The following is a 72,089-nucleotide window of genomic DNA, read 5'->3' as shown; positions in this document are numbered from 1 at the left end:
AATAAAGTATCCTTTTTACTGTTGTTTATGCTACTCGAATGCTTCAAAGCGTAAGTTCTTATGGAATTATCTTGCATCTTTGAGGCCTCAAAGGAATGTGCCATGGCTTCTTGGAGGAGATTTTAATGTGATTGTGTCCAATGAAGAGAGAAAATGAGGGGCAATGGTGCGTTTGGGTATTGATGGACTTTTCTGGGACTTTATGTTTGATTATGGAATGGTTGATTTGGGTTATTAAATGTCATCTTTCACTTGGAATAGGGGATCACTTTTCCAACGTCTGGATGGTTCATTTGTAATGCAGATTGGATGGATTTGTTTCCTGATTCTTTTGTGGCTCATCTTCAACGCATAGGTTCTGATCATCGACTAATTTGTCTCTCTAGTGTTATTCAGAGTTTTTCCAATATGCTAAAGCCTTTTAGATTTGTTTCTTATTCACTGGATCATGACCAATTTGATACGCTCCTTAAACAATCTTGGGCTGCAGGAAATGACGTGGTGACTAATGTCGAAAAATTTTGTTCTAAAGTTAAGAAGTGGAATTTTCAATCCTTTGGGAATATTGGAAATAGGAAAAGGGTACTGATGGCTAGGCTGAAGGGATTAAGAAGAGACTTGACAAGTATCCTTCATATTTTCTTCGTAATCTAGAGAGAGCTCAGAGGTGAATTAAAGCAGGTCATTACCTAAAAGGCAAATCTATGGCATCCAAAAAACCCATTGTAAATGGATGTGCAAAGGTGACCGCAACACAAAATTCTTTCATGCTAGCATTATTACTAGGAGAAGGGCTAATACGATAACAATGTTAAAACTTAGGGATGATAGTTGGTATGATGACCCTGGAGTTCTACAACATATGGCCACTGATTTTTACAAAAACTTTTTTACAAAAGAATAGGTTGCTGAGTAATGGTTCTATCCAACAGGAATTGTTTTATAGGATGTTTGATGTTGAGTTTGAATCTTTAAAGGCCACTATAACGAATGAGGAAATCAATAAGGTTGTTTTTTTATATGGATCCTTTGGAAGTTCTTGGTGTTGATGGAATCCATGTAATTTTTTATCAAGAGAAATGGGAAGTGGTGGGACAAAATATCTATGACTTTGTTAAGAATATTTGAAATGGTGTCAGCTTTGTTGGTTGGCTTAATCATCCTTACTTGTGTTGATTTTGAATGTTGATAACCCTGAATATTTGTCTCAATTTCATCCTATTAGCCTTGCACGGTACTATATAAATTTGTTTCAAAAGTCATTGTGAATAGATTGAAGTCGTTGATGCAAAAATGGGTTCTTCCAAATCAATATAGTTTTCCCCCTAGTAGAAGAATAATGGATAATATTATCAAAAAAAAATGACGCCTCGTAGCGTAGCAAAAAAATTTCTCCAAGAATAATGAATCATAGCTTGCATGTATGTCACGGCCATAGATAATATTTTTCATTCAACACAATTTCTCATCAATCAAACAAAACAATCATAAGGCTTATTTATGATTTTCATATGTTGAACTTAATACTTCCTCTCCACTAATGTAGGTGACATAATCATCAAATCAATAGGTCTTTTATAAGGTTGTAATGGAGATCGGTTAAAGGTGGGGATTTTAAGAGATGGGACATTTCAGTTTCAAAATCTTAACCTTTAACTTGTCTTGGATATCTCGAAATTTAACATTTTTCTTCAAGTGAACCTGTGGAACTCCCCCAAACTTATTTTGGACTCATACTCATACATTTTGTTTTTGGAGACTAAGCAAATTTTTCTTCACTTTTTCTTTGTCTTTGTTGTTTTTTTTTAAATGAGCACATACATCTTTATTAAAATTTCCTCAAATGTTGATTCCTAAGACAACTTTAGTTAAGATAGGTGCACAAAATTAGGATAATTTTAAAAAGATGGTACTGGCTTATAATGTAGGTTTATTACAATGAACAGGCCTATTATAATGTATGTTTATTACAATGAAAAAGGCCTCAAAATTATAGTTTCAAGGGTCTAATATCATAAGGTGGGCTTGAAAAGGCTTAAACAATCCAAAAAAAAGTGTCTATATCATTTTAGATTTTTATGTCCCATAGGATTTTTCCTCAAGAAAGTTACTAAGTCAGTTCTAAAGATATAAACCTTCATGCATGTCTAATCTCAAGAGAAACTAAGTTTTCATGGCAAACATTACCTAAGACTAAGATCATAAAAACATTCCATTTTTCATTATAACATATAATCACTCAGATAAAATCATCATTCATGCTTGCATACAAGCTATCTTATTAAAAATAATTTCTCTAAACATTCATTTATTAAGACATACTTATGAAAGAATGATTTGAAACATACTTGAAAATTTTAAAAATTTGAGCAATTTACCTTACCCCTTTAAAAAGAAGCAATGTCCTCAAGGTGATAATAAAGTAATGAATGAAAACTGAACACCAAGTAGGGTTGTAAAGAAAGAGAGGTGAGTCATTAAGACTGCTTAAATACCAAGTCTTTCCTAATAACCCAATCCTAGACATGTTCATTCCCATTGCCACATCACTTAATCTTTTTCATTCTAAAGAAGTATTTATTCATGCTTGCTATGTTTTATTCTACAGAAATTAAATCCTAATTAAGAAATAAATAAATTCTTAAAGACCTAAAAATAATTAAATAAATAATAGGACAATAATCCCCCATTTTATTTTTCTGACTTATTCCCCTTGTCTTCTTTAGCTCTATCTTCACTTGCATCGTCAGTCTCTTCCGTCCATGTCTCAAAGATAGCATATTTGCTACTGGTTTCAATTATTCTCTTCGATAAGAATGACTCTTATACTTTCTTATAATCCATTGTGATCCGGATTTGTCACAGCATCAAGCACTTGTTGAAGAAAATCCCAATTGATATTGTTCATCATAGGGTAGTACTCATCTTCTTCAACATCAGGTAAATTAAACAAATCATTGATGGACTTAAAAGTAAGAGTAACCTTTTTCTTTCGAGCGATGACTTCAGTAGCATCTTGCGTAGTCAAACTAGCATAGAATTCTCGAACTAGTTCATTATCGGGAAGTGAACGAGCATCACAGAATCGTTCCCACTTGAGAGCATTTATTATCTTTCTAATTGGCACAGGAACAACCATCACATCATTGCTCTTTAGGTTAAAACTTTTTTTCTGGCATCATAGGTTGATGCTTGAAAATTGAATCAAATCGCTCTTTCACTTCTTCATCAACCACAATTGGGTTTTCAAGAGTAGTCTTTGACGATCTAGTTCTTTTGTGACACATGGTACTTTCTCAAAAATTCGGCAGAGTTTCTGCACAAGAGAGAAAAGAGAAATCGACAAAGTTGGTATAACTTGTAACAAAAGAATCTTGCGATAGCAAGGATGGTGCGGCGGTGATCTCTTTGCGGCAACAATTGGGAATTTTGGCAAAAAGAAAGAAAAAGACTAGGGTTTCTTTCGGGATTTGAGGTTGACGGCACAAAGAAGAGATTTAGGGATTTTTGGGGTGGAAGCAAATTGCTTTGAGAGATATGAAAATTAGTAGAATGAAGAGGGGCTTATATAGGGAAAAATTAGGGCAACATGTAGTAAAAATTTAGCTACATTAAAGTTACTTGGGCGGCAAGTAATGGGTGTAATGACAAGGCCTAATTTTTTCCCTCCTTTTTGCTGTCTTGGGCCTCAAACTCAGACTGTATCTTTAAAAAAAACTAATTAGTACTTGGGCCAAATTTGACCCCCTTTATTAACATAAAAATTTAAAATTTAAACTAAACAAAATAAAACTTAAAAATTTTAATTAGAAAATATCTTCTTAACAAATTACATTAAATTAATTCCCAGGATAGGTTGGAGGGATCACAACGGTCTTGCTTAAGTTCCAATCTCTTTAGACAAAATTAACTAAATGTAATAAATTAAGAAAATATGTTCTAATTATTTATTTATTTACATAATGAGTTCATGAAAAATTAAGGGTCTGCTAAGATGAGCGAGGATTCAATTCACTCAATTTCACCATCCCAGTAGTGTTTGAGACGTTGACCATTAACTTTAAATGTACCTCCATAATTGTCGTATAATTCAATAGCTCCGTAAGGATAAACCCGGTAGATGGTATAGGGTCCTTTCCATCGGGATTTCAGCTTCCCAGGAAATAACTTCAGCCTTGAATTAAACAACAACACCTTCTGACCTTCTTTAAACTCGCGAAGCTGTATATGAGTATCATGCCATCTCTTTGATCTTTCTTTACACATTTTGGCATTCTCAAAGGAAAACAACCTCATCTCTTCCAAGTCATCCAGTTGTAACATCCTTCTCTCACCAGCCTACTTTAGATCAAAATTTAACTGCTTCAAAGCCCAGTGAGCTTTATTCTCCAACTCTAATGGCAAATGACATGCCTTTCCAAAGACTAATCGATAAGGAGTAATTCCTAATGGAGTTTTAAATGCTGTTCGATAGGCCCATAATGCATCATCGAGCCTTCGAGACCAATCTTTTCTGCTAGGGCATACTACCTTTTCAGGGATACCTTTGATTTCACGATTCACTCTTCCAACTTGCCCATTAGACTGGGGGTGAATAGGCAGTAGCAATCTTGTGCTTCACATCATATTTTTCAAGCAACCTCTTAAGCCATTTGTTCATAAAGTGAGAACCTTTATCACTAATAATAGCCCTTGGTGTCCTAAATCGTGTAAACACATGCTTATGTAGGAATCGCATGACTACCTTAGGATTTAACATCTGATCCAAAAAATGGTCCTTTCGAGTGGCTTTGTTCAAGTTTCTGTAAGTAATCAATACAGATTCTCCAGCCGACAACAGTTCTCGTTGGAATTAACTTGTTATGCTCATTTTCAACAGTCGTGATTCCACCTTTCTTCGGCACACACTGCACCAGACTTGCCCACGAACTATCTGAGATAGGATAGATGATTCTCGCATCAAACCATTTGATCACTTCCTTTCTCACAACTTCTTGCATAATAGGATTGAGCCTCATTTTCCCATCAATCCAAGCTCTTTCACCTTCCTCTAAAATAATATTGTGTATGCAAAATGAAGAGCTCATACCTCGAATATCAGCTATGGTCCAACCAATTGCTTTTTTAAATTTCTTTAGAACAACAATTAGTTGCTCCTCTTGATCTTTCGTCAGTTTCGTTGAAATAATCATAGGCAAAGTAGAACAGTCACCTAAATAAACATATTTCAAATGGGAAGGAAGTACCTTTAGTTCGAGTTTAGGTGGTTCTTAGATTGACAACTTGGTTGCACAAATTCTCTGACTTTCAACTCCAACAGTTCAAACCATGTGAATTGAATAAAATTTCTCAGATTGGCTTCCATCAAAGCCATGTTTTTTTCACCTTCTTTATGCTCCAAAGGGTCAAACTCTAAGGCTTTCTCCAATGGATCTTCCTCAAAATTGCTTTCCATAGAAACCAAGGTTTCTATATCTTCCATAACTGAACACTCCTCTGCCAGATCAAGAAATTTCATCGCTTTAAGAATGTTAAAGGTTACATGATCGTTTTGAACTCGTATGGTGAGTTCTCCTTTCTGCACATCAATTAACGTTCTTCTCATGGCTAAAAAAGGTCTCCCAAGGATGATCTGCACTTCCTTGTCTACTTTAAAATCTAAAATAATGAAATTAGCAGGAAAAATAAATTTATCGACTCTTACTAAAACATCCTCGATCCTTCCTTCGAGATATTTTAACAATCGATCCGCTAGCTGAAGCATCACAGTTGTAGGTCTCACTTCACCTATCCCTAACATCTTGAAAATAGACATAGGCATCAAGTTGATACTCGCTCCTAACTCACACAAAGCTTTACCACAGTAAGATTCACCAATGTTACAGGGTATAGTAAAGCTTCCGGGGTCTTTCAATTTCGGGGACAGTTTGTTCTGCAGGAACGCACTACACTCCTTTGTCAAAGCAATAGTCTCATACTCACTTAATCGTTTCTTCTTGGACAGTATATCCTTCGTAAAATTTACATAATTCGGCATTTGTTCTAAAGCCTCTACCAACGAAACATTGATGTGTAACTACTTCAGAACATCTAAAAACTTTTTAAATTGCATCTCCTGTTTCTGCTTGTGTTGCTGCAATCCAAAGAAGATGTTAAAGTATGAAGGTGATGGAACTTTCGGTTGAACCAGACAATTTTTCTGAGTAGGTAAATCTGCATCCAAAGAATATGTTAAAATATCTGAATTCACTAAGTCAGGGTTTACCTTGTCAGACTTTGTAGATTCTGATTCCTTTGGTGTAGAAACTTCAACATCTGGTTGACTTTCCTCATTTTCAACATGCTCATCTTCAACATCAATCAATCGGGGTTCCAGAGTCTTACCACTTCGCAATGCAACTACCTTGATATGATCTTTACCCAAATTCCTTGTATTCTCAGTATTGCTCGGCAAGGTTCCTTACGGTTTATTACGAAGCTCCGTAGCCAACTGACCCATTTATTTTTCCAAATTTTTCAGTGTTGCTGCTTGGCTTTGGATCAAAACGTCATTCTTTGCCATGTACGCTTCCAACAAGTTCTCTAAATTGTTTGATGCCTCAGCTTGAGGTGGTTTTGGAGCTTGCGATTAAACTCTTGAGATTGGTTAGGTCTTTGCTGCAATAAGTTATTGTTCGGTCCATTTCCTTGGTTGCTTCAAGAAAAGTTAGGATGATTACGCCATGAAGGATTGTAGCAGTGGATTGAGGTCCTTGTCTACTCCTATTTTGATATTGGTTCCCTACATAGTACACTAACTCGGGATTTGATGGACAATTCTCAACAGAATGACCTTCCCCACAGTACACACAGGAAACTACTTCAAACGGACTTAGTGGCTGAGCTGCAAAATTATTATTACTATTAGTTGTTAATTGTTTTAACACAGAGGAAATAGACGATACTTGAGCTGATAACGAAGTGAGGGAGTCAACTTCATAAACTCCGGCTGCGTCTTCCTAAAGCTGTTCGATTTGTTGGCCATTGATAGTAATTACTCACAACCCTCTCGATGATGTCATAAGCCTAATTATAAGACTTAGACAAAATTGCACCATTCGCGGAAGCATCTACCATCAATCTTGTATGTGCATTGAAACCATTATAGAATATCTCTAACTGGATACAATGAGAAATCTCATTATGTGGACACTTACGAAGTAACTCCTTGAATCGCTCCCAAGCCTCATACGAAAACTCGTCATCCAATTGTTGGAAAGTTGTGATCTCGTTCCTCAACCTAGCATTTTTGCTAGGCGGGAAATACTTAACCAAGAATCTCTCTGCTAATTCTTGCCATGTAGATATGAAACTTAGTGGCAATGAATTGAGCCATGCTCGATCTCTATCATCGAAAATGAGGATAGGATTTCGTACAATATCGGCTTCATTACCTTGGCCTTGATTCTGATTTTCAAGGTCCATCTCGACTTGTCTTTGAGCTGTTCGTTCACGTCTTCTTTGTCTAAAAGTTCACTCAATATCAGGGTTTACAGGGAGTAAATCGACAATTCGGTTTATGCTCATAAACACCTGAGAAGACAATCACGAAATTGGGTTGACTTTGTCCCCAATTTGGACGGTTTTAACTCTTCAAGTACTTTGTATAATTAAACCAAAAAATGGTTTATGACATCCATGTGCAGCTGAAAATTGGGTTGACTTTGTCCCCAATTTGGACGGTTTTACAATTAGAAGAAAACTCTCAAACCTGTCCAAAAATAGTAGATAGTTTAGAGGACCAAATAATATAATTTAACCACTTCAATTAATCAATTTACGTAATTAATTAAAACCTAATTTTATTAATAAAATATTAAAAATGAATTATTAAATATAAATTTATATTTTATTATTTAATTTAATCATGCATGGCCTACATTATAGTTGTAACGCTGGGGTTTGTGCAAGTGTACACAGTCGTTATCAAGTAATAAGTAAGTATCGAGTTATCGTCTCCACAGAGATTGAATTTGTGCTAAGTCACTTAATTTGTAAAATTATATTAACAATTTGAAAAAATAAAAACAAAATATAGATGAGAAGTGGTATAAACTAGATGCAATGATCCTTAATGTAAATTATCCTAATATGCATACTATCTTAATGAAATAGATTTTAGTAAAATTAAAGACAATTTGAAACAAATATAACATAAATAAAATAGGGCAATTACTTTAATTAAAGTTAATTTATTATCATCATGCTTAATAATATTCGGAAAAACATTTCATGGCAACTTGATCTTTCATGAGTTTTGGAAACCAAATTAGGTCCTTTCGGAATCCTTTACTTAGTAAATATGCATTTTACTGATCCTTATTTACTAAGGGTTTCTTAGCATTCGTGTGAGGTAACAGGGACGTGTTAGGTTTGAAACAATTTAATCACACAAATCTAAAAACTATGCAGATAACAGAGCCTGGTTAGGGTTGTTATGCAACCTACAATTTAATTGGGTTAGGATCTAAATTGAGCATGCACATTTCAATTATGCGTCCATTAGCCATTGTCTGGTTAGGATCGCTCAGCTAATTCACGTGCATTTTAATCACGTATGAACAAAATACAGACTTGATTTTAATTGAAAACATGATCGATTGAGGCACAAACATTATAAGCATGAATCAAATAAATATTATTTAATCAAAATAATCATCCTAGCTTAAATAAAATTAAACTATCATTGTTGTAAACAAGAACCAAGAACACATAGCAAACATATTTAAATTAAATTTAAAGAAAAGAAAGATTAAACCTAATTCAGAGTGGCTGTCACCAAAGACTCTGACTGACAACGCTCCTTCGTTTTTTTGCGTTGCCCCTTTGCTGATGGCTCTCCAAAGTGACTGACCAAGGGTTCTTTAAGAGGCTTAATTGATAAAATCCTTATGCAATGATGATAAAGGGGAAAGATAGCTAAAAGAGTTGAGAGAATGATAATAGTGAGAGATGATGGGATGAGGGATGATTCAAAAATTGAGAAATGAGCTCTTGTTTATAGGTGAGGCAAGGGAGCTAGTTTGCTAAAAATAGGAGTGTCCATCCTTTGAAACTTCCTCCAAGTGTGGCTGGCCATGAATTGAGGGAAGGTGGTTGATTTTCCTTGAGTTTTGGTCAATTTGAGTGCCACAACAACTCAGGACTAAGACTCGGTCATCAGCAAATCTTTGGGAAAATCTCCGATTTCTTTAACTCTTCAAGGACTTTGTATAATTAAACCAAAAAATGGTTTATGACATCCATGTGCAGCTGAAAATTGGGTTGACTTTGTCCCCAATTTAGACGGTTTTACAATTAGAAGAAAACTCTCAGACCTGTCCAAAAATAGTAGATAGTTTAGAGGAACAAATAATATAATTTAACCATTTCAATTAATAAATTTACATAATTAATTAAAACCCAATTTTATTAATAAAATATTAAAAATGAATTATTAAATATAAATTTATATTTTATTATTTAATTTAATCATGCATGGCCCACATTATAGCTGTAACGCTGGGGTTTGTGCAAGTATACACAGTCGTTATCAAGTAATAAGTAAGTATCGAGTTATCGTCTCCACAGAGATTGTATTTGTGCTAAGTCACTTAATTTGTAAAATTATATTAACAATTTGAAAAAATAAAAACAAAATATAGATGAGAAGTGGTATAAACTAGATGCAATGATGCCTAATGTAAATTATCCTAATATGCATACTATATTAATGAAATAGATTTTAGTAAAATTAAAGACAATTTGCAACAAATATAACATAAATAAAATAGGGAAATTACTTTAATTAAAGTTAATTTATTATCATCATGCTTAATAATATTCGAAAAAACATTTTATGGCAACTCGATCTTTCATGAGTTTTGGAAACCAAATTAGGTCCTTTCGGAATCATTTACTTAGTAAATATGCATTTTACTGATCCTTATTTACTAAGGGTTTCTTAGCATTCGTGTGAGGTAACAGGGATGTGTTAGGTTTGAAACAATTTAATAACACAAATCTAAAAACTATGCAGATAACAGAGTCTGGTTAGGGTTGTTATGCAACCTACAATTTAATCAGGTTTGGATCTAAATTGAGCATGCACATTTCAATTATGCGTCCATTAGCCGTCATCAGGTTAGGATCGCTCAGCTAATTCAGGTGCATTTCAATCACGTATGAACGAAATACAGACTTGATTTTAATTGAAAACATGATCGATTGAGGCACAAATATTATAAGCATGAATCACATAAATATTATTTAATCAAAATAATCATCCTAGCTTAAATAAAATTTAAGCTATCATTTTTGTAAACAAGAACATAGAACTCATATCAAACATCTTTAAATTAAATTAAAGAAAAGATAGATTAAACCTAATTCAGAGTGGCTGTCACCCAAGACTCTGACTGACGAGGCTCCTTCATTTCTTTGTGTTGCTCCTTTGCCAATGGTTCTCCAAGGTGGCTGACCAAGTGCTCTTTAAGAGGCTAATTTGCTAAAATCCTTATGCAATGATGATGATAGGTGTGAGAGATAAGTGAGTTGAGAGAGAGGCTGAGAGATGAAAGGGATGAGGGATGAGGGATGAGGGATGATTGAAAAATTGAAAAATGAGCTGTTATTTATAGGTGAGGCAAGGGAGCTAGTTTGCTAAAATTAGGAGTGTCCATCCTTTGAAACCTCCTCCAAGAGTGGTCGGCCGTGAATTGAGGAAATGTGGCTGATTTTTCCTTGATTTTTGGTCAATTTGAATGCCACAACAACTCAAGACTAAGACTCGGTCATTAGCAAATCTTCAGGTAAATCTTTGATTTCTTTAACTCTTCAAGGGACTTATGTAATTAAACCAAAAATTGGTTTATAATCAGCCATGTGCAGCTGAAAATTGGGTTGACTTGGTCCCCACTTTGGACAGTTTTGCAATTAGAAGAAAACTCTCAGACCTGTCAAAAATAGCAGATAGTTTAGATGACCAAATGAATTAATTTACCCACTTTAAATAATCAATTTACTTGATTGATTAAACCCAATTTTATTAATGAAATATTTAAAATGAATTATTAAAATATAAAATTATATTTTATTATTTAATTTAATCATGCATGGCCCACTTTATAGCTTAAAAATATAATATGCTTAAATTAATATAAGATAAGCTATTTTATGCATGAAAACTATATAATAAAACATAAAATCACATTTTAATAATTTCTATGTCCTAATTTCATATTTTCACATATTTCATTAATTTATTAAACAATTACTTGGTTTTAACAACAATTTTAAGTAAAAAGGTGATGAATTGTATAGGAAAAATCTTATATATTTTTTCGTTTACACACCCCTAAACTTAAATCATTGCTCGTCCCGAGTAATGTTCATGCACAGCACAAGGTCTAACTAAGGCAAATTTTGCTGAGAGTGTAAGTAGCATCAATCTTCGTCTCATAATCATTTATCAACAATTTCATGCTAATAGATCTTCTTTATTTACAAGTAACTCATATACAAACATTTTGAAAATTTTATTCTAAGTTTCAAGATATGCCAACATGAATCATAGTTTGCATGTATGACACAAGCATAGATAATATTCTTCATTCAACACAATTTCTAATCAATCAAGGAAACAATCATAAGGTTTATTTATGATCTTCATATGTTGAACTTAATACTTCCTCTCCACTAATGTAGGTGACATAATCATCAAATTAATATGTCTTTTATAAGGTTGTAATGAGGCTTGGTTTAAAGGTAGGGATTTTAAGAGATGGGACATTTCGGTTTCAAAAATCCTAACCTTTAACTTGTCCTAGATTTCTCGAAATTCAACTTTTTTCTTCAAGTGAACCTTTGGAACACCCCAAAACTTATTTTGAACTCAAGCTCATATATTTTTCCTTTTTGAAGACTAGGCAAACTTTTCTTCGCTCTTTCTTTGTCTTTGTGATTTTTTTTTAACATTAGCACATACATCTTTATGAAAATTTCCTCAAATGTTGATTCCCAAGACACTTAAGTTAAGATAGGTGCACAAAATTAGGATAATTTTAAAAAAATGGTAATCGGCTTATAATGTAGGTTCATTTCAAAAACAAGCCTTAAAGCTCAAAATTGTAGTTTCAAGGGTCTAATATCATAAGATAGGCTTGAAAAGGCTCAAACGGTCCAAAAAAAATAGTGCCTCAAGAAAGTTACTAAGTCAATTCTAAAGATATAAACCTTCATGCATGTCTGATCTCAAGAGAAACTAAGTTTTCATGGCAAACATTACCTAAGACTAAGATCATAAAAACATTTCATTCTTCATGATAACATACAATCACTCAGATAAAATCATCATTCATTCTTGCATACAAGCTATCTTATTAAAAAGAATTTCTCTAAACATCCATTTATTAAAACATACTTATGAAAGAAATGATTGAAACATACTTGAAAATTTTAAAATTTGAGCAATTTATTTGCCTTACCCCCTTTAAAAAGAAGCAATGTTCTCATTGCAAGAACAAAGTAATGAATGAAAACTGAACACCAGGTAATGTTGTAAAGAAAGAGAGGTGAGTCATTAAGACTGCTTAAATACCAAGTCTTTCCTAATAACTCAATCCTAGACATGTTCATTCTCATTGCCACATCACTTAGTCTTTTTCTTTCTAAAGAAGTATTTATTCATGATTGCTATGTTTTATTTTGCAGAGATTAAATCCTAATTACTAAAGAAATAAATTCCTAAAGACCTAAAAAACAATTAAATAAATAACAAGACAAGAATCCCCCTTTTATTTTTCTAACTTATTCCCTTTGTCTTCTTTAGCTCCATCTTTGCTTGCATCATCAGTCTGTTCCGTCCATGTCTCAAAGATAGCATCTGGGAACTCAGGAAAAAAAGTATTAGATATATTCTTAAGAGTACTTTGAATTAAACCATCTCTAATTTTTGCATATTTCCAATAAATTTGTTGCTGATTGTGCATGAACTTGCACATATCCATCAAAATTGACAACTTTGATTTTCTTGAAGTACTTGTAGAAGTCGGCATGGGAGTTTTATATTCAGGTTCAACACTTAGCTTGACTGGTTCTTCTTCTGGCTCAACCCTAGGTTCAGGGTTTTTAGCTCCTTCAGCTGGTTAAGGACTATTTGGTTCCTTATCAGATTCTTCTTCTTCAGTGTCTGTAACTGAATCAGCTTTAGTTTTAGTTTTATTTGTTGACTCTTCAGTTTTTGGCTCAATTGGTTCCTCTTGCTCGCCTTGGTTCAGCTCATGCAGTCTCTCTACTAACCTTTCAAGATCATGACTTGTGATGCACCCTTGGACATACTGCCCTTTCAGATTTGCTTGTGTTTTAACACGGGCCCTTAAGCAAAGTGAAGTTATTAATGATAGGAAATAAGCACTTCCTGCCTTCTTTTTAGCACAATCGTGAATTTCCTTGAGGATAATTTTCCCAACATTAATGGAATTTTCTATCAAAACTGCCTATAACAAGAGCATTTGTTCCATCGAGATGGTGGAACTATATGAGATAGGCATAAAACTGTAGCGAACAAAATAAAACCATACATTTTCTACTGGTTTTAAATATTCTCTTCGACAAGAATGGCTCTTATACTTTCTTATAATCCATTGGGATCCCAGATTTGTTACAACATCAAACACTTGTTGAAGAAAATCCCAATTGATATTGTTCATTATAGGGTAATACACATCTTCCTCAACATCAGGTAAATTAAAAAAATTATTGATGGACTTAAAAGTAAGAGATACCTTTTTCTTTCGAACAATGACTTCACTAGTATCTTGTGTAGTCAAATAGCATAGAATTCTCGAACTAGTTCATCATCGGGAAGTGAACGAGCATCACAGAATTGTTCCCACTTGAGAGCATTGATTATCTTTCTAATCGGCACAGGGACAACCATCACATCATTGCTTTTCAGGTTAAAACCTTTTTTCGGCATCATAGGTTGATGCCTGAAGATTGAATCAAATCACTCTTTCACTTCTTTATCAATCAAAATCAAGTTTTCCGAAGTAGTTTTTGACGATCTAATTCTTTTTCGAGACATGGTATTTTCCCAAAAATTTGGCAAAGTTTCTGCTTGCAGAGGCAAAAGAGAAATCGACAAAAGAGGGTGGATCTTGTTTCGGCAAACCTTGCGACGGCAAAAGAGTTGTGGCGGTGACAGTAACGTGCTGCAGAAATGGTGGTATGCGGCGGTAATAACGACTGCGTGCGGCAGCGACGTGGATGCTTCGGCAATTCACTTGTGGTGGCACTAGGTAGTTTTAACCAAAGAAAAGAAAAAAGTTAGAGATTCCTTTCGGGATTTGAGGCTAGCGGCACAAAAAGAGAGATTTTAAGGAATTTTAGGGTGTAAGCAAATTACTTTGAGGGATATGAAAATTTAGTAGAATGGAGAGTGGTTTATATAGGGAAAAATTAGGGCAACATGTAGCAAAAATTTAGCTAAATTAAAGTTACTTGGGCGGCAAGTAATGAGTGTGACAGCAAGGGTTAAATTTTTCCCTCCTTTTTGCTAACTTGGGCCTCAAACTTAAACTGTATCTTAAAAGAAAACTGATTAGGATTTGGGCCAAACTTGACCCCCTTTATTAACAATAAAATTTAAAATTAAACAAAATAAATTAAACTAGAAAAAAAACATTTTAAAACCTAATTAGAAGATTTCTTCTTAACAAATTACATTAAATTAATTCCCAATAAAGGTTGGAGGGGTCACACCGGTCCCGCTTAAGTTCCAATCTCCTTAGACAGAATTAATTAAATGTACTTAATTTAAGAAAATAAATTCTAATTATTTATTTACTTACAAAACGAGTTTATGAAAAATCAAGGGTCTGTTAATTTGAACGAAGATTCAACTTGCTTAACTTCACCATCCCAGTAGTGTTTGAGACGTTGACCATTAAATTTAAACGTACCTCTGTAATTTTCGTACAATTCAATAGCTCCATAAGGATAAACTCGGTGGATGGTATAAGGTCCTTTCTATCGGGATTTCAGCTTTCAAGGAAATAACTTCAGCCTTGAATTAAACAACAACACCTTTTGACATTCTTTAAACTCGCGAGGTTGTATATGACTATCATGTTATCTCTTTGATCTTTCTTTAAACAAGCTCAGCTTTTCCAACTCATCAAGTTGTAAAATCCTTCTCTCGCCGGCTTGCTTAAGATCAATATTTAACTGCTTCAAAACCCAATGAGCTTTATTCTCCAATTCTAATGGTAAATGACATGCCTTTCCAAAGACTAATCGATAAGGATTCATTCCTAATGGAGTCTTGAATGATGTTCGATAGGCCCATAATGCATCATCGAGCCTTCGAGACCAATCTTCTCTATTAGGGTGTATTACCTTTTCAAGGATACCTTTGATTTCCCGGTTCACTTTTTCATCTTGTTCATTAGACTGGGGATGATAAGCAGTAGCAATCTTGTGCTTCACATCATATTTTTCAAGCAACCACTTAAGCCATTTGTTCACAAAGCGAGAACCTTCATCACTAATAATAGCTCTTGGTGTCCCAAATCGTGTAAACACATGCTTATGTAAGAATCGCATGACTACCTTAGCATCATTTGTAGGGTATGCTTCAGCTTCAACCCACTTGGATACATAGTCCACAGCAACTAATATGTATTTGTTCCCATATGAAGAAGGAAATGGGCCTAAGAAGTCAATTCTCCATACGTCGAACAATTCAATCTCCAAAATATTTGTCAAGGGCATCTCATTCCTCCTTGATAAATTTCTGATTCTTTGGCACTTATCTCAGTTCTTCACATCAGCGTAAGCATCTTTGAATAGTGTAGGTCAAAAGAAACCTGCTTGCAAAATCTTTGCTACAGTACGTGAACCACCAATGTGTCCCCCACTTGGAGATGAATGGCAATGATATAAGATCTCAGCAATCTCACTTTCAGCTACACACTTTTGAATTTTATTATCTGCACACTGTTTAAACAAAAATAGATCCTCCTAAAAATAATACCGACTATCATGAAGGAATTTCTTCCTTTGTTGGTATGTCATTTCTCAAGGAATTATTCCACATGCAAGATAATTGGAAAAATCAGCAAACCAGGGTATTTCATGAATTTGACTTACCTCAAATAAGTGCTCATCTGGGAAATTCTCGTTGATAGGCACACCAGACTGGGTTACCTTATCTTGCTCCAACATCGACAAATGATCAGCTACTTCATTTTTGACACTTTTTCTGTCTTGGATCTCAAGTTCAAATTCTTGGAGTAAAAGTATCCAACGAATTAGCCTTAGTTTTGCATCTTTCTTCGTGAGCAAGTATTTAATAGTCGCATGGTCAGTAAATACTGTAACTTTTGTACCTATAAGATATAAGCGAAATTTGTCAAAAGTAAAAACTATAACAAATAGTTCCTTTTCAGTTACCGTATAATTGAGTTGGACTCCCATCAAGGTTCTACTTGCATAGTAAATGGGGTGGAATACTTTATTTCTTCTTTGACTCATCACAGCTCCAATAGCATAATCACTTGCATCGCACATCAACTCAAAATGTGAGTTCTAATCAGGTGTAATGATTACTGGGGTTGTAATTAACCGATTCTGTAGATCTTCAAAAGCTTCCAAACATGTTTTGTTGAAATCGAACACTGTATCTTTCTCTAACAACAAACACAATGGTTTAGAAATTTTGAGAAATCTTTGATAAACCTTCGATAAAAACCGGCATGCCCTATGAAACTTCTGATTCCTTTCACATTAATTGGGGCTCGTAATCTTTCAATTACGTCCACCTTTTCTTTGTCGACTTCAATTTCTTTCTTTGAGATCTTATGACCTAACACAATTCCTTCATTGACCATAAAATGGCATTTTTCCCAATTAAGGACAAGATTCGTTTCTTTGCATCTCTTCAGTACCATAGCCAAATTACTCAAACAAATATCATAAGTGTTACCAAAAATAGAAAAATCATCCATGAAAACCTCGACGAAATTTTCGACCATATCAGTAAATATTGCCATCATTCATCGTTGAAAAGTAGCAGGTGCATTGCATAAACCAAAAGGCATTCGCTTAAAAGAAAACATACTGTATGGACAAGTAAAGGTTGTTTTATGTTGGTCTTTTGGGGCTACAAATATTTGGTCATATCCCGAATAGCCATCTAAAAAACAATAAAATTCATTACCTACCAGTCGATCTAACATCTGGTCCATAAAAGGCAACGAAAAATGGTCCTTCCGAGTGGCTTTGTTTAGATTTTTGTAATCAATACAGATTCTCCAACCGGTAACAGTTCCTGTTGGAATTAACTCGTTACGCTCATTTTCAACAATCGTGATTCCACCTTTCTTCGGCACACACTGCACTGGACTTACCTCTGAACTATCTGAAATAGGATAGATGATTCCTACATCTAACCATTTGATCACTTCCTTTCTCACAACTTCTTTCATAATAGGATTGAGCCTCTTTTGCCCATCAATTTGAGCTCTTTCACCTTATTCTAAAATGATTTTATGCATGAAAAAAGAAGGGCTTATACCTCGAATATCAGCTATGGTCCAACCAATTACTTTCTTAAATTTCTTTAGAATAGCAATTAATCACTCCTCTTCATCTTTTGACAGTTCCACTAAAATAATCACAAGTAAAGTAGAGCAATCACCTAAATACACGTATTTCAAATGGAAAAGAAGTACCTTTAGTTCGAGTTTAGGTGGTTCTTCGATTGAAAACTTGGGTTGCACAAATTCTTTGACTTCCAACTCCAACAGTTCAAACCATGTGGATTGAATATAATTTTTCAGATTAGCTTTCATCAAAACCATGTTTTCTTCACCTTCTTCATCCTCCAAAGGGTCAAGATCTAAAGCTTTCTCCAACAGATATTCCTCAAAATTGCTTTCCAAAGAAACCAAGGATTCTATCTCTTCCATAACTGAACACTCATCTTCCAAATTGGGAAATTTCATTGCTGTAAGAATGTTAAAGGTTACCTGATCATCTTGAACTTGCATGGTGAGTTCACCTTTCTGCACATCAATTAACGTTCTTCTTGTGGCTAGGAATGGTCTCCCAAGGATAATTGGCACTTCCTTATCGGCTTCAAAATCTAAAATAGTGAAATCAGCAGGAAAAATAAATTTATCGACTCTTACCAAAACATCTTCGATCTTTCTTTCGGGATATGCTAAAGATCGATTCGCTAGCTGACGCGTCACAGTTGTAGGTCTTACTTCACATATCCCTAACATCTTGAAAATAGACTTAGGCATTAAGTTGATACTCGCTCCTAAGTCACACAAAGCTTTACCACAGTAAGATTCACCAATGTTACAGGGTATAGTAAAGCTTCCTGGGTCTTTCAATTTCGGTGGCAGTTGATAATCATTTCTTCTTGGACAGTATATCCTTCGTAAACTTCACATAATTTGGCATTTTTTCTAAAGCCTCCACCAACGGAATATTGATGTGTAACTACTTCAGAACATCCAAAAACTTCTTGAATTGCACCTCATGTTTCTACTTGTGTTACTGCAATCTTTGCCGATATGGAGGTGATGGAGCTTTCGGTTGAATCGGACAACTTTTCTGAGTAGGTAAATCTGCATCCAAAGACGATATTAAAATATTTGAATTCACTAGGTAAGAGTTTACCTTGTCAGACTTTGTAGATTCTGATTCCTTTGGTGTAAGAACTTCAACATCTGGTTGACTCTTCTCAACGGGTTTATCTTCGACATCAATCAATCAGGGTTCTAGAATTTTACCACTTCGCAATGCCACTGCCTTGATATGTTCTTTACCCAAATTTTTTAGATTCTCAGTATCGCTTGGCAAGGTTCCTTGTGGTCTATTACGTAACTCCGTAGCTAACTGACCCATTTTATTTTACAAATTTTTCAATGTTGCTGCTTGGCTCTTGATCAAAGCGTCATTCTTTGCCATGTACGCTTTCAACAAGTTTTCCAAACTGTTTGATGCATCAGCTTGAGGTGGTTTTAGAGCTTACTGATTAAACCCTTGAGATTGGTTGGGTTTCTGCCGCAATAAGTTGTTGCTCGATCCATTTCCTTGGTTGCTTCAAGAAAAGTTAGGATGATTACACCATGAAGGATTGTAGAAGTTGGACTGGGGTCCTTGTCCACTCCTATTTTGATATTGGTTCCCCACATAGTACACTAACTTGGAATTTGATGGACAATTCTCAAAAGAATGACCGTCCCCATAGTACACACAGAAAACTACTTCAAACAGACTTGGTGGCTGAGCTCTAAAATTATTAGTAATATTAGCGGTTAACTATTTAACATAGAGGAAATAGACGATACCTGAGTCGATAACAAAGTGGGAGAGTCAACTTCATGAACTCCGGCTACTTGTCTTCCAGAAGCTGTTCGATTTGTTGGCCATTGATAGTTATTACTCGTGATCCTCTCGATAATCTCATAAGCCTCTTTATAAGACTTAGCCAAAATTGCACCATTCGCGGAAGCGTCTACCATCAATCTTGTATGTGCATTGATACCATTATAGACTATCTCCAACTGGATACAGTGAGGAATCCCATGATGATGACACTTACGAAGTAACTCCTTGAATTGCTCCCAAGCCTCAAACAAAGACTCGTCATCCAATTGTTGGAAAGTTGTGATCACGCTCCTCAACCTAGCATTTTTGCTAGGTGAGAAATACTTAACCAAAAATCTCTCTTCTAATTCTTGCCATGTAGATATGAAACTCAGTGGCAATAAATTGAGCCATGGTCATGCTCGATCTCGCAATGAGTACGGAAACAACTTCAACCTCAGTGCATCTTCAGTCACAACGGCTATCTTGAATGAATCACTCACCTCTACAAACAATCAAAGGTGGAGATGTGGATTTTCTGTGGGCATGCCACTAAATTGGCCCACCGTTTGTATCATTTGAAACATCACTGGTTTCAATTCAAACTGGGTTGCCTCAATATCTGGCCTTCTAATTCCTGGGTTTAACTCGCTAAAAAGTGGCACAGCATATTGTCTGATGCATCGATCCCTATCATCGGCAATGAGGATGGGATTTCGTACATAATTGGCCTCATTCCCTATTTCTTGATTCTGATTTCCAATGTCCATCTCAACTTGTCTTTGAGTTGTTCATTCACGTCTTCTTTGTCTAAAACTTCGCTAAATTTCAGGGTCTACATGGAGTAAATCGATAATTCAAACTATGCTCATAAACACCTGAACTGAAAATCACAAAAATTAAAAAGAATAAGATAGTAATATTAGAAATAAATCAAATTGAAAATAAATAATTTCACGAAAAAAATGACTATGGCAATAGTTGACAATCCCCAACAACGGGGCCAAAAACTTGTAACGCTGGGGTTTGTGTAAGTGTACACAGTCGTTATCAAGTAATAAGTAAGTATCGAGTTATTGTCTCCACAGGGATTGTATTTGTGCTAAGTCACTTAATTTGTAAAATTATATTAACAATTTGAAAAAATAAAAACAAAATAGTGTTGAGAAGTGGTATAAACTAGATGCAATGATCCCTAATGTAAATTATCCTAATATGCAGACTATAATAATGAAATAGATTTAGTAAAATTAAACACAATTTGCAACAATTATAACATAAATAAACTAGGACAATTACTTTAATTAAATTTAATTTATTATCATCATGCTTAATAATATTCGAAAAAACATTCCATGGCAACTCGATCCTTCATGAGTTTTGAAAGCCAAATTGGGTGCTTTCAGAATCTTTACTTAGTAAATACGCATTTTAATGATCCTTATTTACTGAGGGTTTCTTAGCATTCGTGTGAGGTAACATGGATGTGTTAGGTTTGAAACAATTTAATCACACAAATCTAAAAACTATGCAGATAACAGAGCCTGGTTAGGGTTGTTATGCAACCTACAATTTAATCGGGTTAGGATCTAAATTGAGCATGCACATTTCAATTATACGTCCATTAACCGTGGTCTGGTTAGGATCGCTCAGCTAATTCAGGTGTATTTTAATCACATATGAATGAAATATAGACTTGATTTTAATTGAAAACATGATCGATTGAGGCACAATCATTAGAAGCATGAATCACATAAATATTATTTAATCAAAATAACCATCCTAGCTTAAATAAAATTTAAGCTATCATTGTTGTAAACAAGAACATAGAACTCATATCAGACATCTTTAAATTAAATTAAAGAAAAGATAGATTAAACCCAATTCAGAGTGGCTGTCACCCAAGACTCTGACTGATGAGGCTCATTCGTTTCTTTGCGTTGCTCCTTTGCTAATGGTTCTCCAAGGTGGTCGACCAAGTGCTCTTTAAGAGGCTAATTTGATAAAATCCTTATACAAGGATGATGATAGGTGTGAGAGCTAAGAGAGTTGAGAGAGAGGATGAGAGATGAGAGGTTTGAGTGATGAGGGATGATTGAAAAAGTGAGAAATGAGCTCTTATTTATAGGTGAGGCAAAGGTGCTAGTTTGCTAAAATTAGGAGTGTCCATCCTTTGAAATATTAGGACTAAGACTGGTTGGAGGAGGTTTCAAAGGACTAAGACTCGGTCTCTCATCCTAATTTTTTCTTGATTTTTGGTCAATTTCAATGCCACAACAACTCAGCACTAAGACTCGGTCTCTAGCAAATCTTCAGGTAAATCTCTGATTTCTTTAACTCTTCAAGGGCCTTATGTAATTAAACCAAAAATTGGTTTATAATCAACCATGTGCAGCCAAAAATTGGTTTGATTTGGTCCCCACTTTGGACCGTTTTGCAATTAGAAGAAAACTCTTATACCTATCAAAAATAGCCGATAGTTTAGATGACCAAATGAATTAATTTAACCACTTTAATTAATCAATTTACTTAATTAATTAAACCCAATTTTATTAATGACATATTTAAAATGAATTATTAAAGTATAAAATTATATTTTATTATTTAATTTAATCATGCATGGCCCACTTCATAGCTTAAAAATATAATATGCTTAAATTAATATTAAATAAGCCATTTTATGCATGAAAACTATATAATAAAACATAAAATCACATTTTAATAATTTCTATGTCTTAATTTCATATTTTCACATATTTCATTAATTTATTAAACAATTACTTGGTTTTAACAACAATTTTAAGTAAAAAGGTGATTAATTATATAAGAAAAATCCTTTATATTTTTCCGTTTACAATAGCTTAAAAATATAATATGCTCAAATTAATATAAAATAAGCCATTTTATGCATGAAAACTATATAATAAGGTATAAAATCACATTTTAATAATTTCTATGTCCTAATTTCATATTTTTTTCATATTTCATTAATTTATTAAACAATTACTTGGTTTTAACAACAAATTTAAGTAAAAAGGTAATGAATTATATAGGAAAAATCTTATATATTTTTCAGTTTACATCTACACATCTTAGTAGCACCTGATCCTTTCTTCTTTTGTATAGGATCTCCCAATCTAAGACATACTCGTTGGCCAGCCTTCTTAGCATCCTTTTATCATTCTCGATTGCTTGCTCAGGGTTTCCACAGTTCTTTACATATTGCAATATGTCATGGTACTAAGGGTGATCATCATTTTCTTCTTCCTCTATGTTGTAACAATGGGTCGGAGCCTCATAAATACTCATCTGGATAGGTTTTATATCCTCTTTTTTCTTTACTTTAACCATGGAAGCTAAGGTAGCCAAGGCATCAGCCATCTAATTTTCATCTCGCGAGAGGTAGCAAAAGGTGATGTCATCAAACTCTTTAATTAACTTAAGACCAACCTTCGATAATCGATTAACTTGGGATCTCTTATCTCCCATTCACTTTTGAGTTAATAGATCACTAGTGCAGAATCCCTATATACCTCTAGTACCTTGATCTTGCATTCTATGGCTGCACAGATGCCCATGATGCATGATTCATATTCTGCCATGTTATTTGTGCAATCAAAATTAAGTTTACTTGTAAATGGATAATGATCTCCATCTGGAGATACTGGGACTGCCCCAATTCAGTTACTCATAACATTTGAGGCCCCGTTAAAATTTAGTTTCCAGGGATGTTCTTCTGGAGCACCTTCTTCAGTGGTTGCAACATACATCAGATCCTCATTCAAAAAATGATACTTCAAAGGCTCGTAATCTTCTAGAGCTCTACTAGCTAGAAAATCTGCTATTGCACTCCCTTTTAATGTATTCTGGTTCACATAGATTATATCAAATTTGGATAGCAGAATTTGCCACTGGGCTATTCTTCCATTTAAAGCAGTCGACTCCATCATGTACTTTAGAGGATCTATTTTTAAAATAAGCTAAGTCATATGGTACAACATGTATTGCATCATTTTTTAGGTTATCCAGATTAAGGCGCAACACAACTTCTCAATTGGCGAGCATCTTGTCTCACATTTAGTGAACTTCTTGCTAAGGTAATCTATTGCTCTTTCTTTCCTCTCTGACTCATCATGTTGGACAAGCACACATTACACAGAATTCTTAAATACTGCCAAGTACAATATTAGTGGTTTATCTAGGCTAGGCAACATCAGCACTGGGCATAGGACAAGTAATTTTTGACATTGTCAAAAGTCTTCTGGCATTCCTTATCCCATACACCTGGATTATGTTTCTTAAAGAGACGTAATATGAGACCGTATTTCTCGGTTAGTTGTGAAATGAATTCGGCGATGTAATTTAATCTTTCTAAGAGAACCTAGACCTCCTTTTGAGTGCGCGATGGAGGCAAATCCTGTATAGCCTTGACTTTATCCAGGTCGATCTCGATCCCTTTATCGCTGACTACAAATCCTAGCAATTTTCCTAACGTGGCCCCGAAGGTACATTTTGTTAGATTCAGCTTTAGCTGAAATTTTTTCAACCTTAAAAACAATCTTCTCAAGACTTTCGCATGTTCTTTTTCTGTTCGGGATTTTGCAATCATATCAATAACATAAACCTTGCTTTCTTTGTGCATCACATCATAAAACAAAGTTACCATGGCGCTTTCATATGTTGTTCCCCCATTTTTTAGTTCGAGTGCCATCACTTTATAGTAAAATGATCCCCACATTGTTAAGAATGTGGTCTTTTCCATGTCTTCAGAATGCATCTTTATCTGGTTGTATCCGGAGAAGCCATCCATGAAGGAGAACAGTGAATAATTTGTCGTGTTCTCCACTAAGGTATTGATTTGAGGCAACCAAAATTGTTCTCCAGGCTGACTTTGTTTAAATCCCTGTAGTCTATACACATTCGTACTTTCCCATCTTTCTTAGGGACGGGGACTATATTGGCTACCCACTCCGAGTATTTAACCACTTGTAGGAAACCAGCATCAAATTATTTCTTAACCTCTTCTTTTATTTTCAACAGGAAGTCGGGCCTTATCCTTCGAAGTTTCTATTGAACTGGCTTGCATTTTTTCTTTATAGGAAGCCAGTGTACCACGATATCAGTACTTAGACCAGGCATTTCTTGATACAACCATTCGAAAACATCTTTGAATTCTTGGAGTACCTCAATGAGGTCTCGCTTTGTCTCTAGAGTGATGCAAGCTCCGATATTCACCTCTTTCTTTTCTTATTTGTCTCCTAAGCTCACAATTTCCACTGACTCTTTGTGAGGTAGGATCTGTTTCTCATATTATTCTACCATCCTTAACAAACCGGGAGATAAGTTACAATCTCGATCATCTTCCAAGTTTTAAGGTTCCTCTTGACACATATCTTACTCAAAAGGAGGCTCTGAGTTAGCAGCAGTGTCGCTCATATCATTGATATTCGGAGACCTATTATAGGAATAAAAGAATACCCAAAGAAAAAATAAATTTAAGAATAGTTATCTGTGTGGTTTTGAGTATGAATGAAATGAAAAAAATAAAAGAATATTTTCCAAATGGGACACAAAGATGCATTATTTTATTGAAAGAAAAATAGTGGGCATGTGTCGTTTTCACAAAAGGATTCTTATTACTCCTAAGCTTAGGGCAATAAGTGTGTTTTGAACATTACTCTGAAATAGTTCAAAACATTACATGGATCTCTTCTGTAGTCCAATTGTTCAAAACATTTCCAAGGATATAAGGACAAATGCCTGACAGGTTTTTTTCCCCAATTTTTTCTTCAGATATGGCATTGATGCTCAAGTTTCCCAAAATTCCTTCCACAGTCTTTGTTAATGGGCTCTCTTTTTTTACAATTTTTCGTTTAAGATAAATGATTTCTCCTTTCACAAATATTTTAGATATATGGGGAAAAATCATCGGTTCCTATTTGACATGTCCCCCACTTAGTCGCGTTCTTCTTCTTTCTTGTTTCTTTTCCAGTTCCTTCTTCTTCTATCTCACATCTGGCTTGTACCCTAAACCAAAGTGGTCTTGTTTGTCCATCAGCATTGGTGTATCAACTCTTCCTTAAAGATATTTTTCGAGTCCTCTTCCAAGTAAAGCTCCTTTCCTAATCGTTAATTGCAGACCCATCCTCGTGGTTTTAGATATTTTTGGCACTAGTATCTTATTTCCTTCAACAATGAACATTGCATTAACAAATTCTAGTGATAGAAAGGAACATTCTATTGCCTCTTCATGTGCTCCTATCTACGGTGCGCCACTCGATACAGATGCAATGATATCCTCTTCAGCGTTTATAGTTACCAGTCAACCCTCTATTACCAACTTTAGTTTTTGGTGCAGTGAAGATGGCACTGCCCCAGCCGAATGAATCCAAGGCCTACCCAAAAGGCAATTATAAAAGGCTTTGATATCTATTACCACAAATTCTACCTCATATATGTTTGAAAAAATTAAGAGTGGTATTTCAATCCTCCCCATCACATTTCTTTATGTCCCATCGAATGCTCTCACTATATTATGGCACACCTTCATGTGAAAGCTATCCACTGGCAACCTATTCAGTGTAGATAGAGGCAAGACGTTCAGCGTGGATCTATTATCGATTAACACTCTTGGCAATGTATATCTTTTGTACCAGGTAATGATGTGTAGAGCCTTCGTGGATCCCATTCCCCCTGGAGGTATTTAATCATCATTGAAGAAAATGAAATTGTTGGCACTTAGATTGTTAACTAAACGATCTAGCTTGTTTACTAAGATATTATCAGTGACATAAGTTTCATATAACACCTTTATCAATGTGTTACGATGTGTCTCTCAGCTCAAGAGTAAGACTAATACTGATATGTGAGTTGGTTGATTGTGTAGCTGTTCTACTACACTATACTCACTATGTTTCAAGAACTTCAAGAATTCTTTAGCCTCGTTCTCACTTACTGGCTCATTGACAAGTGATTCAAGTCTAGCCATGTTTTTTCTTATGCTCGAATTCTAGGGGTTTTTCCTTAAAGGGCTCAATTCTTGCATTTGCCAGGTCATAGCACCTCCCACTGCAATTGAAGAAACTAATATCTTGGCCTCCTTCTGAAGTGCCAACCGAGTTCTCCTCCCCAAGGACCATCACGTTGCAATCATGATTCCATGGAACCTTTTTGCTATTATTGTAGGGAAAAGCCATGGGTTTCTGAATTATGACTCTTGGCATAGCTTGTGCTCCCACTTCATTGCTTCTCGGCCGAAAAATAATTACCACTGGATGGTTGACCTTGTAAAGCTTCTCCATTGATCCTTCTTCTGAGGCGTAAACATCTCCTACCTCTGAGCCTTTGACATCTTTAAAGAATTCCTATTATTTGTTATCCATCAGACTTTGCACTAGAGTTCTGAATTCGATACACTCCTGGATCTCATGACCTTCTTTAGCATGGAACTCACAGTAGCTTCTCACTCCTTTGGGCATCTCTTCTGAATCTTGAATGACTTATCTCATGTCTATCATTTTTTGTCAAACCCATTTTAGTGGGGATTTCACCTCGTAACATCAATTTTGGTCCTCTTTCCACCACTCTCGATTATCGCGTTTATCCCTTAGTTAGAATGATTGGGTAACAGATTTCCTGCCATATTAGGTCTTGAGAGATCATTAAACCTTACAACCCCATCTTGTGAACCTCTTGATCAACTTCTTGAATATAGTGCAGTTCTCAATCGAGTGTCTTGTTATTCTTGCGTGGTACTCGCATTGAGCATTCGCATCATACCACTTTGGGAATGGAGGTTGCATGGGTTTTAAGTAAAAAGGAGATACTACATGTACGTTAAACAAATTCTGATATAACTCTCCATATGTCATCGGGATAGGTGTGAATTGGAGTTTTTTTGTGTTTAGCCTTTAGTTAGATTCTTACCTCGAAGAGCCTTGATGGCTGGTTGTCATGGACTTTGGTTGACCTACAGTGACCGATTTTGAATAGGTCTTGTTATACACACTCTCAGTGTTTACTTCATTTTCTTTTTTCTCGAGGCAGACCTTTTCCCCCGCGTCTATTTTCCCACTCCTTACTGCATTCTCAATCATTTCTCCAGACATTACTATACCTGAGAAGCTTTTGGTAGCACTACCCAGCATATGGTTAATAAACGGGGCTTTCAAAGTGTTTATGAAAAGTATTGTTGTCTCCTTTTCCAAGAGGTGGCTGAACTTGTGTTGCCACTTCTCTCCATCTTTGAGCATATTACCAAAAGCTTTCACTTTGCTTCTTCTCCATGTTTTGTAGCGTGATTCTATCGAGTGTCATGTCGGTCACATGGTTGTATTGTTTCATGAAAGCCTATGCCAAGACTTTCATGAATTGATTTTGGCACAGCTTAGCTGATTGTACCATTTGGTGGCCGACCCGATCAAACCATCCTAGAAGCAATGGATTAACAATTAGTCATTATTAACGTATCCTGTCATTCTTCAGCAGAACATTTTGATATGGGCTTTAGGAAAACTAGCCCCTTTGTATTTTTTGAATTCTAAAGTTTTGAATTTTGGTGGAAGCACTAGATTCAGGACTAAACTCAATTCCTTGGCATCGACCCTGCAAAGGTAGTCAGCACTACCTATAGCTCCAATTTTCTCCTCTAACCACTTGCACCGATCTTCTAGCTATTTTGGCAATTATACTCTTTCTCTATCCATTTTTGCCATGTCGTCCAAATCTAAAACAACAGGGTTAGTCAGATTATCTCTGGGATTGGAACCTAAACCCGTTAGGTAATTCATCGGTCTTGAGATGCCGGCCTGGTATTGTTTTAGTCTTATGGTAACGGGTACTCTTTATGGATATGTATCTGGTTGGAGTTGGACATTCACTGGGGTGAAGCCTGAGTTAATCACAGTACTATTCCCCTTTTTCAATCTCTCTGGCCAGTAACTGGGTCAACTAATTTATTATGCTTCGTTGGGACTCTTGTATTTGGTCATTCATGTCTTGTTGTACCTTAGCTAATTGGTCCTGCAGCTGCGCTTGCAACTAATCTTTCATGTCTTTTTGAATTTGTTCTAATCTCTCTGACCTTTGATCCATGGCTTTGGTTTTACTGCGGGTACCGTAACGATATTCGATTGGTAGATTCTTCTTGGTTTCCAGGGTAACTGTCATAATTTCAATTAATTAGGGTCTTTTTATGAAATTTAATGCATGTGATGAAATGTAATGCTGATGAATAAAAAATGAATGCAAAAAGAGGTATTGAATTCTAATTCAATTCTATTAGAACAACTTTAGAAAACAAATTTATTTACATAAAACGGATACATTTTACATATACGGTCTTGCCCTAATACTCAAAGCCTTGACTTTCCCAAGAAGCCAAGCTAATTCTTGACCCTGATCAGATTCTAATTCGTATCTCAAGCTCAGCATGTCAGCTTGAACCACTAGGGTTTGCAAATGGCCTGCTACTTCTCGTACTTGAGTTAAAGCTTCACCCATGATGTGATCGTTATCCCTAATCTGACCTTGAGAGCATTGGAGTTGCTCTTTCCAATGTTCATTGTTCGTTTCATGAAGTTCAACTCGGAGTTCACAATTTTGTAATGCGGCCTCGAGCTCTTCTATCTTTCCCTTCAACTCTTCAATCTTAGTTAGCCTTGCTTTCAACTCAATCATAGAGTTGCAACTACGATGTTGGTGCAGAGACCTTTCTAATTCTGCTATCCAGGCCCTCAATCCAACTTTTTCATCTCGGCTATCTAAAAAAATCCCTTTTTAGAGCATTTTCTCGGACTTGAGCATCTTAGAATTTCTTTTACCACTGATCAGCTCTAATATTTTCTTCTTGGATTTCTTGCCGCCATTGTTCCGATGTTTTACCCAACCCGACAGTCTTCATTGACAAACGTATTTTCTTATAATCTGTTTTTAAGTTGTCCAAGTCTTCCTCAGCTTTGTTTTTTCCTTTTCTCTTTTTCTCAACTTCCAACTTTTGGACATCAACGTCTAATCCTAGCTAAATCTTTTCCTCTTCCGAATTTTTTGTTCTTTTCTCCAACTCCGAACTCTTCTTTTTACAATCTTGCTTTACGATCTCTAATTCAGACGGGATCACTTGCAAGTGTTCTTCTATTGGTCGGGTACTTTCTTAGCTCACCAAAGAGACATTGTCATTGATTTGCTTACCCCACCACCAATAATATTCTGGGGTCGTCATGGGATTTGCGGAAAATCTCTTCATTTTGTGAGTTTGATTCCATGCATTCGAAATTTCACGAACCTTCTTTTTGTAATTATGACCTTTGTACTCAAACTCACATTCAGCCAGCCATTGCGTTACTGGTATAAATTGCCTAGACCTATATTGTCTCGATACAAGTAGAGGGTTATATCCAACAACTCCCCATATCTCGAGTAGAGGGATCTAGTCAAAGTCTCCACATTGATACAAAATTTCATCAAGGATCATCCAAGGGGCCCTCCATTCAACATCTTCATCTTGGAGACTTTGGAGAACTGTCATCCACTTTTCTTCAGAAATGTTGTCTTATCTTAGGATAGCCACAAATTCTTTCAACAGAAAATAATCCTCGGAGAAAACTTGATAAGAGATTTTTTCTACCTTCCTAAAGTGGCTATGGAACCAGACTAGCAAAAGTTTTGCACATCATATAAATCTTCCTTTACCCGCTCTCCAACATGCACTTAAAGCTCTGAAAGTTTCAGCCAAAATTACCGGGACAGGAGTGACCCTTTTTTCAAGTCAATCAAATAGATCTGAAACTGTATTATCTACATACCCCAGTGCTTTGGAAAATATGATCAACCTGTAAATACTAAAAGTGAATACGTCGACCCTTTTCCTCATGTCCGGATGTGCCAAGATCAAATCCCGCAAAATTTTTCAAGGGATGCATTTACTATCTCCTTTTTGTTTAAATTGGGCCACGATCCATTGCTCGCTCATCCCAATTATGCTTATTAGCCTCATTAAAAAAGTTGAGATGTTGGCATCTCTAAAGTAGACTTTGTCAACTTGGACCTTCGAGCAATAGAGAAGAGTTGTGTACTCTTCTACGGTGGGCACCAAGTCTACCTTCCCAAAAGTGAAGCAGTTGTAGGTGGGATTCCAATACTAGGCAAGAGCTTTGAATAGGTACTTATCTACTTTGACATCGAGTAAATAAGGTAAATCACCATATTCACAGTAAAATAACTACTTGATTTTGTCATCCCATCGGTCTCATATTTCTTTCAACTCTTAAAGATTATTTTGAGTCACACTAATGCAAGTGAAATCCCATAATTTCGACATGTACCCCTCCGTATAGGCTGTCGTCTTTCTCTTTTTATCTTTTATCGGACCATATTCGCACGGCCACATTGTCTTCCACTTTATCAAGAAATCTCTTTTCCATGACAAGCTCTCTATTTAGCAACTGAACACAAATCAATACACTTTTCTATGATAAAAATATGATGCAATCACAGCCAGGAGAAAATGAAACAAGTTAGTACATTTTATATAAAGCACGAATATAAAGCAAGAAATAATAAATAGAACATCTATTCGGGTGACTACTAAAAGTTTGATATGGTTCTACCTAAGGTGGGTTCTTAGGGTTCATTATATGCGGTTTGGTTCTAAAGTAATGGTACCTGAACCAGTGGATTCCTCAATCCTCAACAATTATAGTTTCATAAAGACTGAGCTCAGTTCAGGGGAATACATTTCCCTATGTCCGTACGGAGGTGAAAACCTCATGAAAACATAGGTATGGGTGTATCCCGAAAGCAATCCACTATCCTATACGAAGGTGAAGACCTCACAAAGGAATAGCTACCCACTCCCACTTAAAAAGGGTAAAATGGAATGATTATACAATGCAATATACGTGAAAACATACAAAGAGAAACTTTTGAACCAATAAAACAGATATACTAGATCGCTATGAAACCCGAGGTAACAAAGACAAAACATGAAGGACGAAATACAATAAAGGGATCGTTAATTTAAACCAAATTATCAACTTTCAACAAAAAGACCAAAAAGTAATCAACTCGCGGCTTGACTCTCTTATTAGTCTCCAGTGGAGTTGCCAAGCTATCGAAACCTTTTTTTTTTGGAAATAGACTTTTTTTTTAAAACGAAAATGAAGTTACCACCAAAACTTTTTATTTAGGTGTGATTGGATCATCTCAAAACTCGATCATTTTAATAAAATGTTAGATTTACTAAAATGATAATATACGATCTTACAAATCTGGAAAATGGGATCGAGAGTCGATTACATATGAGGAAGGATTAGCACCCTCATAACGCTCAAAATTGGTACCTACTTGGTTACTTAATGTTTTGATGTTAGAAGTTGAAAATTAGGAAAGAAATTAAAATACGATTCCCCTTGCATGATGTTCTTTTTAATTAAAATCAATAAACTAAATTAAATTTTACGAAAAGGCCTTATTTCGAGTTAGTCGAGAAGAAAATATCATGCCCGGTAAGTTAGGACACGATGCTTTGAATCCTCAAGAATAAGAATAGTCACCATTTGATCTTTATTTAAATCTTGTTTTTATTTTAAATAGGACATTTGATTACTTTCGTTCTAGGAGGATGCCATACTCCGTAAGTTAGGAGCAAGGCTCCTCAAATCCCAAAAATAATGAACGTTGCCTCAATTTCAAATATTTCCTATATGTAAAGTAAAACGAATGTAACCTTTTAAAACGATATGCTTTTTAATTTGTCTAGGCCTAGTAATAAAATGGATAAATATATTTTAACACGATACACATCATGGATATTAGCAAAATAAAGTAACATAGTAATGGGTAAAAAAATGAAATGATGATATTAAAATGATAGATAAATAAATAAATAAAATAAAAGATAAAATAAAAAATACTATGCTAGTGAGTAATAATAATGCAACTATAATAATAATCTAAACATCAATTTATAGTAATAATAGCAATTAATCATGTCATCATTACTACTATAATATTAATATGAATATGACTAATAATAATAATAATAATAAGGGTAAAAAAATGCACAATAAAAAGGAAATATAAATAACATAAATTTTAAGTATTAAAAAAAGTAATGAAATAAATTAAATAAATAAATAAATAAAACAGTTCATAAATGGGTGAAATTAAATAAATGAATGATTGAATTGAAATTTAAATGAAATTAAAAGCATGAATTATATATAAAAATAAATAAACAAATAAATAAAGGACTAAAATAAAAATGCGAAAATAAACAGGGACCAAATGGGTAATTATTCCAAACCCCAAGACACGCGTCATTCCCTGGAGGGTCGGCAAATTGAGGACCAAACTGAAAGCGAGTCAAAATTAAATGGTATAATCTAAAAAAAGAAAAAAAATAGATTTTAAGACCACATTAAAAAGGGTTCAAAGGCGGAAGGACGAAGGCAGCAAATAGACCATTCCCACGAAAACACGCGAATCCTAGGAGATCCGAATCGGGTTAGCGACTTAGGCCTGAAACGACACCGTTTTGGGGCTTCTGAAACCTGGCCAAAACGATGTCGTTTGATGATGTCTATATAAGCCAATTTTTTAAAAAAAAATTTCATTTCCACTCAGATTGAAAAAAAAACCTAGGGCTCACTTTTTTCTCTAGAGTCGTTCCCCATCTGGCCATAGGGCCGTTGTCACCCCGTCATGGCCACCTATCATCGGCGACAACGACCGTCACCTCCGGTGGCCGAAGTTACAAAAAAATTACTTTTTTAGCCCTTTTTAACCCCTAGGGCCCCGGTTTGAAGTAAAATGACGAAACCCTAAGAGATATTTAAGAAACCTTTCAGTTCTTGATTTATTTTCTCATACAATGAAAATCCGATGAGACTATCTTTCATCAGAGACAGTGGCCTCAGCCTCTCATGGTGAAGAACAAAGTGGCGCAGGTAAGAAATAATAATAAATTTTTTATTTATATTTTTGCAAAAATAAAATAGATAAAACAAACTACCTTTTTTTTTAACTTGTTGCGTTTTTTTTTATTTGATTTCTTTATGCATCCGTAAAAATACAATATGTTCATTAGGCTTCTATAGCTAATTACATATATTTTTTCTTTTCTTTTTCGTTGTTTTTACTATCTCTGTCCACTGTCTCATTTCTTTTTTTTTCCTTTGTAGGTATTCGTTGCAAGGTCAACGGTGCTAGGGGGCCTTTCCTTGCCATTTCGGTGAAAAAAATGGGAGAGACCTTGAGCTGCGTGACCACTAATGTGGCGAAGGAGCGACACCAAAACTCTTAAGGTGAAATTGGGGTTTCTGTTAGTTTAGAATAGTTGGGCTATTGGGCTTTGGGTTATTGGGCATTAGGTTTAACAGATGGATTTGGCTATTGGGCTCTTTTTTATTTGGGCCAATCTATTTTTGTAAATGGACTTGGACTTTTTATTTTTAGTTTTATTTTGGGCCAGATGAATTTGGCCCACTACAATACTAAGATATGTATATCATGTAAAGCCCTCAACCTGATCTGATTCATTGGGTCCAAATGTTGGGTGTTACCACATTAATCACTTAACAAAATTTAGTAAAATAGTTAGCAATTTCCCTTACTTAAAACATTTATCTGTTTATTTTATTGAAAAACTCCATATAAAATAACAACGGAAAGTAATTAATTAAAAATATACATATTGCTTTGATCTTGGTACAATTTATTGTAACACATGGTTTACAAAAGACAATCTCTTAGGGTGTAGTCCTACTAAATGCCAATTTTTCCAAAACACACATTGTATGCATTGTATCCCCGTTGGCATCATCTCTGGCACATTCCTGGCGTTGTCTCTCCTAGCCCTCTCACTTAAACAACAATACCTGAAATATAAACATATCATTAGTAAGTTCATAGGAACTTAATGAGTTTTGATCACAATATGCCTTTTAACCTTTCTTGATAAATTCTTCATCTTGAATGTTGAATCTCCCTATATATATATCTTTGGCGGATACCTTCAAACTATCAGTTATATAATTTCGTACGTATACGCTACTTATCATTTATGTCATATCGCCATTCATCCAACTACTTGGCTGACTTCAGGTCTTGACAGTCGATACTATCTTTTTTCTTTTCTCGTTAGACAACTTTCAACAGTTATTTTCGAATAGAAAATCACAAGCACTATTCTTGGTGGATACCACTTACTGTTCATACCTTTGGTGGATACCCATACTGATTTTGCTAAATCAAATCATAATTTAGACAATACCCTGATTCAACCCAACTCATACTCCTATTGATGGAGAACCCTCTAGATCGTTCAGAAGAATTATACACATTTTTGTTACAAGGCATATGTAACACCTCTAACCTGTATCCGTTGCCAGATTAGGGTTACGAGGCACTACCTAACTCAATACAGTCTAACACAGTCATTTATCACAATTCATGTCTACTAATCATATTTCATATACAAACCATTTTTTTTTCGAACCAACTAAATCATTACTCAAGCCGAATCTTATAACCAAACATTATCATACATATATACTTCGAAACATACTTCCCAAAAGAGCTTATAACATGACCAAATATATATAATAATTAGTATTTCTAACAAGCCATTTCGCATGGCCACTTATATACAACTCAAAATTAACCATAGTCTATACATGCTTTATGCCATAATATCAAGCTCTGGCAGGTGCGCGAGCTTCAGATCTATCAACAGTGTCTTTAGTTCCTTTCTGGCTACTACTCACATTACCCGTGTTTCTGGGTGGTCAACCTCTAGCTATCATGTTACTCGGTCTCATATTCTGTACAGTTTCTTTTTCAACCAACTCGGGACAATCACGAATGAAATGATCTAATGATCTATATTTAAAACAGCCCCAATCATTCAATCTACAATCACCGGGATGACGCTTACCACAATGTCTGCACTTGGGTCAGTTAGGTTTGATGTTACCAACACTAGCTATTGAGGTCGCTTTCGAACTCACAGGTGGTCTGCCTCGATCTCGTCTAGAATAACCCACAGCAGCCTTTGAATGGCTAAAATCATCTCGAAACTTCTTTGATGTCGACTGAAATCTTACTCGATGATCTTTTTCGTGAATCTCTAGCTTCAAAGTCAGCTTTTCTTTTCTCTTTCCTGAGTTCTTCAGCTTTGCATGCTCGCTCGACAAGTACCAAAAACTCTTTGATTTCCAGAATCTAACTAATAACTTGATGTCTTCATTTAAACCATCCTCAAACCTCTTACACATAATTGCTTCGGTCGATACATATTCTCGATCATATCTGCTGAGTCTCACAAAATTCCCTCTCATATTCTGTCACTGTCATGCGACCCTGTTTCAACTCAAGGAATTCTTTACGTTTCTGATCTGTAAATCTCTAACTGATATATTTCTTCCGAAATTCAGTCTGAAAGAACTCCCAAGTAACACGTTCCTTAGAAACCTCACAACCTGAGAGATATATAGCTCAACTAACTTATCAAGTGAATAATCCATGTGTACCGGAATGAAATGAGCCGACTTAGTCAGTTTATTGATAATTACCCAGATCGCATCTTTCTTACTCAGTGGCAGAGGCAAACCTGATACAAAATCCATCGTGATTCTATCCTATTTCCACTCGGGAATCATAATCGGTTGTAGTAACCCAAACGGTACCTAATGCTCAGCTTTGACTTGCTGACAGATTAAACATTTCGCAACAAATTCCGAAATATCACGTTTCATGTCATGCCACCAATAGAGCTGTTTCAAATCATTATACATTTTCGTGCTTCCTGGATGAATAGAATAATGACTACTATGTGCGTCATTCAAAGTCATCTGAATCAATTCTAAATTTCTCGGAACACATAATCGACCTTTAAATCTTAAACAGTCATCGGAATCAACTTGAAACTCTGAATCAAGGTTTGAATCACATTGAGCTCGTTTTGCTAATATTTCATTATAAACTTTCTGAGCTTCACAAATCTACTGGAAAAACAACGGTCTCGCTTTCAACTCAACTACAATCGAGCCATCGTCAAATAGAGTCAACTGAGTATTCATTACACGTAGAGCAAACAAAGATTTCTGACTTAATGCATTAGCAACGACATTTGCTTTTCCCAGATGATAATCAATTACTAACTCATAATCTTTTAGCAACTCTAATCATCTTCGTTGTCGCAAATTCAAATCTCTCTGAGTCATTAGATATTTCAAACTCTTGTGATCAGAATACACATGACATTTCTCACCGAACAAATAATAGCGTCAAATCTTCAATGCAAACACAACGGCTGCTAACTTTAAATCGTGTGTTTGATAATTCTTTTCATGCGTTTTCAACTATCTCGAGGCATAAGCTATGACTTTTCCTTCCTGTATCAAAACACAAACTAGGCCACTCAACGATGCATCACTATAGATCACAAATTCTTTATTCGATTCTGGTTGTACTAACACTGGAGAGCTTCAGTTAACAGGGCTTTCAACTGATCGAAACATTTCTAGCATTTCTCGGACCATTCAAATTTTACATTTTTCTGAAGCAATCTCGTCAACGAAGTCACAATCATTGAAAAGCCTTTCACAAATTATTTATAGCCTGCAAGTCCCAGAAAGCTACGAACTTCGGATACATTTGTTAGAGGTTTCCAATCCATTATTGCAGAAATTTTGCTCCGATCGACTCTTATACCCGATGCTGACACTATATGTCCCAGAAAACCAGAAAACCAACTTCTCGTAACCAGAATTCACATTTACTGAACTTTGCAAATAATTGTTTATCTCGCAGAGTCTGCAACACGATTCTCAAATGCTCGGCATGCTCAATTTATCTCGTGAGTAAATATATCATCAATAAATATGACAACAAATCGGTCTAAGTACAGTTTAAAAATTCGGTTCATCAAGTCCATAAAGATTGCGGGAGCATTCATTAATCCAAAAGGCATAACTAAAAATTCATAATGTCCGTACCTCGTTCAAAAAGTGATTTTTGGCACATCGGATTCTCTTACTCACAACTGATAGTAACCAGATCTTAGATCTATTTTTGAGAACACAGTAGCCCCTTTCAACTAATCAAACAAATCGTCTATTTTGGGCAGAGGATACTTGTTGTTGATTGTCACTTTATTGAGATGTCTATAATCAATGCACATTCTCATAGTTCCGTCTTTCTTTTTCACAAATAATACAAGAGCACCCCAAGGAGAGAAACTCAATCGTGTAAATCATGTATCGATTAATTCTTGCAACTGAGATTTCAAATTCGGCAATGAATAAAACATATACATTTAAATTCAAAAACATTTATTTACTTATGAACTTACCTCGTATGGAAACGAAGGGATCAGATCAACTACTCGTCAACTTTCGATTTCCCCCGAGCTAAATTTGATTTCTTTCTTTCTTGATCTATACGAATTCAAATTTAACTCATTTAATCACCTATTCATTCAATTTCATCCAAAAATACCTATTTGGACATTTTTGCACTTTAGCCCCTAAAGTTTCACATTTATTCAATTTAGTTCCCATTTTACAAATACACAAAATTCACACAATTCAATATAACCCAAGCTTATCCGAATTGCTATAGTGCCCCTAGCAGCCCAAAACTTTCATTATTTAACATTTCAACCACTCAATTTGCATATTTCACAATTTAATCCCTTTTTGACATTTTGTCAAAAATTACTTTACAAAACATATTAATCTATCAACAATTATTCATTTTCCATCATCAACATTCAAAAACATCAAGCTATCATCAATGGAAACCCACAAATTCATCAACCAATTCAAAAATTAGGGCATGGGTTAGCTAGAACACGAAGCAACAATCTCAAAAACATAAAAATAATTAAAAATAGGACAAAATATCTTACCAATCGAGCAAAATAAGCATGGCTGAATTCTAGCTATGGTTTCTCCATGTTAGAACCGGTTGAAGTGTTTTTGTGAAGAAGATGGACATATAATTCTTATGTTATTTTATCATTATTAATTATTTTACCTTTATAACCTTATAAAGTATTACTAATTTCAAAATTACCAAGCCAACACATTCCACTATCACCATTTATGGTCTAATTACCATATAAGGACTTAAACTTTAATGTTGTATAGCTATTAGACACTTTTAGCTTATAGAACACAACTTTTACGCTTTACGCGATTTAGTTCTTTTTACCGAATTAAGCATTCAAACAGTAAAATTTCTTTACGTAACTTTCACACATATATAATCACATGCTGTAAATACCAACAAAATATTAAAATAATTTTCTAACTTCGGATTTATGATTCTAAAACCACTATTCTAATTTAACTAAAATCGGGCTGTTATAGCACAAGACATCCAATATATCGAACAACTCAAATTTCATTAGGGCTCAAAACAAGACATAATACTATGCAAATACAATGAATACCAGTTAACTCAAAATTTCACCTTCATAGCATAATAATTCAAATTGACGGACTCTTATATCAAATAAGCCCATTTACTATACTGACAGATAATAACGGCAGATACCCTCTTTGGACATGCTAAATCATACTTCTTTTCAAGAAACTTCCTTTAAAACTTATTCAATTTATCACAAAACTTTTCACACTAAAGTTTCGGATAGATCATATCCTTAACATAAACTTACCAGAATATGCCACTAGCGCTAGACAGAATACGCCACAAAGGCTAACATAATATCACAAAAGGCTAACATAATGCCACCAAGGCTAGCAGAATGCTACAAAGGCCCAATTAGAATACACCATAAAGGCCAAATTAGAATACGCCACAAAGGCTAACAGAATACCACCAAGACACCCCATAAACTGTTGTATTTGTGATATGGATTTGCCTAAACTCAAATTGTGTGAGGTTTGCCCCTCAACACCCTGGGACACGTAGAGAACCCCGGTCGATAAATGTGACTCATCCACCCTTTTTAGAATACGTCATGGCCATGGACTTTTCTTCAGAATTTTCATATCAGAATTCGTGTTTACTGTCTCAACGGACTTCATCGAATACCACCACGGTGTCCAAACTCACATCACAACCTCTCCACACTCAGATACACCCCACTCCCAAACATTTTCAATCTTACATAACATATCCAATTTAAACCTATATTCAAGTACGCTAACTCATTTTCTTAATCAAATCGTACCTCAATACATGCTTCAGATGCATCAACACAATCACATCACACAGTATACATTCTAGACATAAGTTTTTCAGTATCACATACACTCATACACACAATTCATCATATTCTAGACTCACAAAGACTTATATTAGGAAATACATTCTTATTTTTCAGCAATCATTCATGTACTCACACACTATTTTCAGGAATATCAATTACAAACAATATACTTATATGAACTTTTATGAGTTGATATTAGAGACTCACTTGAAACTCACTTTGCAAAATATCAAAATCTTCAATTCTGAATGTCTTTCACAAACTCGTAGCATCAACTGCTTAAAAGAACGTGGGTTAACCATTAAAAATCATTTATAAACATATTGCTAACATCACATCTACAGATAACCCCCATGCATGACCTTTTAATCATAGCTTACTGAATGTATATATCATAGTACCCTTAATCTTAACATGCAAAGTTGTCAGACTTACTAGGAGATAGAACATCCTCTGTTTATTCCTAAGAATCCTTACCTTCCAATTTACATAAGAATAGCAACCACCAATAACATTTTATATTTAAGAATTTAAGAGTCATTTTTGAAGGAAGAAGAAACTTTCTCACTAACCCTACTCACACACACATATATATAATCCACTTCTACTTAGTAGAATTTGACAAGTGTTAAGAAACTTTAAAATATGCCCTTCTTAATGGGTTACAGAATCCGAAAGAATCATAAATGAGAGTCTTGTCCAAAAACTATTTGACCAATCAGTTTAATTGGTTTATAACCAGATCTAGTTATCAAGACTTGCTCTTCACAGTGCTTGAACAAACTAGGCAAATTATACATTTGGCCGTAACCTACAAGAGCTTATTTTTCTTTTACTGAATTCTTTCTTTTATTGAAGAACACGTCAAAAACTAAATCTTGATATACTTCCATGGGCAGATACTCAATTTGCCAAGAAATAAATTCGCCAGAATTTATAGTTTGGCGAACTAACCACCAGAGTGTGCCAGAATAGACAACTTCACGTACACACGCCTTCAATTCGATTCATCTAGATTTGGGGTGTGACATATCATAGATGGGTGCGAAACTTTCCAAGTTGTCTCCCTTTACTAACTTCGAAAAACACACTAGAGTTTTTTAGATTTCAACTATGTAATTTTTGTAAAGGTTAAATCACTATTTGGAAACTAAATTTGGTAACTATTTTTATATTGGGATTTGAATTTTTTTTTTAAATTAGTTCTTGAATTTGACAATAATTTTTATATTGAGACTTGAATTAGGTAATTATTATTGTATTGAGGCTTGAGCTTTTTTTTTCAAGTTAGTCTTGTACTTAATAATTGTTCACACATTAAGGTCTAAACTTAGGGTTTTCAAGAAAATTTCATTGGCTAACTTGGACAAAAAAAGATCAAGCTTTAATGTGAGAAAAATTACCAAATTTAGGGATTAAATTGAAAAAAAATTCAAAACCCAACATGAAAAAGAAAAAAATTGTATTGACCCTCTTTGTAAATTAGGATCCACACAAAGCTCAACCAAGCTTGTAGTCGAAATGAGTGGATGGTAAGGATGACAAAATCCGATCCTCCCCATGGATTTCAAATTTGGAGCGAATTTTTTTGTTTGAAAAGTGGATGCAGGGCGGGCAAATTTTTTTTCTTTTGGATAGTGATATAGAGCAATTATGGTAATTGCTTGTCTTGCTTCGACCCGTTCCACTATATACACTTACCATTTTATCCTTGTATATATAAACTATTAAAAAGTTAAAAATGTAATAACGTAATATATAAAAAAAATCTTACATTTTATGTTTAAATATTTTCTAGAGAATTATATTTAAATATTTACTTGACTTTAAAAAAATTAAAATAAATTAAAGATAAGTAGTAACAATTAAATTGGAGTGGAGCAAAATGGGGTGGGATGGAGATGGATGCATCTAACATCTGTGGAAATAATAATAAATTTTAAAATTATACATCTATAATGAAACAGGACAGATAACAAAGTAAAATATATCAATTGTAGAACGATAATAAATTTAACAATATTCACTTCGTAGCACTCTTTTACCGTCTCCGATGGATGGGGTTATAACTCACAACATGAACTTGACAGGTATTTTTTTTAATATATTTCAAGGACAGGAAGCGCTTATGTTTGGTTGGTTTGATTGATAGCTACCACAGAAAATTTTAAGGATATCTGGGAATTTGAATCCTTAAAATTAGTTGTCTTTTTGAATAATTTATCCACAAATTCTACCTTACAAATACCCATCACCATCTCCCCTGTTTCAATCATGTCGTCTATTTGAGTTAGAACATCATTTAGACTAATAAATAAATAAACAAACCCATCCGAATAAAGATTGTGAATAATGGGTTCTTCTTCTCTTACAACCCGCCTCCTTGCTCTTGCACTTTCAGTCTCTCTTTTATTCACTTCCTCCTCCGGCCATGGTCACTCTTGGGACCCCTATACCGATAAGGCCAAAATGATCCACCATGATGGTCCGATGCTCACTGGGAACGTTAAACTAGCCTTAATGTGGTACGGAGATTGTGGAAAAGACATAAAGAATACGATGAGGAATTTCATAAAATCGTTGGAGTTGCCAGGCAAAGACCACCTTCAACCTCAAGTCACCCGTTGGTGGGAAGTGGTGGAAAGTTATCAAGCCATGATGCCAGGTGCAAAGCCTGGGAAAAGCCCCAAAATCAAGGTGGAAGTGGTGAAACAATTGACTAATAAAGCATATAAACATGGAAAAGTCTTGACTTTGCAAGCACATATCCCAATTCTTATCGAGGAACTCACTAAGGGCGATACTAATGTCCTTCCGGTCATCGTTGCCGCAAGAGATGTCTCCATTCAAGGACTTTGCAATGGAAAGTGTGCCGATCATCTACTTACTGGTAACCAATTTCCTTTTCTTCCTTTGAATCTCTTTAAATATTATTATTTATTGGTTATAATGTTTTGGAAATTACAGAGGATCCCAAGCCGCGCCCATACATCATCGTCGGGAACCCAGAAACTGAGTGCCCTGAAGAATGTGGATGGCCTTTCGTTCCCGCTAAACCTGGCTCAAAAGGACCAGTCCTTAAACCACCAAGTGGCAATATGGCAGCTGATGCTATGGTCATTGCCTTCGCCAGCGCTTTGGCTGATGCGGTCACAAACCCTATGGAGAACGGCATCTACCATGAGAACAGCGCCACTCCTATGGGTCCTGCCGCTGTTTGCAAAGGCATTTTTGGCCCTGGCGCTGCCCCTGGAAACCCTGGCAAGGTCCAAACCGACCCCAAAACTGGTGGAAATTTCAATGCTCATGGCAATAATAGAAAAAGATTCTTGCTTCCTGCAATCTGGAACCCCGCTACTAAAGCTTGCTGGACTCTCTAAGGGAGGTGGTTATGCAAATTAGAGAGAAAATATTAAACCCACACACACACACACACAAAGAAAAGTTTTTTTTTTTGATGTTCTAATTCTTTTGTATCTTTGTTCTATTTCTAAAAATTAAATTAACGGTAGAAACTTCCCTCCAACATTTTCAAAAAAACAATTTCACTTAATCGAGTAATTAAATTTTTAAAATACGTTTTTGTTAGGGATCGACCCGGTTAAGCAACAAGTAACAAAAATAGCAGAATAAATTGAGAAATTGAACACACAAATTTAACGTGGAAAAACTCCTCCAAAGAGGATAAAAAACTACGGGTAAAGATAATTTTATTATAATGGAAAAAGAACGAAGAGTACAAAAGATGGAGATAAAAACTAAACCCCGAAAACCCGAAAACAAAGAACTCTCAAAACGTAAACACAAAATTCTCTAAATGTGTTATGAGTTCTAATCTCTAAATTGGTGTTATTACTAAGGTTGTAAAAGAGCCTATTTATAGGATAAATTTATATGTCAAATAATAATAAAATAATCTAAAATAATCAGTGTTTGACTGAAACAAATAAACAGAGTTTAACTAAAATATTATTTCTCAAATTTGATTGAAAATAGGAGTCATACTTAACAAATCTCCACATTGACTCATATTTCCACAACGCCATCTTTGCTAAAGCCCGCCACGAGCCTATCTTGAACTATGCAGGGAATTAACTAAGTCGAATCTGTGCTTAGAAGCTGGAAGACTTCTATCCCTTGACTTGTACACTACCAAATCAAAACTAACCCGGGTCTGATTTTCACGAACACAGTGCCCTAACTTTTCAAAACCTGCATCCAAAAGAGAACCTCTCTTCAATGAAATGGTCATACATTTTTCCCTCCTATGACCAAGTTGTCTTCGCTCCAAACAAGTTGACTTCGACTTTGTAACGGATGAGGGACGTCCGATTTCACCGGTCACTATAGAACCTTCCAGAATATAAAGAATGCCAGTTCTTTTACCTTTTAACAAAACGAGAGCTCCATGAGATACTTTAATACCGTTTGACTCGATGTTGATTCTGCATCCTTTCAAGTCTAAATTACTCAAGGAGATGAGATTCTTTCGTAAATCAGGTACATACCTGACATTTGAAAGTGTCCTAATTGTCCCATCGTGTGTCTTGATTTTAACAGTTCCAATACCAACTACCTTACTAGATGAATAGTTTCTCATGTGCACAACTCCACCTTCAACCGAACTATATGTAAAGAACCATTTTCTATTGGGACACATGTGGACAAAACATCTCGAATCTAGGATCCACTTGGACGTGAGCTTGGAGTTATCGCTCGTTAACACTAACAAGAAATCATCACCGCTTTCATCGGCCAAATTAGCACCAGCTACATCTTCCTCGTTACTCTCAGTAGCTCTTTTATTTCGCAGTTTATAACAATCTGCTTTGACGTGACCTCACTTTTTATAATAGCGACACCTTTTGTCTTGTTTCTTTGATGCTACTAAAACGGAAGCTTGCCTACCTGCCTTGCTATCCAAATGAAGCTCATTGTCGAGTTTGTCTCTACTCAACAAATGACCCTTCACATCTTCAAACGAGATTTTGTCTCTGCCATAAATTAGGGTCTCCCTGAAAAACTTGTATGAATGGGGTAAAGAGCACAATAATAGCATAGCTTGATCTTCATCATCAATATGAACCTCAACGTTCTTTAAATAATTTAAAAGAGTAATGAATTGATTGATGTGATCTCTAAAAATCTCACATTCGTTCATGCGAAACGTAAATAAACATTGTTTCAACACTAAACGGTTAGCCACAGACTTAGTCGCATAAAGAGTTTCTAACCTTTTCCACAATGCGGATGAGGTCTTCTCCATCAATACCTCCTGCAATACCGTATTTGCGAGGCACAACTGGATTACAGACAAGGCCTTTTCATCAAGCTCTTCCCATTCTGTTTTATTTAGATTCTCAGGCTTTTTCCCAGTAACAACCTTTTTCAAACCGGATTAAACTAGAATTGTCATCATCCAAACTTGCCACAGATTGAATTTTTTCTCACCATCGAACTTCTCAATTTCAAACCTTATTGTTGCCATATCTGAATGAGCTGATTTATAAAAATTGAACTAGCTCTGATACCACTTGTTAGGGATCGACCCAATTAAGCAACAAGTAACAAAAATAGCGTAATAAATTGAGAAATTGAACACACAAATTTAACGTAGAAAAACTCCTCCAAAGAGGATAAAAAACCACGGGCAAAAATAATTTTATTATAATGAAAAAAGAACGAAAAGTATAAAAGATGGAGATAAAAACTAAACCCCGAAAACCCGAAAAAAAAAAGAACTCTCAAAACGTAAACACAAAATTCTCTAAATGTGTTATGAGTTCTAATCTCTAAATGGGTGTTATTACTAAGGTTGTAAAAGAGCCTATTTATAGGCTAAATTCATATGTCAAATAATAATAAAATAATCTAAACTAATCAGTGTTTGACTGAAAGAAATAAACAGAGTTTAACTAAAAGATTATTTCTCAAATTTGACTGAAAATAGGAGTCATACTTAACAGTTTTTAATTTGTTTTTAAAAAAAGCAACTAAGCCCCTGCTTCTTTTTTCACTTAATAAGATACTTAAACTTTTAAAATATATCAAAAAGACCTTCAAACTTTTTCAAAAAAAGCAATTAGACTATTGTTTTTTTTTTGCACGCAATTAGGTATTTGAACTTTTAAATGCATTAAAAAAACCCTCAAACTTTTTTAAAGAAAAGCAATTAAGTCCCTGATTTTTTTCACTCAATTAGGTACTTGAACTGTAAAATGCATCAAAACGGTTCTTTAACTGTTAACTTTAACAATTGACCATTAAAGTTAACTACCCCTAATTTTTCCGGTTAAAATCACCCCGTGTCACAACCACGGTGTGACATGTGGCAAAAATTTTAAAAAAAAAATCAATAAAATTTATAAAAATTATTAAATTTTAATAAAAAAATTAAAAATTATAAAAAATTATTAAAAATTATAAAAATAGAAAAATTTTATAAAATATTGTAAAATTTTATAAAAATTATAAATCCATCAAAAAGACCCTTTAACCATTAACTTTAACTGGTGACCGTTAAATTTAACGACACCCAATTTTTTTAGTTAAAGTCATCATGTGTCGCAACACAGTATGACATGTGGCGAAAAATGATAAAAAGAATAAAAATCAATAAAATTTATAGAAAAAAATATAAAATGCTTCTTTTAGTACAATAATTTTTATAATTTTTTTTTACTAATTTTATATTTCTTTACATTTTTTATAACTTCTTACGACTTTATAAAAATTTATAATTTTTTTTCTATATTTCTATATTTTTTATAAAATAAATTTACGATTTTTATAATTTTTTCTAATTTTTAATATTTTTATTAAAATTTAATTATTTTTATAACTTTTATTAATTTTTATTTTTATTATTTTTTGTCACGTGTCACGTTGTGGTTGTTACACGTGGTGGTTTTAACTGAAAAAATTAGGGGTGGTTCAAGTACCCAATTGAGTGCAAAAAAAAGTAGGGACTTAATTGATTTTTAAAAAAATTTTAAGTGTCTTTGTATTATAGTATTGTAAAAGTTAAAGTACCTAAGTGAGTGCAAAAAAAGAAAAAAAAAGGAGCTTAATTGCTTTTTTTGAAAAAGTTTAAGGGTCTTTTTACACTCTTAATCCCTTTTTATTAACTTTTATTAATTTTTATTTTTATTATTTTTTGTCACATGTCACGTTGTGGTTGTTACACGTGGTGGTTTTAACTAAAAAAATTAGGGGTGGTTCAAGTACCCAATTGAGTGCAAAAAAAAAGTAGGGACTTAATTGATTTTTTAAAAAAATTAAGTGTCTTTGTATTACAGTATTGTAAAAGTTAAAGTACCTAAGTGAGTGCAAAAAAAAGAAAAAAAAAAGAGCTTAATTGCTTTTTTTGAAAAAGTTTAAGGGTCTTTTTACACTCTTAATCCCTTTTTTTATGAATTATGAAGAAGGCAAATCCCTAAAACTAATACGACTAGCGCGACTCAAGCTCAAATCACATATTGAGCGATGAACACCCTTACTGTAAGACCAACACACGGGATTATATATTCTTTTTTAAATACAGCAATTAGACTATGCAAACGTAACTAAATATTTGAATCTCTCACTATTCACTATTTGCTTCAAATAATATATATTTAGAAAATAAAACAATTATACTATGTAAATATGATAATAAAAAAGTTATTATAATACCCCCACAATATTAAAAAAATAAGGCTTAATGATAAATTTAGTCACTAGCATTTGTATTTTTTGTCAAAATGGTCCTAATTATATTTTTGAGTCCTTTTTGGTCATCAACTTTTTTTTTTTCAAACTATATTTTTTAATAGGTTTAATGAATAAATTCAAGGTTTTAAATTTGTTAGAAAAAGCAAATTGAAAAAAAGAACAAATGTTAATGGCTAAAAATAAAATTATGGCCATTTTAAGAAAACATATAAATGTCAGTGGCCAAATTTGTGATTAAGCCAAAAAGTAATATAATATGCTAACATATTCAAACTTCTTATATAATATAATACTTGGAATGCAAATAAAATTTAAGTCCAAAATACCCCTTGTAGTCATTTCCTATAGTAATTTTGCTTTTAACCCTTTTTCTAAATTGCTTGAGCTTTTGAAATTCAATTAAGTCGCACTGTTTATATATTTATTAAAATTCTATGTAAAAGTTTGGATTAAAATAATGAAATTAAATATTTAAAAATGTAAATTTTTATTGATTTTATATAAATAATAATAATAATCTCATGATAAAGTAATATAGTTTTGTGAAAATAATATTTTTTTAAATTATTGGAAAAATATGTAGCATTTAAAACTTATGCTTTTACCTATCTAATAATTTGTAGTGGGTCAGTTTCTAATAAAATAATTGGGCTTAGCTTTCTTTTTTCTGGGCTTGGCCCAAATAGTTTAATCTAAAACATAAAAATCGATTCAACTAATTTTTTTTTTTTTTTTGGATTTGCAGTCTAAAAGCGATTTTCATTGGTTGACGGCTCAACGATTTTTTATTAATCGGTTCGATGACTCTAATCCGCTTCGATTTTGAAAATACAATAAAATAAAAAAATAATTTTACAGAAATTTAATGTTTAATTTTTATTTTATTTTTGTCTCAAATTTTGCAAACCACCTACATTAAACAGTCCAGCAAGATTTAGTTTTGGGGTTCCAGATGGCTGGAAGCAAGAATTTTTTGTTCTTATTTCCATAGGCATTGAAATTTCCGCCGGTTTTGGGGTCGGTGAGAACTTCGCCGGGGTTGCCAGGGGCAGCACCACGACCGAAAATGCCTTTGCAAACGGTGGCTGGGCCGAGTTCTTTAGCCTTGTTTGAATGGTAGAGAGCATCGTTCATTGGGTTGGTGATTGCATCAACCAATGCACCCGCGAAGGCAACAACCATAGCATCTGCTGCCATGTTGCCGCTTGGTGGTTTAAGGACTGGTCCCTTTGGACCCATGTCAGCCGGGAAGAAAGGCCATCCGCATTCTCCAGGGCACTCCGTTTCTGGGTTACCGACTATGATGTATGGTCGCGGATGGGGATCCTCTGTAATTTCCAAAAGCGTCAATCATCATATGCAATAATCTCCAAAGGACCTAACTACCACAACCAAAAATAAAAAAGCTTACCAGTAAGTAAATGATCTGCACATTGCCCGTTGCAAATTCCTTGAATAGAGACATCCCTTGCAGCAACGATGACCGGTAAGAGTTCAGTATCGCCCTTAGTGACATGCTCGATAAGCTCCGGGATATGCCCTTGCAAAGTCAAAACTTTCCCATATTTATATGTTTTCTCTCCTGATTGTTTCACCACTTTGACCTTGATTTTGGGGCTTTTCCCAGGCTTTGCGTCTGGTATCATTGATTGGTAACTTTCCACTACTTTCCACCAACAGGTAACTTGAGGTTGAAGTTTGGCTTTGGCTGGGACGGTCAATGATTTAATGAAGTTTCTCATGGTGTTCTTTATTTCCTTGCCACAATTTCCGTACCACATGATGGCTAATTTAACGGTCCCGTTGAGCATAGGACCACCGTGGTGGATCATCCGTGCCTTGTCGTTATAAGGATCGTAAGTGTGACCATGGCCGGAGGAGCAAGTGAATAAAGCAGTGACGGAAAGGGAAAGAGCCAGGAAGCGGATTGAAAGAGACGCCATGGCAGTGGCTTCCCAATCAGGTGGTTGATGTTCTAACTCAAATTAGACATGATTGAATCATGAGATTGTGATATGTATTTATAGCACTGAATTTGAAACCAAATCTATCTATTTTTGAGGACTCAAATTCATATCCTTAAGAGTTCTCTCAGATAGCTGCCTAATTTTAGAATTTCTAATAAAAAATAATGTTATTTTTTTCATATCAAAGAATACATGGAATTAGTCTTTGCATCAATATCATCAAGCCTAATATTATTGATTTAATCACTTAATAATGTAAGGAAAATATGAGTAGAAAATTAAGAATATTATTTTATTATTTTCTCTCTTTCCCTCCCTTCCAGTCAACTTTGTTTTTTCTTTTCCATTTTTCCGCCCTTTCTTTTTCTCTATTCTTCTTCTCCCTCCATTTCTCTTCTTTGATTTTCGAACCATGTTTTCTTTGATTTTGGAGTCTTTGCTTTGTTCTTATTCTATATTAAAAGAATGCAAGAGAGTGAGAAGTGAGAGTGGAAGTGGATCTCAACAAAATAAAGCTTGAAAGAGAGAAAAAAAAAATTTGGTGAAAATTATTTATAATTATTTAAAACTATAAAATTTGCCTTTTTATAATCTTTTACATTATATATATTTTATAATTTATATATTTTAAATATTTTTAAGTGATTTTGAAGAAAAAAAAGGTGATTTTACTTAGGCGTGTGACGTAGTAGTTTCTAATTGGTTAGAGGAGGCGACTGGTTTTTATTAATAGTGTTAACACTTTAGGATAAATAGTGTAGCAGAAATAAAATTTAAATCTTGAATCGTTGTGCAAAATTCTTTGAAGTACCAAATTGAGAAAACCAATTTATTTTAAGGAATAATTTGTCCATTGCTTTTTCTCTTTTACTTTGTAAGCAATAATGTCAGTTTTTGGGTTGATTACCGTTCGTCTTTTTTTCTCCCACCAATTCTCTCCTTCTTTCTTCTCTTCATTCACTTCATATGTTTTCTCTCTTTTCAGTTTGCAGATTTATTTGTGAGTATCTTTATTGTCTTCATAAGTTATGATGGACAGATGATATGTCTATCGTCACTAAAACTCCACTAACCATTAGCATTTTTTTTGGAAAGTGGGCAGCTTTTCGTCAGCTTCTTAATTTGCTTTTGTTTTGTGAATATTTCAGAATAATTAATGATTTCATGAGTTGGTTTGGACCTATGTTGTCTTAAGTTTTTTATGTATATATTTTTGTTTTTCATTATTTAATAAGCCTTCACTTTTAGAAGTTTTTAGTTGTTCTTGTAGTACAATTTTTTTATCTTACTTATGCATGTAGTCTTGCTTTTGCAAGTGATCTTAGAGATAGTTTTGTCATCGTTCTTTCCAGTTTGGTGGATGCTCAATTCTTTTGCCAATTTTTACCCATCGCTTTGGGTCATCCGAGGATGATTTTCTTACCATATTAAGTGCTTCTAATCACTCCAAATTTGTCGTGCTTAAGTTGCGACAGAGTGTTATGCTGAGACTAAAGCATTTTTTGTGTTGATAGAATTTATCTTTCATCACCTATGACAAATATCATATCATATGATCCAATTCATAGAATAAATTGATAAATTTCCCTTTCAAAAAAACAATAACATTCTAGATGTTTGGCCGTCAATGTTTGTCAGCTAGCTCTTTTTTTTTATATGATTTGGCAGGTGAGATTAAGAGGGAAGAAAGGAAAGCGTAAAAAAGATAATATCATATTTAGTCCCTGTATTTTGTCATATCTTCTAATATGGTACAATTAATTTGAAAATGTCTATTTTAGTATTTAAAATTTTACTTTGTTTATCAATATGGTACCATATATAATAGGACATTTGGCCCAATTATAGGGTGATATGTCTCACTTTTTGCTAGAATTTTTTTTCAAAAAATAGAAGAGACCTCAAATTAAATAACCCAAAAATTAGTCTAACAAAAAAAACAAATAGAGGATGAGAAAACAAATAGATTCCTAAAAGATTTGGCCACTAAACATGTTTTTTTTTATCTATTTTGAAATTGGTATTCATTTTTCTTCAATATTATGATGATTGTATTTGTTCTAAGTTTTTTTATACAAATATATTACAATTGGATCAATTTTCAATTGAAAAAAGAAGTTGCGTTCTACAAATTTTACTCCTACTTCAGTTGTTCCTTAAAAAATATCGTTGTTTATTTAATCTTTAAGCGATCCCCATTACAAAAGTTTCTCGAACCAAAGACTCAACCTTGGAATTGAATTCTGTTATATAATTAAAATAAAATAAAAATGACCCAACCTGGGGTCCGACCCAGGATCCGACCTAACATAATAAAAGGAAACCTTAAACCATATAGTAGAGGGCTCCTTCTTCTACTTCCATTTTTCTTCTCTAAAATAAGAAAACATCATTTTCTCTCATTTTGGGACTTCCATCTTTACTTTTGTTGATTCATTGTATCAACAATGGTGCGGTGAGCGTGGATCGAACACACGATCTTTAGATCTTCACCTGAGACCCAAAATGCATTGGGAGCTCCATTGGTTGCAGGTATTACTGATTTAAACCAGGATTTTACAGTATAATATATTTGTAGCAAAACGTGTGATGAACCCTCTAAAGCAAGTTGTTTACCCAAAGTAATTGAATCAAAAATGGCATATTTGATTAATTTAACAATTTATCTGTTGTATACTAGAAGGTAACTACCAGCTTCTTCTTCTTCTTCTTCTTCTTTAATACAGTAGCTGCTTCTTTCAACTTCATGTTATAGGGCACTTTTTTTTTGAGTTAAACAACTCTTAAAATTCCTGTAATGGGTTGTTAATGTATCCAATCTGCATATTAAAAGGGGAAAAGAAATTAAAGCAAATACAAGGCATATGCCTTAGCTAGTTACGTAGTTTATTATTTCAATTAATCAAAGTTAATGAGTTAAAAGGGTTAGGTTCCCCTACTTCTTTTAGAAATATAAAGATGTTAGATCTGGTTGTTCAATATGGTATCTATTACTATTTCAACTTTTTAGGTTGTCCAAATTTCTTGCAAGGAAAATGCTAACCATACATCATAACTTAAAAAGAATATGCCTTGGGATAAGTACATAGTTTCTTTTCTCTGCTATTATAACAATATTGTGCTTCTCCAAGAATTTTTTTAATTTTACTCAAAGGTTTGAATTGATAATTGTTTCATTAAATTGGGTTATCAATGAGAGCACCAAACATGGAAACAATCACAAAATCATTAGAGAGATCCTTACAAAGCTCTTCTTTGGACTATAAAAAAAGCAACCAAGATGAGGTTGAAAAAGGGATAATAGGGAGGTCTTCCACTCCAGGTGAAAGTAATTGGTTAAATTTAGGTGAGTAAAAGGCAGCTACATTAAGCCATTTGGTTTGAAATGTAACATCATGTTTTCAATGAAATTAAAACAGTGGTTTTGGGATCACAAATTCGAAGTCAAAAAAATTATTTTATTATATTTTATGGTCTACAGCATGATAGTATTATCGTATAAAAATTTTGTTAAAATTTTTTTACCATTTACATGCTTAATTTGATAGAAATGACTAAATCACGTAAAGTACAATAGTTGTGTTCTAATAGCTAAAAGTATTAAATAGCTATAGAACTTTAAAGTGGAAGTCCTTATATGGTAATTAGCCCATTAATGAGATAGTGGATGATAATGGTTTGCTAATATTGAAATTTGAATGAATTTTAAAGGTTGATTTTGGAAATAAGTAATTAAAGTTAATAATAAATAAAACCAAATTAAAACATCATTTTGCATCATCTTTCCCAACCGAGTATCAAAAAAAAGAAAGCCATTTTTGGGAGCTAGGTTTCAGCAAGCTCATTTTGTTCAATTAGGTATGAAATTTTAATATGTTTTTAATTATTTCTATGTTTTCAAGATCATTGTAGCTTAATCTAGCTAGCCCGATGACTAATTTGTGAAACTGTTAAACTGTTAGGGTTTTACCATTGATGAACATGCTTGAGTTTTGAAGTTTGATGATAGAAAATGAATGGTTGTTGTTAGATAAACAACTTTTGTAAAGGAATTTTTAGTGCAATTGTCAAATAATGGCTAAATTGAAAAATAGGAAATATTACATGGTGAAATTGTGAAATAATTGAAGTATTGTGCATGCTAAGGACCTATTTAATATTTTCCCATAGTGAGTTGTGGTTAGACCTGTCCATGGGCCGGGTGGCCCGGCCCGGCCCGACGGTCCGCCCGAAATATGGGAGGGTTTGGGTAAAAATATGGGCTTGGGCAAAAATTTAGGCCCGTTTAAAAAATGGGCCGGGCCTCGGGTAAGATTTTTTGGCCCGGGCCCGGCCCTGCCCGGCCCGAAAAATATTAAATATATTTTTTTTATTTTTAAAATATAATAGTTTTTATTTTAAGTTTATTTACTTTCATTTCCTTGACTAGTGTTACAAAATAATAATAATAAAACATCAAGTTTGTTTTACTAATCAAATGTTAGATTTTGTTACAACAATTAATACAATTAATACAATTAATAATTTGATAAATTTACTAATCAAATGTTAGATTTTATTACAACAATTAATACAATTAACAATTAATAATTTGATAATTTTACTAACAATTAATTTTAATAACAATTAGTTTTAATTTTATTTAAAAAAACTAATTTTAATTTTAATTTTAATTAAAAACGGGCCGGGCCGGGCTCGGGCCCCATATTTTTTCTTCGGGCCGGGCCAGGCCCAGGCCTAGTAAACGGGTTGAAATTTTTTTGTGGGCCCGGCCCGAACCCAGCCCGGCTCGGCCCATGGACAGGTCTAGTTGTGGTTAAATTGTGTAAATTTCCATTTTTATGAGTTAGGGACTAAATTGCAAAGAAGTAAAAGTATATGGCATTTTGCCAAAAATATGTTTTGGATTAAATTGAATGAATTATATGTTGAATTAAGTTAAATTTATGCGTATAGATCCAGTCAGACATCATACGGAGTTAGATTGAGGCAAAGAGAAAATCTCGGATTAATCGCCTCCGTATCTACGTATACTCGTCGAGGTAAATTTGTGTAATTAAATTGCGTATTTATATTTTTAATTGACTTATATGTGTGTGATTTGTATAATTTCCATGTATAAATATCGATCGCATATCCAACGATGTATGTCGATTACTGAGTCCGATTTGAACCTTAGGAATTCGTAGGATATAAATGACATGTCATTAGGGTTACCGATTTGGTTGAGGTTCTGCATGTGTTGCGGACACACCACAGCTCGTATGAGCTTATCGATTTGCAGCTTGTGAGAGCATATAGATTCATAGCTCGTATGAGCATACATGTACAGGAATTGATGGATTACAGTTTAGCACACTATGTGTGAGCTATCCCGAGTATCCAATAATATTCTAAATGGTTCAACGGGTAATGTTCTGATAGGATAAGACATGAGTTCGATACAAACTATTACAGATATACATATGAATTACATGGAAAATGATATTACATGGTATATAGGTATTTGAACTGGATGATACAAGTATATGGAATTTGATTAATTGTTGAGCTCATCCATGACTTAGTTTATATATGTGTTTACATGACTAACATGATTGATGTATATATGCTTAGGCATTTGGCCAATATATGTTGGGATATACTTTGTTTACTTACCTTATATGTGAATAAATGGTGAGTTAAATTCTATGTTATGCGAACTTACTAAGCTTAAATGATTACTTTGTGTAATTTTTGTGTTTTATAATGATTTAGAAGCTTGTTCGGGTTGGAAGCTTGTCGAAGCTATATCACACTATCCATCGGCTCTTTTGGTACATTCGATTTGTTTAATTTTGGTTATAATGGCATGTATAGGTTATTTTGGCTAATGTTGGTTTTGGTTGCGGATATGACCATTTGGTTTGAATATGCATTTTGTGTAAGCCTTGAATGGTTGTGAATTGGTACTTGTTTGAATGACTTATTTGGTGTTTTTAGTGCACAAGTTATATGTAAATTATATGACCATTTGAAGCTAGTTTTTGTATGTCATATATAGTACATTTTGATATGTTTTTAAAGAGTAAATCAAGTGGCATAATATAGCTTAGTTTTGATTAAGCCTTTGTTAGTTAAATGATTAAATCGTGTTTATATTTGCACATGTTTGAGACTTGAAATTTGAGGTGCCTAAAGGCATATTGGTTGTATGTGAATATACTACATGTTTAAGGCTTGATTTTGCTTGTTTTGGATGCATTAATATGGCTTGTTTATATGCACAATGTTGAGTGTAGGTTGATGCCAAATTGGGTGAGAAATATGGCTTGTAAAATAACATATTTTCATATACATGGGCAGAGACACGGGCGTATGTCTCAGCCGTGTGTGACACATGGCTAGGTGACACAGCTGTGTGTCCCCTGTAGTTTTCAAAGGGTTGCAAGTCAAGCTGTTACACGACCTAGCACACGGCCTGGCACACGGGCGTGTAGCTTGGCCGTGTGTCCCAAGTTAGTGAGTTACACGGGCATGTACATGGGCTATGACATGGCTGTGTGTCCCTATTTTGAATGCCCACATGGCCTAAAACACGGGCGTGTCTCTTGGCCATGTGACCCCTGCAGCTTTGAAAATTTTCAACGTTTTCTGAAAAATTCTCTGAGTTTCTGATTTAGTCCCGACTTGTTTCTAATACATATTTTGGGCCTCAAGGGCTCGTATATGGGACAATATGAATGATTTTGATTGGTTTTTGATATGTTATGAAATGTTCGAATTTCTGTTTGTTTGAACTGTAAACTCCGGTAATACTCCGTAACCTTATTCTGGCGATAAATACGGGTTAAGGGTGTTACATGAAGTGGCTATCTTTTTCTGATTTTCTTCATTTCTGGTTATCATCTTTGATTGAACAAGTTAGTGAGGAGAGATTTGATTAGTCTTGGGTTGTGACTTAAGTCATTTCATCATGCTTTCAAAGGTAAGATTCCTAGTTCTTGTTGAATATAACATCCATTTTAGTTTTTCTGAGATCATGTTCTAATATTTCATGTATATATTTTGTCTGAACTTTTTCATGTTCTGCTTTCAAACTTGTTTATGTCTGAACTCTAAACTTTCAGAAAGATTAAAACTTTGGGATTTTAGGAGAGTCCTCTAAGATCTTGCTTGTTTCTTTAACCTTCGACTTATCCTTCACCTTTCTTACTTAGAAAATAATAATGATAATAGTATACATAGTTTCAAGTATTTATTTCTAACACGAATATCATAATTAAGTAGATTAAAAGCAAATTTGATCTTTTCGGTATTATTTTTTTAACATATATTTTCTTTTAATGAACTAGAATTTGTTTCTCTAACAATATTATTATTTAAATAAATAACAATTTTCAAAATCAACACTTAAATTTATTTTGTATATTGTTTAGTTTGCATGATGCAAAGATTTTTTTAAAGAGTGATTTGCAATTATTGTGACTAGTTTTTGTATTTAATATAAGATGTTTAACATTATGGTGATGATTGATGGTTTGATTGGAGCATATTATCATAGTTATATGATAAATAAAAAGCATAAAAGATCCAATACTATATTATCATCATGACTACTTTGGACATTGATAAGCCTAAATACATATTAAGGAAGAATGAAATTGCCATAAATGTCTTAGGGGTTTGTTCATAAGATATGCAATTTATGCGTACCTTACTTAGACGAGAAGGATCTATTGCAAATTTCAGAGTTCTTTGAGATGCAATCTTTGTAAGACAAAGATTAAGAGTTCAAAAGGTTGTCTTGTTTAAGGATGATTACAACCTTTGTCAAATCTAAACTCAAATGTGTACGTGTGTTTTGCAACAAATTTAAAGGGCTCACTTTAATTTTTTTAAGAATTAAGATTTGATTATATTAGCTAGTTTGCTACCTTAATCTGTTCATGAACTGCTCATTTATTCATTTTCCTTTTGTCTTTCATCTTATTTAAATTTTATCTATAAATAATACTAGTTTTACCCTATCTTTATAACTGCCAATGAGAATTACCACCTTAGATATTTTAGTGGATCTGTCCCTTTTATGGAGCCAATACAGTTGTACTTGTTCTTTAGATTTTGACCTGACGTTTATAAGCCCACGTCGAATCCTGTAAAATGAAATTCATATCTCTCCCCCCTTTACTCCCCACTTCCTACTTGCTTCCTCCAGATTCTCTCCTCTTTGACCATCACTTCTAGCGATTTTTTGCCTCTTCTTAAGTTAGGTGAATCACCTACCACTGGCGCATTACCACCCTTGTTAGATTCTTACATCAACAATTGGTGCGGTGAGCATGAAACATTTCCTCCTCCCTAAATTTCAATAAACTCCAAATGGAAGACCCTAATAACAATACTACCTTCGGTCAAAATCATGGTCAAACATAAGACCATGCTCAGAATATGGCTCATGATCAAACCAACCTGAACTAAGGAGGTTACTATTATAACCTGTACTACTACTACTACTATGCTCAATATTACCAGCAACAATAATACCAACACCCTCAAGCTTAATCCAACCAAAACCCAGACCCTAACCTTCAACAAATGTCAGTGCTTTAGGAACAATTTAGGGTGCTCCAAGAGTAATACCAAGAATTGCTAAAATCCCAGCAACACTAGTAATAGACATACTGGCAACAACAAAAATAACTATAGTACATTATGCAAGAGCTCTTGAATGGCCAGAGGCGAGATAATGGTTGATGGGAAGATGAAAAGGAAAGAGTCTCTTTGATTAGACAAGAGCATAATGTGAACAGAGGAATAACTTGGCCAAAAGGGGCTGGAGTTGACCTAAGAACTGTTCGTAATGTACCGCCAAGAAAAGACGAAGAATATGTGCCCGAGCTAGTTTCAACTCGAGAAATGGCATAGAGAAATGAAGTTGAAATCCTCATAAAAGAGATGCAGGATTTACGAATGGTTCATTTAGGACACACGAAATAGATTCTAGAAGCCAATGACTCCTCGGCCCTACACATTGTCACCATAGGATGCCCAACCAATTTCAAAGTCTCAAAGGCTAGGTATGATAGGAAAAAGGACCTCAGTGATCACCTTGTATAGTTTAAGAGCTAAAGGGAAATCTTGGGAGCCTTCGATGAATTGAAGTGCAAGGTTTTCCCCTTAACTCTATAGGTCATGCTATAAACTGGTACAATTCGCTGCTGCTGAGTTTTGTAAATAGTTTCTATGAGTTAGCAAAGATATTTGTGATAGATAACTTGATCACTATTTGATAGTAATTGACTTTTCATGAAGGAAGATGTAATGGTTACCATGAGATAAAATTGGATCATACTGAGAGAACAAATATTATCCCAAAGAGATCAAGCATATCCTTTGAGGGTAACACAGTTATGACAAGGTCATTGGACGAGCACTGAGTAGTTGCTTTCATAATGGTATGTCGTTGAGGAGAGCTCGGTCACGATACTATAGTGGAATGAATTCATGACTAAATGTTTTCATAATTAATAGGTGAAAAGTCAAAACTTAATTATAAATCATTTGAGCCTCAACTACATGTCCAATCGGTCCCTCTGCTAGCTCGTTGAAACTAGAAATGAATTACGTGTTTGAATAAAAATGAATGGAATGAATGGAAAAAGAGAAATGAGAAACATTTAGGAATGATTATGGTTTTCTCCAAAATGGAAAAATGGAATCATTTGGAAATGAATGTAGGTTTTCAAAAATGGAAATTTGCAATCCTATATAAGATTACTTAAAAAATGATGGAAGAATGAGTTTATGTTTTTGGACTGTTTTGAAGCCTGGAAATGAAAATAAATCATTCGGTCATAGTGAACATGTTGAGTTCTGACATATTGAACGAAATTTCTCAAAATTTTATCGGGGGTAAAATTGTCAAAATTTTACTAAGGGTAAATTTGTCAAAATTTTATCGGGGGTAAAATTGTCAGAAATTTATTTGAGTAAAATTGGGATGGGAAATTTTTTTAATAAGTAAATATTAAAGTTTATTTTGGGAAATAGAATATTTGAATCGAGTTGAATCACATTACAGAGTATTAGGTCAAAAAGGCCCAAGAAGTACTCGTAATTGGACCTGATGTGAGAGAGGCCCAATACCCTTCATATAACAAAAAGGGGGCGACAACCTAGTAGAAATACAAGGGTGAGTTGTTCTCCCCTCTCTTACTCTAAGTAGGATGTTGTTTTTCTATTTAAAATAAACTTCTATAACTATACAAGGATTCTACTTTCTCTTCCTATAAATAGATGGCACCAGTAGAGCTATTAACACAATTTTTGAGAGATTTTTATTCTACCAAAATATAGAGAAAATTTATTCCCAACTTATAAACATATTTTTCAGAATAACAATTTTACCAGTTTCTATTGAAAGAGAGAATTTTCATTTTCACCTCAAAAGGATAACTTTTTCTAGTTCTATATTTTGATTCAATTGGTTCGAGCCCACACTCAAAGTAATTTGTGGTATGAGAATAGTGGAGAAGATCATTTGGTTGAAAACCAAAAAACATCAAGGATCCGCTTATCCAAAAACACAGGTATGAATTCAGTTAAGGTTTATTGCTATAAATATCACAAATCGGGTCTATTTTCAAAATTTTAATTTTCCGTTGTGTAAAAAAACCATTTTCAAACCAGATTTTTTCCTACACTATGAAAATGATAATTGCATAAATTTATAAATAGATCTAAGATCTATTCTATGAGAGTCATGTCCAATGTACTGTCAGTCCTGTCAGTCACATCTATATCTCTATCTTCTAGAAGTCATTTGTTCCAATGCACATGACAAAACATCTCTCTAGTTGGACTTGATAAATGGCATAGTAGTCTTTCAATTAGTTTGATCATTTCCAATTAGACTAAGGACATATTTAGGTTATCTACTAATACATGTTGTCTTTTTGTATTACAATTCGACTACGTAATACCGCTTAGTATTAGTTAAACGTTAGATAACTAGTGAGCTAATATTTGCTTCCATTTTATTTTTGCATGCAAAAAATATTGAGGACAATATACAAAGAATAGTAATGTAATCAATGGATATTTTATTAAACCAATATGTTCGAAAAATACTAGTATACATTGACGAAAATATTACATTAAGGATACTAGATCCCAACAGATTGTGCTGCTCTACCTTCATATGCATATTCAAAGGCATATGCTTAGAAGATTAATCATTTGAAGATGCCTAAAAATTATCAACCTCTAAAATTACAACAGTTCAATTGTGAAGGAAATTGATGTCAACATGTTGCTTACTTCGTGGAAACCTATAATAACGCCAACACTAGTGAAGATCTCATGGTGAAGTAGCTCGTCAATCATTGAAAGGAAATGCTTTTGATTGGTACATTGATCTTTAGCCTACAATGATTGATAGCTAGGAAGAACTTGAATGAAGATTTCTCAATCAATTTTATAGCACTCGTCATATTGTTAGCATGATTGAGCTCACAAGCTCCAAATAGTAGAAAAACGAGCCAATCATCAATTACATCCACCACTAAAGGAATTTAAGTCTAAATGGAAAGAAGAAATTGCTAGAATCTTTAGCCATTGATATGTGCATACATGGCATGAATTAGGGCTTGGGCTACATTCTTTAAGGCATCAAGCCAAAGCCCTTTGAATAATTAAGTACTCAAGCTTACGACATGGACTTGAGTATGGAAATTGCTGCAAATCAAGAACCTTTTGAGCAAGTAATCCATAATGGGCGCAAACTTTAACTGATGATGAAGATGTCTATCAGTCTATTGTCGTACATGTGAAGCCCTTTTTCTGCTCAAGTCAAAGGTACAACAAAAGCCACACCAAAGGAGAGGAATGAAAATAGTATTCTTTCCTTGATGTTGATGTTCCAAACATGCTTTAAGAACTTTTAAAAACTATGTTGATTTGGTTGCCAAAAAATGAAGCAACTTGAAGAAGTCGGTCGAATAAATGATCTCAAGAAGTGCTTTGTGTTGAAAGACAAAATTATTCAATTCTATGAAGAAGGGAAAATCGAGTTTGAAGAAAAAGTAGCATCATCAAACTTGAAACCAACCACTACGGTTTCTCAATTCAATATGATGGATAGAACTATAAAATTTGGCTCTTTGGATCCTATTACACCGATTCCAAGAATAAGGAAGATAGCGGATTTCCAAAGGACTGGGGGCAATTGTTTGTTTCTTGAATATCAGAATGATCACGATTGGGCTCTAGCCACATATAAAAAAAGCCAATAAAAAGTAATGCTCCTGGGCATGAGATTAAATTGTCACATTGCTCTAAGTACAAGTTTAAATTGTTCATCCAAAATGTTGATGCTTTTAAACACGAGTTTAAACTATTCAACCTAAATGATCATGTTCTGAAGAATGAGCTTAAATTGTTCATCCAAAATAAATGATGATGCTTCTTAACACGCTTAAACTGTTCGCACAAAATAAATAATGAACCTTCTAAGTATGAGTATAAACTGCTCATCAAAAAAATGATGCTCTTGAGTATGAGCTTAAATTGCAAATCCAAAACAAAATTGAACTACGTTATGACTTGGTCCTTAAAAAATGAGGGTACGTAGACTTCTTTGTTTCATTGCCAAGTTCCATCCAAATGAATATATATATTGATGGCATCCTTTGTAAAAGATCTTCAAAGCTGAAAGCAAAAAAATTTAAGACTTATCTAGAAATTTTGAACCAATCAAAATTCATCATTTGTCATTATTGTTTATCTTTAATTAAATTAAATTTAATTATTAAAGAAATAAATCAAAAAATTAAATCCTTTAAAACTCATTTATAAAGAAATCATATTCTTTTAAAATTATTTTATCTCTAATTAATTAAATTAATATAAAAAATAATAAAAAAAGCATATATTTTAAGATTTGCGTTTTATAACGACGAAGGTCATAACTACCAGAAGAATTGACTTAATTGGGTGATCTATTTCAAGGTAGCATGAATTGATTAAAATTACATAAATTTCATAATTGGGACTTAAGGTTGTTCGAATTTGGGGATGGTAAGTTTAGTGTGAATTTAGATGGACGGTGAATTACACCTGTGGTAGTGTAAAAACAGTGGTGGTGGTTGGATTAGATATTATAGCAATACTGTAACGTGAGACAAAAAGTAAGCTAAACATACTGCATCGCCCATCCAAACCCATACTTAAGAGATAAGGTTCTTCTTTGAAATTCTTTAAACATTAAATGTGTTTTTCAATAATTTTTTAGAGTACTTTTTTTAATAATTAAGATTAAAATATTGTTGAGTTTATATTAAATTTTAAACATTTAAATTACATGATATGCCATGTAATTACTTAAAATTCAATTAATAGATTTTTTGTGTAATTTTTAAAAGTTTTTACATGTCATTAAATCCAAATTGTCAAAGTAGAACTCCACATAATTAGCAATTAACCTTAGAAAACTAATAAAAAAATATTTCTCTTATTCGTAATATACAAAGATTAATTTACTCATTTTTTTAATTAGAGAGATCGACTTGCAATACAAAATATAATAAAGAGACTTTTATTATATTTTTACCCAATATTTTTAAAATTAGACCGGTGGTTGAATTGATTCGTCAATTTAACTGGTTCGACTGATTTTACCGGCCTATCTGATTAATTAAATAAATTATTAAAAAACTAAAAAAAACTAAAAAATATATTAAAAATTTAGTTCCAACACTCGATTCAACTTATTTTTATCAAAATCAATGGGTTCTCGAGTCAACTTATTCAATCCACTTCTCCAAACTAATATTTTGACAAGTTTCTGATTGTCCAAATGGCCAGGTCAGTTTAAACAGCCTTCCTTTTAGGTCAAAATTGTCATTTCCGTCAATTTTATAAGTAGATTTTAAAAAAAACAAAAAACAAAAAACCTTAGCGGTTAGTTAAAGCAAAAGGAAAAAAATGGCGAGGTTGGGAAACGGTTAGAAAATGGTTTTACAAAGAGCAACGTGTCGGTCAGACTAGTGTTTCTCCTCCTTTTCTTCTTCATCCAATCCTTCCCAAACAATAAAAACAAAGCCACCCTACCATTACAGTACCCTTTTTCTTCTCTCTCTCTCTCTCTACAGAATCTATAGCTTCCTTCCTTCACTCCCGTTCCATGCCCAATCGTCTCACATCTGATCTTTAAAACTAATATTTCCCAATACTTGTTTTCTACTTCTTTATTTTTTTATTTTAAAAAAAAAGATAAATGGATTCCCTTCATGATTCATTATCAGCGGCGAATGCCGTCGCCACAAACGGCAACACGGTGCCGCCGTTCCTCAGCAAAACCTACGACGTGGTGGATGATCCATCGACCAACTCCGTTATCTCGTGGAGTAGCGCTAACAACAGTTTCGTTGTCTGGAAAGTGCCGGAGTTTTCAAGGGACCTTCTGCCTAAGTATTTTAAGCACAATAACTTCTCCAGCTTTGTCAGACAACTCAATACTTATGTGGGTATTTCTTTGATTTTGTTCTTTTTGTTCTTTTTTTCTTTTCTATCTTATTGTTATTGTTATTAGTTTTTAGACTTCCAATTCTTTGAACATATGTAGGCTGATTGATGTGTGATTTCTTGAGGTGAATTACGATTTTGAGGTTTAAAGGGGTTCTGAATTCGTTTGGATTTTCACGGTTTTGGTTTTTTCTTTTAATGGAAACTTGGGTTGCTATTATATGGCTTCAAGAAATATACGTAGATGAGATTGAAATGAACTGTGAATAGTTTTAAAGATGAAGTTTCGTGGGAGGAGAGATTTTAGAACCATATTAGTGTTGGATCATGAATTTATGGTATAGTAATTGTCTAAACTGAATTAAATTGGGATATCGATTTGAAATATAGGAACTGGGAATTGCAACCGTAATGTGGTGATTATTTTGTTTAGTATTAATATTAATAACAACAATCTTAAATATTACTTAGTGCATTTCGAAATTGGATATTGGGTAGCTCTTAGCTTATGCAGTTCCTGTTGTTATATAGGATTGTCAATGGCATGCGGATGATTGGTTGAAAACCATTTTCCATGGAATGCACATGCATGCCCAACTAACCATTTTTATATTTTGACCAATTTTACTATCATATAAAATGATACTACTTATTGCAGTTCTTTCCTATTAATCTTATATGTTGAATTTGAATTAAACAAAGTATATTCATATATAGTGTTTCTGCTCTTAGATCAGTAGCTGAAATGTCTTGCGTTTGTTCCATGTGTGCTTTTTATATTGATTTCATGTTTTTGAAACAAATTCTATGTCTTTAATGATGTTTTTTTTGTTTAAAATGCCATCAATTCTGGAGATGCATATATATTCCATGTTTTTACCGCTGTTGATTCTTTTTCTTTGTTCTTGCCATGTTTGATCTAACTACATTTGATCTGAGTAAGATGCTAAATTCAGGGGATTCAGTAAATTGACAATTCATTTCCTGATTTCCTCATGTTAGCTTTTCTTCTTTTGATTTTTCTTTTTCCAAGTTCTTTTGGCTCTGAAAATGTTATTTTAACCAACAAGTGAACTAAAGCATGATCGAGAAACTAGGACAGTATTATTTGTAAGCTTATGTGTTGGAGAGGGTGGATGTTATGGATTGAATTCTTCTGATCACCTTTTCTTCTCCTTGATCTGAAGAACTCATCGAGTTGTAATTGTGTTTGTTATCTGCAGGTTAAGTTTATGCTTGTAATTACTAACTGATTGTGGTCAGGCATTGGGGCTCAAACAAGACGGATGATATGTGATTCAATTAGATATTAAAATTCAACCCTGCTTTTCACATATGTGGGCTTGCTATTGTATGGAAAATATATATGTGATAACTCGTGTCATTGATCATCATAACTTTTTTCCTTTAGGGTTTTAGGAAAGTTGACCCAGACCGTTGGGAATTTGCAAATGAGGGGTTCCTAAGAGGTCAGAAACATCTCTTGAAAACTATCAGCAGGCGGAAACCTGCTAATGTCCATGGTAATCAACAACCTCAAGTTCATAGCTCGGCAGTTGGAGCTTGCATTGAGGTAGGGACGTTTGGGCTCGAAGAGAAGGTTGAAAGGCTTAAGAGGGACAAGAATGTTCTCATGCAGGAACTTGTTAGGTTGAGACAGCAGCAACAAGCCACAGATAACCAGTTGCAAGCTGTTGGCCAGCGTGTACAGGTGATGGAGCAGAGACAGCAGCAAATGATGTCTTTTCTTGCTAAGGCCATGCAAAGTCCAGGTTTCTTAAGCCAGCTTGTACAGCAACAGAATGAAAGCAACAGACACCTTACTGGTGGAAACAAAAAGAGGAGACTCTCCAGACTGGATGAAGAAAATTTAACCGGTGAACATGGTACCATATTTCCTAATAGACGGATTGTAAAATTTCAGCCTTCATTGAATGAGGCAGCGAAAGCAATGTTGCACCAGATATTGAAGATGAACACATCACCTAGGTTGGAACCTTCGATAGATAACCCCGATACTTTCATGATTGATGGTATTCCTCCTTCCAATGCATTAGACAGCAGGAGCTGCTCCAGTCGAATTTCTGGAGTGACACTGTCAGAAGTCCCACCAGCTTCTGGACAGTCTTATTTGCAAGCAGAATCAGGTTTTCCTAACAGTTGTCCGTGTACTGCCACTCTTTTAACAACTGAGAGTACTAACTCGGGTAAAATATCTGATATAAATCAGCATAAATCACAAAAAGAAGCAGTCTTTCCAAGTGTCCCTCATATGCAAGGGGTTGTGACTGATAATGATGTTGGCTTTACAAATGCAAGTTCGGGAGGAGGGTCTGAGAGAGTGAATGCAGAGTACATTGACCCTATGTCAGCCATTTTGAATGGTGCAAGACCAATACAAACGGATGACTTTTCTAGTGATCGTGATATGGACATGCTGCTGGATGGAACCCCCAAGCTTCCAGCAATTAGTGATGTTTTCTGGGAACAGTTTCTTACAACAAGCCCCCCCAGTGGGGACTCTGATGAAATTAACTCGAGTTCTCCAGAAAATGGCGCAGGCTGTGAACCTGAATTACTGTTGGGGAAGAATAATGGGCGGGATAGGATTCAACATACGAATCATCTCACAGAGCAAATGGGCCTTCGTACAACAGATAGCCGGAGAGGCTGATGCCCTACAAATTGTGTATGTGTATGGTTCTAACTCTTGCATCCTTTTTTTTTATTTTTCTGTCATCGTGATAAGGTCATTTCTTAATAATAATAATAATAATAATAATAATAATAATAATGCTCTGCATCATATTCGGCTCCTATTGAAATAGATAGTGTCATCGTTTAAAGAAATTGCCCTTACGATGAATAAAAAATTTATTAACATGTATTTTTTATTTTTACTAATTTAATCCTATTTGTTTTAACGTATGCTAATTCCTACCCTTCATTCTTACTGCACATACAAGGGCAAGGACTTGTTCAGAATCCCTTTATTGTTTTCATCTTCAGGCTGTGGATAGTTGTCTCGATCTTTGAATTCGCTACAACTTTTGAGTTTTTCAAAAAAAATTCTATGGTCATTGCAGAGGTTAATGCTGCTGCTGATGATAATGATCTGTGAAGTTGGGTAGAAAAGAGGAACTTTTGTTATTAAAAGGAGTTATTTACAATGTCATTGTTCTAATAGCATAACAACATGTCTTCCAAATGGTTGTTATCCAATGAAACACCCATAATAGTAATATATATCATTTAAGAAGAGTATGTTATGGGACATCCCTCTTTTAGCCATAGATGAATTTTAGGATATAGATTCTCACTTGTAGAAAATAATATCTGGGTATTGCTCTCTTTTTGCCTTTTCCTTGCTTTATATGCTTACAAATGTTTGATTGAAATGGTCGCAGCTGGAAATTGTGATTAGATAATTTTCACTATTTGTTATTGAGATCCATCTTCTCTGGACTCCTGTAAAGTGAATGTGACACACTGGGACATGGAATTATGGAGGTATGATACTGGTAGTTGGTATCGAATCATTATTTGATTGTTCAAAAATTAAAAGGTACCAACATTTCTGTATCCATATTTGAACAAATTAAACTGAAAAGTAAATAATAAGGATAAAATATCTAATTGAAAAGTTAGCCACATTGTCACACTGGATATCAGATATGACAACTCATTACCTCATTTTTGTATGATGAAAGGATATTCAAGATGGAGGTTTTAAGAAATAATCTTTTAAAAATTTTCAATTGATATCGGAATATTCTATCCTGGAATTTCTTTTCAAGGACGAGATTAAGAGCTGGAGGAAGATTGGATGGAGGAGACTTAGACCTTTTAGAAGTGGATTTTTTCGAAGCAGAGGGATTGTGCATCATGATTTTATTTGCAAGAATATTAGTTTTTCCTTTTAACATGTTTAGTATCAAAGGATAACTTAGAGAATCACAGGAGCTGTGGGTGAGGGAAAATTTTTTGCTTGAGTTTTAACATTTGTGTACCAAGAAACGATTTCTTAATGGATGAAATTTAAATTTTGAGATACAAGGAGTGGTAATGGATTGAATCTTCACATAGATGTCTTATTTAATTCTTCAAAAAAAAAAAACAAAATTGCACTCCAATATTTATCGCTAGCGTTTGTCTAAATAATTATTTTTCCACCAGAAGGTGTTCGCAATGGTGGCAAATCCTAGAGACTTTGTTTAAGCTTCTGGACTGCTTTTGTTTGAGCTTCCTTCCATGGAGGGGGATCTTTTTTCAACATCTTGCTCAAAGGTACTTGAAAAATTTTGGATTAAAATCTCTAAGATAATTGACCATCCCTAGGAATTGTTTGATTTGTTTCTTTGTCAGATTTTCATCAAGAAATTTCAATAATCTTCTTGTGCATTATGGGACCAAGTTGATACTTTACTTCTCTAATGTTCATCCCTAAGAATTTTATCTCAGGTTTGTCGGTCTGCATATTTCTTTCTGACAGCATAATTTCATATTGAAGGACCAGCTGCTTTAACTAATTTATAAGAGCAATATGGGCTTGTTCATCTGAACTATACAAAAGGATGTCATCAATATATATCAATACATTATCCTAGAAAATCTTGATCATGGCCTTTTTTAAATAGTGATGGAGCTGTTTTCAGACCAAAAGGCATTATTGACCATTGATAATGTTGATTTGGTATGCAGAAACTTGTCGTGGGCCTCTCTACTGCCTCTATTCCAGTTGCCAAAGTCCAGCTTTGAGAATAAACTTAGAAAAGATCTTAGCTTTTCTAAATTGGAAAACAATGAGTTTCGATTAGGTAATGAGAATTTATTATCTTGAATAAAATGGTTAAGTGGCTGATATTTGATCTCCAATCTAAGTTTTCCTCTAGCTTGCTCTGCTCTTTTGTTGACCTAGAATGCTTCACATCCCATTAGGGATTTGAGGGTTCAATCAACCTTTCTTGTTGAAGCTCTTTACATTCTTGTTCAGCTAGCTTTTGATGATCATAATTAATTCCTATATGGCTTGCCTTTGTGGGATTGATATCTTCATTTCTTTTGAAATGAAGTGTGATGAAGAAATCTAACTTCTTCCATAATGACCCATCACATTTTCATAAAAACTCAAAATATGAGTCCACACAAGCTTCATCTTTGAGCACCTAGACAATCTATTGGATTTTTTTTTTGACTCAATGTCAAACAACTTGGAAATTGAAACAAAAGGTTTAAGCATCTTGAATTGGACTCCATCAAGTATATTTCTTAGATGTTGAACGTTGGTGTATAAATCAAAGCCTACAATAATATCTTTATCACCATATTGGAAACCATACAGGTATAAGAGTGCAAAGAGCTTAAACAACAAGGGTTGATTGAACCCTCAAATTCCTAATAGACATGTGAAGCATTCTATGTTAGGAAAATACCAGAGCAAGCTAGAGAAAAATTCATATTGGTGATTAATTATGAACCACTTAAATCATTTTCTTTAAGATGATAAATTCTCAATACCCAATCAGAACTCATTATTTTCTATTCTAGTTAAAGATAAGATCTTTTCCAAATTTGATCTCAAAGCTGGATTTTGGCAATTGGGAATAAAGCTAGGCCCAAGACAGGTTTTTGCCTACCAAATTAGCATTATCAATGGATAATAATGTCTTTTGGTTTGAAAACAACTCTATTACTATTCCAAAAGGCCATGATCATAATTTCTAGCCCATCATGAATAATGCATTGATATATATATATTGATGACATCTTTTTATATAGTTCAAATGAACAAGCCAATATTGCTCTTCTGAATTAGTTCAAGTAGTTGGTCATTCAATATGGAATTATGCTGTCAAAAAGAAAGATACAAACCAACAAATTTGAGATAGAATTCTTGGGGATGAACAAGACAGGTTTCTGCCTACCAAATCAACACTACCAATGGATAATAATGTCTTTTGGTCTGAAAACAACTCTATTACTATTCCAAAAGGCCATGATCAATATTTTCTAGCCCATCATGGATAATGCATTGATATATATTGATGACGTCTTTCTATATAGTTCAAATGTACAAGCCAATATTGATTTTCTGAGTTAGTTCAAGTAATTGGTCATTCAATATGGAATTATGTTGTCAGAAAGAAAGATACAAACCAACAAATTTGAGATAGAATTCTTGGGAATAAACATTAGAGAAAGAAAGTATTAACCCAGATCTTATATTGCACAAGGGTTATTGAAATTTCTTGGTGAAAATATGACAAAAAAGCAAATCCAACAATTCTTAGGGATTGCCAATTATTTTAGAGATTTTGTTCCAAAAATTTTGAAGTACACCAATTTTTGAGGAAGATGCTGAAAAAAGATCCCCAAATTGTCTTCTTCATGGAGACTAAAATTAATTCAAGATAAATGGAGAAAGTCTGAAGGAAAAGTGGTTTTCTGAATGGGATTGACGTAGTTGTTAATAGCACTCGAGGTGGTCTTTGTATGTACTAGAATATGGACAATATCATAGCTCTTAGAAACTTCTCAACAAATCATATTGATGTGGAGGTGAAGACATGTGGGGACAATATGACTTGATGGCTTACTGGGTTCTATTATTCACCTAATGTGCGATTTAAAGAAGATTCTTGAAATCTTTTGAAAGAGCTTGGACGAGACCAAGGTTTATCGTGGATGGTTTGCGGAGACTTCAATAAGATCCTTTATTCTTTCGAAAATAAGGGAGGTCTACCGCGGGATGAAGGACAAATGAAAATTTGTTGGGATACTCTAACTGACTATCAATTATAGGATTTGGGATATACAAGGCCTTGGTTTACATGGAATAGGGGGAATTTACCAAAGAATAATATTCGGGAAAGGTTGGATAGGGGAGTTGCAAACTCGACATAGTGTTTGGCTTTTTTGAATTTCTCAATCAAGCATCTATCGCATTCGTTCTTTGATCATTGCCTGCTGCTCATATATACCAGTCAAAAGGAACAAAGGTTGTCGAAATGCATTTTAGGTTTAAAGCATGGTGGAACCAAGAAGAATCATGTGAAAAGTGATATTAGACAATTGTGGGAAGGCAACCAAGGAAATATACCAAATCGCCTTAATAAAATTGGAGTGGGCCTGCAAGAATGGATGAATCTGTTAAGGAAAAGATAAAATGGGGTTTCGAGGAGGCTCCATGTGTGGTTAGAACAGTTGAATGGAGAGGAGCGAAATGACGACATAATTGGGGAGTTGATTGATACAAAGCTACATTTGAACATGGAGATTGATAAAGAGGAGCTTTATTAGGAGAAAAAGGGCCTGTGCAAATTGGCTAAAGCTTAGTGGTCACAATACAACTTTTTTCCACAGATTTGCTTCTCAACAACGAAGAACAAATTAAATTCGGGGTTTGTGAGGAATGGATGACCAGCTTGTTACGAATAAGGAGGACTTGGCTAAGATTGCGAATTCCAAGGATTATTTGTGACCCAAGGCGCTGGTAATCCTGAACGCATATTGGCTAGAGTAAAACGAAGTATTTCAAATAGCATGAATCAAATCCTTACGATAAAATATAGGTTGGAGGAGGTTTATATGGCTTTAAAAGATATGGCCCCAACAAAAGTACCAAGAGTTAACGGTCTATCTGCACTGTTTTTCCAAAGATACTGCCATATTGTGGGTTAGGAAATTGGTCAATTTTGTTTGAATGTTCTTAACAAAGGCACTTTGGAATTTGTTAATTCTTCACAGATAATTTGTCACATTTTTTACCCATCAATTTATGTATAGTAATTTATAAAATAATTTCAAAAACAGTTGCTAATTGCTTCTAAAAAGTGTTAAATGTTTGCATAGATGAATCTTAAAGCGCTTTTATACCGAGAAGGCTGGTTATAATTAATGTATTATTGGCTTATGAAATTCTCCATGCATTCAAGCAGCGCAGGGTTGGGAGGAAAGGCTACATGGCACTCAAATTCAATATGATTAAAGCCTACGATAGGGTCGAATGGGCTTTTTACGAGATATGATGTTAAAAATGGGTTTTGCGGTGTCATGGGTGGATTTTATCATGCAATATGTTACCACTGTGTCTTATTCAATTTCAATAAACGGTGAAAAAGGTGATTTGTTTAAACCGAAAAAAGGTATTCGGCTAGGGGATTCACCTTGCCCTTGTCTCTTCTTGATTTGTATTGAAGGGCTTTCATCACTGATGCGTTTGGCAAAGGAGGAATGTCTAGTAAGGGGTGAAAAAGTATATC

The 72,089-nt window shown here is 34.2% G+C and overlaps 3 protein-coding genes, 1 long non-coding RNA gene and 2 other non-coding genes across 6 annotated transcripts; 5 read left to right on the top strand and 1 right to left on the bottom strand.

Moving 5' to 3' along the window:
* The first annotated feature begins 7,174 nt into the window (after positions 1-7,174).
* Positions 7,175-7,281, top strand: LOC121215658 (small nucleolar RNA R71). The gene has a single exon (XR_005911634.1). It is a non-coding gene; the product is annotated as a small nucleolar RNA R71 (small nucleolar RNA).
* A 12,336-nt stretch (positions 7,282-19,617) lies between these two features.
* LOC121215765 (small nucleolar RNA R71) lies at positions 19,618-19,724 on the top strand. The gene has a single exon (XR_005911740.1). It is a non-coding gene; the product is annotated as a small nucleolar RNA R71 (small nucleolar RNA).
* Positions 19,725-41,916: 22,192 nt separating this feature from the next.
* On the top strand, positions 41,917-43,169 carry LOC107950915 (protein EXORDIUM-like 6). The gene is made up of 2 exons (XM_016885824.2): positions 41,917-42,533; positions 42,611-43,169. Exons 1-2 carry the CDS (start codon positions 41,996-41,998, stop codon positions 43,021-43,023), a joined length of 951 nt encoding a protein of 316 aa, XP_016741313.1. The 5' UTR covers positions 41,917-41,995; the 3' UTR covers positions 43,024-43,169.
* Positions 43,170-48,206: 5,037 nt separating this feature from the next.
* Positions 48,207-49,498, bottom strand: LOC107950547 (protein EXORDIUM-like 6). Its single transcript, XM_016885420.2, has 2 exons — positions 48,768-49,498; positions 48,207-48,684 (listed from the first exon to the last, which is right to left on the bottom strand). Exons 1-2 carry the CDS (start codon positions 49,297-49,299, stop codon positions 48,272-48,274), a joined length of 945 nt encoding a protein of 314 aa, XP_016740909.2. The 5' UTR covers positions 49,300-49,498; the 3' UTR covers positions 48,207-48,271.
* A 2,167-nt stretch (positions 49,499-51,665) lies between these two features.
* Positions 51,666-55,354, top strand: LOC121215334 (uncharacterized). Its single transcript, XR_005911144.1, has 3 exons — positions 51,666-51,855; positions 54,280-54,365; positions 55,081-55,354. It is a non-coding gene; the product is annotated as an uncharacterized lncRNA (long non-coding RNA).
* A 7,953-nt stretch (positions 55,355-63,307) lies between these two features.
* Positions 63,308-66,611, top strand: LOC107950548 (heat stress transcription factor A-1b-like). The gene is made up of 2 exons (NM_001327573.2): positions 63,308-63,826; positions 65,240-66,611. Exons 1-2 carry the CDS (start codon positions 63,581-63,583, stop codon positions 66,500-66,502), a joined length of 1,509 nt encoding a protein of 502 aa, NP_001314502.2. The 5' UTR covers positions 63,308-63,580; the 3' UTR covers positions 66,503-66,611.
* The last annotated feature ends 5,478 nt before the right edge of the window (positions 66,612-72,089 follow it).

This window comes from Gossypium hirsutum, chromosome D03 (assembly GCF_007990345.1).
Source record: "Gossypium hirsutum isolate 1008001.06 chromosome D03, Gossypium_hirsutum_v2.1, whole genome shotgun sequence".
NCBI classification, from domain to species: Eukaryota; Viridiplantae; Streptophyta; class Magnoliopsida; order Malvales; family Malvaceae; genus Gossypium; species Gossypium hirsutum.
This window is presented reverse-complemented; position numbering and strand designations above follow the sequence as displayed.

Coding starts and splice junctions, on each gene's coding strand:
- LOC107950915 (XM_016885824.2), top strand. CDS start 41,996: ATGGGTTCTTCTTCTCTTACAACCCGCCTCCTTGCTCTTGCACTTTCA. Junction 42,534..42,610: donor TGCCGATCATCTACTTACTG/GTAACCAATTTC, acceptor TGGAAATTACAG/AGGATCCCAAGCCGCGCCCA.
- LOC107950547 (XM_016885420.2), bottom strand. CDS start 49,299: ATGGCGTCTCTTTCAATCCGCTTCCTGGCTCTTTCCCTTTCCGTCACT. Junction 48,685..48,767: donor TGCAGATCATTTACTTACTG/GTAAGCTTTTTT, acceptor TGGAAATTACAG/AGGATCCCCATCCGCGACCA.
- LOC107950548 (NM_001327573.2), top strand. CDS start 63,581: ATGGATTCCCTTCATGATTCATTATCAGCGGCGAATGCCGTCGCCACA. Junction 63,827..65,239: donor TCAGACAACTCAATACTTAT/GTGGGTATTTCT, acceptor TTTTTCCTTTAG/GGTTTTAGGAAAGTTGACCC.